The sequence below is a fragment of the Girardinichthys multiradiatus genome, chromosome 18, assembly GCF_021462225.1.
Source record: "Girardinichthys multiradiatus isolate DD_20200921_A chromosome 18, DD_fGirMul_XY1, whole genome shotgun sequence".
NCBI lineage: Eukaryota > Metazoa > Chordata > Actinopteri > Cyprinodontiformes > Goodeidae > Girardinichthys > Girardinichthys multiradiatus.
In genome coordinates this window covers 13,377,610-13,449,698 of record NC_061810.1, presented here as the reverse complement: position 1 = coordinate 13,449,698, position 72,089 = coordinate 13,377,610, and the positions used below count along the sequence as shown (strand labels likewise).

The 72,089-nt window shown below is 37.9% G+C and overlaps 1 long non-coding RNA gene across 1 annotated transcript; it reads right to left on the bottom strand.

Annotated features, from left to right (window-relative positions):
* Positions 1-17,339: 17,339 nt before the first annotated feature.
* On the bottom strand, positions 17,340-59,498 carry LOC124884480. Its single transcript, XR_007042448.1, has 4 exons — positions 59,383-59,498; positions 19,042-19,198; positions 17,811-18,147; positions 17,340-17,733 (listed from the first exon to the last, which is right to left on the bottom strand). It is a non-coding gene; the product is annotated as an uncharacterized LOC124884480 (long non-coding RNA).
* Between the last annotated feature and the right edge of the window lie 12,591 nt (positions 59,499-72,089).

The following is a 72,089-nucleotide window of genomic DNA, read 5'->3' as shown; positions in this document are numbered from 1 at the left end:
TGTCTACGTGTGTGGACCACCTTAGGTCCTGAGAATGGTTGGTTTCTAGGAACCAGAAGAATATTTTTGAGGATTCTGAATGGAGGGAGTGTGGGGTGATGGCTTTATTTGCAAGTAAATAAAATCACTGATTATTTCTTTTGATGACATATCAAGACAACACATCTTGGAGCATTAGCAGGGGCTTTTGGAACATGGTGGATGAAAATTATTTTCACTTGAATGGTACAGTTTTTTAACTGTGGCATCACTTTTTAATTTATCAAGTCAAAAAGGACGTTTTCTCTGAAAGTTTAACAAGGGTCAGATCAAGTCAACTATAATGCCTGGCTGAGTTATTTGATTTGATTTCACAGGGACAAAAAATGTTGAAATGAAGTATGCAGAAATAACATCAACTAGTAACTTACCAATTTTCATATGTAATGATAGACTCAAAGTGAAGCCTTGTTATTTTAAATATTTACTGGCTTCTTCTATCTAGATAGATTATGGATTTATTTCTGTTTCATAATTTGTTTTGATAAAGGTAGTTGGCACTTGAAACCTATGTATATTTGATTTAGACAGACACAATTAACAGTTTCCTGTTGTTGTCTTTACTGGTTAGCTAAGTCCAGTAATGTCGCATTTGTTTAAATTACTTTTCATTATGCTTTGTAAGTTTACCAGCAAAGGTCAAGATTACTCTTGCATTAGCATTGTTTGTACAACCTTGTCACTTCTTAAAGACCAGTGCTCCTGGTTTAATCCTTTCATTGACATTGTTCCCAGATTTCAAATGTCCCAGTTGTCTTCTTACTTAATGTTCACTGTACAATGCAGCCAGACAACCATCTGCTCAGTCCCCAATCTAGTACAAACCTTTGACCCCACGAAAGTGTGTTTCTAGCTGCTGCATTTTCCATCTGCAATGTTTTGGCTGACAGGAAGTCATCAGACACAGAACACTGTGAAAGCATGGCTTCGTATTTCTGAGATCATTATGATTTCAGCTGTTAAAGTTTCAGCTTAATTGACAATTCATATCTATTTATCTCATGGTTAATCTCTCTCTTTTTTTCAAGCTTTGACTTTATGTGGATAGCTTTAAAAGAAAGATTATTAGCTGAATATTTTTGTCTTTCATCATAATATAAATTGCATACTGCATTTCATAGAAGATGGAAGTTTTGAGTGTGTGATATAAGATTAAAGTTGCATCAGGCTATCGTGACCCTTTTAGGACAATTTTAGCATCCTTTCTTCTCCCTAGGTCAACTCTGACCGTCAGTTTCCAATTTTAGCTGGCAAGGAATGCTTTGTTATAGTTAAACACACAGCTGACAGCCTTGAGGCCTGAATAGGCTACGGACTGCTAGTATAAAAAACTGTGAACACAAATAAACTGTGTTGGGTAGATGTGGGAAGATGGTGAAATAATTATCTCACATTATTTTAAAGCTGTTTGTTATCAATAATTTGTTAAACACTTTTACATAAATACTCTGTCTCTGAATAACTATAGATTTCATTTGTTGAATGGTTCTGAATACTGAAAGAGTTAGAATGCCAATTCTCTTGTGGCATGTAAAGCGTTTTGATGAGTTTGACAACCTTGGAGGATTTCCTTGGAATTGTGTGTGGAAATATGATACTTAATTAAGGTACTTGTTTTTTTTCTGAACAGACTGAAGGGCCTAACAGATGTTAGGCCATCCAGTCTGTTAAGGTGGCTGAGGGTGATTATTGCAATCCCTTTTCATGTGCTGTTGTCATCAACATCCCCTTTTCTGTGTGACCATATTCCCTTATGACAACTCATGACAACTTGTGACCACTGTGGGTTTTCATTTTTCAGCTATTGTACATATACAGGGCTTCTGACTGGGACATTGAAGAAAAGAGAAAATAACAAAGCATAAGCATAAAAGTAACATATGTTGATTTTTTTTTTTAGAGGCATAAAAGAAACAAACGTTTCAGACTGTTCATTAGACATATGTTTTTTCTCAAAAACTGCTGTAAACAAAAATGTTTCAGTTCTGACTGAAAGGAACCAACAGCTTTTGCACATATCAGGTTTTCAGGGAGTTTGTTCCAAAGCTGAGGAGAAAAGGAATAAATGCACCAAAATCAAATGTCTTTTTTATATAGTGCTTATTTTACCAGTTATGTATCCAGAATGCGTAGCTTTCCAAATTGGGATCATGATCCCAAGGAATTTTTGAACATTTTCAAAAAATGTGTGGTAGCCTAGCTTAGTGTGAGATTGCATCACTATTGCTGCCTTATCGGATATGTTGAAAGGGTATGCTGTGGCGTTATTTAATTAAAGCTGTGTATCTTTTTAGGCCATAGAAATGGAAACCAGATACTACAGTGTGATGGGGTATAAATAAGATGTCCTCCCTCCTGGCAGAGACACAATGTAAAACTTGTCTGTTTTTACTTACATTATAGCGTAGCTGGTAATCTGATTTTTATCTGCTGTTATGGTGAATCTTTGGGAAGAATATATGCCTCAGTCTTTGGGAAATACCTAAATGCAAGACACTGAAATCAGCTAAAAAAATAATATCAAATAGTTCATTCTTACTTTTCTGCTTCAATAAAAAAAAAATTAATAGTCGCAAACACAAAACTGCTTTATAAGTTCAACGATTGTTTATGAAAGGATATAGCCTCGCTTGAGGCTCGCTTGAGGCTGATGACAAAATTAAATAAATGATTCATTATATCCAGTCAATCTCTGAAAGAAGTAGGAAAACTGTGTTCATTCATTGTAGGACATGTTGTCTTAAGTAGATCTTAGACTCACAGATATGGACCTGGCATTTACAGAGAGAGATACTTTGAAAAAAAAAAATCTCCTCTCAGAGAATCACTGGCACTCAACAGTGATCTGCCTCTTTCCATTTTTGAAAAAAATATGTACTTGTGTATTCTAGGACACTAGTTGTTTTGCATTTTGCATTAGATACATAACCTTCTTCATACACTTTAAAAAAGGTTATAAGGAGGGGATGGCCCCGGCCTTAAAATTATTGGAAATGTATGGGTTCTACATAAAAAACTAGGTCATTGCCAGCAAACCAGTAATTTTAAATAAACTATCATCTGACTACCATCTGATGAGCAGATTTCTTTAAATATCCACCCATATTATGCCAGGTCCTCTAAGATGGCTACAAAATGGGTATAGTTTCTCTGTAACTACCTACAGGTCCTTTATCAGAAAATTATTGACGATGTAAATTAGAGAAAATACACAGTCAGGCAGTCATTTTCTATACCGCTCCTTCCATTATGGATCGAGGAGAAGCTGGTGCCTATCTCCAGCAGTCTATGGGCAGGAAGCGGGGTACACCCTGGACAGGTCACCAGTCCATCGCAGGGCAACACACAAACAAACATTCACAAATTTATTCACACACCTAAGGGCAATTTAGAGTGACCAATAAACCTAACAGTCATGTCTTTGGACTGTGGGAGGAAGCCAGAGAACCCGCACATGCATGGGCAGAACATGCAAACTCCATGCAGAAAGACCAGGTGTCGAACCCATGACCTTCTTGTTGCAAGAGAACAGTGCTACCAACTGCGCCAGCCCATAGCAAAATACACAGTTTTGTTTTTTTGGCTTTGTGTCCGTCCTGCCTGAGTTCCTTATAGCTTTCTTGGTTTCAGGCATAACTCACTAAATTGTTGCCTCAAGTTAATTAGAAATGGTCAGGAGGTGCTTTGAGGCTCACCTAACAAGAAAAAAACATGTTTATTTTTTGGGGATTTTTCATTATTTTCCTGTCAGGGACTTTCCTATCTGTTGCACCTTCGGAAATTGGTTTTCCCAACTTGAAGGTACTATTTGTCTGTAACTTGTAATAGGTTCCATCCCAATCAGGTAGTATATTTCCACACTTAATGAGAAATTTAGAGACAATCAATGAACTTCTGCTGTGAATACATACTCATGTAGGCACAAATTGTTGGATCCTGGGTCTCAATTTAATTTAATTTGAGTCTAAATAGTTTTTTTAATGTGGTCTGTAGTATGTTAGAGCATTTCTGAGACACTGAATTAGCAATGGTTCCAGTGCTGTGACAACTGAGGTTTTTAAGAATTTAGCAAGATCTGTTATAACGTCTGCTACAGTAGTTTTGCTGCAATTACAATTGCAGCAAAGCTAATCTATAGAAATGAATTAAATTAAAGAAATAAGACATATTGATTGCATCAGTTCATAATTGTGTATAATATTAAAGTGATTTTGTATAAAATGAGGCTAGTGCTTGTATCACTCTTTTGGTAATGGTTTCATAATATAATTACATTTAGTGTCATTTTGTCAAATTATTAATTATTAATGACAATTAATTGATATAATTTTTATGTGTTAGTAGCTTAGTTATCACAATTCCACTTCTAATATATATTCATTGTGAATGATTTTGGTGAGGAATTATACATTATAAATTAAGATTTTTAATAACATTTTTTTTATGATATTCATGATCAAATAATCATTATTACACAACATATAACAATGTAAATTTGCTGTCTCCTCAAATTAACTTAACACACTGTCATTAATGTCTAAATGCAACAAAAATGAGTACACCCCTAAGTTCGAATTATATGTGAAAAATATTTTCTCTCTGGTGTGTTACTGTAACATAGTCATTGCAAAGAATGTCAGTTAACATTTTAAGTTTCGAACATACAGCACATCAGGCACGTGGCATTAGGGTAAAACTATAGGAAAACCAGACAGATTTGTTTGTTGATCTCAAAAATCTGACGGCTTGTTAACCACAGCTGAGCCATAATACACTTTCCTACTTAAACATTTTGTGAATATTGGCTTGAACAGTATTTCCAATGTTGAACTATGAAGTTTTATGTTTTTATGACTCCATTGTAATTAGCAGCTTGTCTTTCTTATTTTTTTTTGTTTTTTCTCGAGTAAGATCTTCTTGACTGAACCAACTACATGTGTTTGTCAGCTGGAATTACAAGATTTACATTAAGAGTAAATGTACTCTGTTGTTACTGTAGCTGTTTCATGTACTGTTTGCTTGAATTCTTAAAGAACTAAATCCGATTTTCTTTCGATTACAAATGCCTTTGTTACATATCCAAATGGTATGCTAAGAGCACTACATGTACATAGTTTCTCAAAACAGTATTCTGTTTAGGCAAACCAGGGACGTTATAGGTTGTGGTTTTGTTGATGTCAGGTATTTTTTGTTTTGCAACAATGTTTGATGACTCATACAATGATCTTGCAAATGTAAGGCTTCCCCATGAGAAAGCATATATTTTTTTTATAAAGTTCTCACTAATAAGAAGGTTTTGACATGAATTTTAAAATTAATTCTCAGTTAACTGCTGGCCTCAGACCTGGCCTCACTTTTGTATGACAAGCATATTTCACACCCAGAAATCTTCAGTAGTTCCTTTTGAATACAGTCAAGCACAGCACCAGAAAGACCATGTGCAGTTTAACTTCTCTTCCTCTTTCTACTGTTCATGATGTTGATAAAAAAGACATTTATTACAAACAAAACAGGGGACAGCTTATCAGCACGCCTGCTTTAATAACTCAGATAGCTTCTTGACCTCAACAAGACAAACACAAATCCAGACTTAGATGACATAGTACCCTTGACACCAGAAATGTAAAGATAAAGATTACAATCTATCCAAAGTGAAATGAACAAATACATTCAGGATGAGCTCACATCACAACAGTGGGTGCAGCTGGTTGGCCATGAAATCCATTCCATGTAGGTCTCTGTGCACTGTTCCTAGACTAATCTGAAAATCACATGAAGTTTGGTGGATGACTCTTTAGGTGATTGGTAACGTCCTCATTACACAGCCTGGCAATTTAAGGCTGAGCTGCTGTCGTTCCCAATGTCTTGCACTTTGCTATATTATCACTATGAGTTGACTGTGGAATATTTAGTGATGAGGACATTTATCGACTGCACAGATGACATTTTGCCTTAGCATCCTGCTAGAATTAACAGAACCCCTGAGAGAGACAGATTATTTCACAGTTGTTTTTAAAAATGCCTGGGTGCTTGATTTTATACACCTGCTGGTTATCAAAGTAAAACACCTGAATTTAAAGATTTAGATAGGTGAGTGAGTACCTTTTACAATATAGTGTATGTACTACAGAGGCCGTGAAAGGCAAGTGAAAAAAACCCAAAATGTCTGAGAATCATATTTCTCTGTGTTTGTTCTTGTGATATTTAGCCCTGCCACTAGATGCACTGGAACAAAACCACCAGCCTGCACCCACAGCAGTATTCTTCAAATGGCTGGTTTCCAAGTACCAATGTCCCTTTTTCTAAATGAGATTGTTGTAAAGTGAAATAAAATACAGTAATAGCATATAGTGTATTTCCTGGCCATCCAATGTTGTTATCATATCAAGCTTGTATATTCTTGTGCAATATAGAATTTATTATTATATTGTTCAAATATATCTATAATTTGGGCAGTTGTCTGCTCACCATGACTGCTGTTTCTTGGGGCCAAAACTGTATCTTGCAAATAGCCTTAAAACTCACTGTCAGTACATGCTTATCATAATTTGTCACAATAAATTAGAAAGGAGTATGACAAATCACTAGGCAAAAATAAAATATAAACACTTTATGATTTATATATGTATTTATTTGTTTATTTACTTATATTTTAGTGACAACAGCTGAATGAAACCTAACTGGGGAAAATAAACTCTTATTTTTATCTCAATCGACAGAGTGGGAAAGAAAATCTTGGTTTCTTTTTCTAAGTCTTTTTTTTTTTTCAACCAACACATCCTCAGAAAAAATCTTAATTTATTTGTCTGTTTTTTTTCCTCTCTCGAGCCCTGAAAGGCAAGTGCAAAAAAATTATTTATTTTGTCTTATTTTTTGTCTTATTTTTTAAGTGTGTATTTTTGTAGCACCTCTTTATTAAAGGGGTGGCTCAGTAAACTAAGTGAAGTGCAGAAAATTACATTTTGTCTGGTTTCAAAATATGTTTTGGGATGTTTTTAGATGAGAAATTTGCCCTTAAAATACTTTCAGGGCAGAACAGAAAAAAACTAAAGAAATATTTTATTCTAGATTTTCTTTTCACTTGTCTTTAAGGGCTTCCATAGTATATACTCTCTATTGTAAAAGGCACTCAATCATCTATCTAAATCTGTGAATTTAGGTGTTCGACTTCAGAGACCAACAAGTGTGTAATATTCAGCATATGCTTCTAAATACATTTGTGAAATAATCTGTCTCTATCAGCAGCTCAGTGAATCCCAGCATGGTACCAAGGCAGGATGTCACCTGTGTTGCAAGTCCAGTCGATAAATGTTCTCTTCACTAAATATTCTACAGTCAAGTGATGATATAGCATAGTGGAAGACATTGGGAACAACAGCAGCTCAGCCATGACTTAGCAACAACAACAAAACAAATCTTAGGAAATGATCTGTTTGAAGAGTTTTAGTTAGATTTTCTTTTAGTAAAGGCGCTGTCCTTAAATAATGGACTGGTCTATACTTGTCCTGTTAGATGTCATTGCTGCTTTTGATAGTCAACATTACAGAAACCTGAAAATATTGTAGGGATTGAGAAACACCAATTCAAATTTATTTGACAAAGACCATTTTATTTATGTGATTGATTAATCTTTTTAACACAGCACAGTTACCTGTTGAGCACCATGGGGTTCAGTGCTTGTATTTATTAAAATTACTAAACAACATGAATACTTTTCTATTGCAGCCATGTTTCCATATAATGTGTGTAGGACATTTATCCTCACGTTAATAATATTACCAGTATTTCAGTGATCCTGTCCCAAAATATGGCACTTTAGAGATTAATTATAAAGTGTGATTCAACTGGATAATGTGATTTTAATTTAGGCAAAAAAAATGGATTAAAATAGATAAATTTAATGTATTTTGTCATTATCATTAGTGTAAAACAATAACAATATCTTTGAGTATTTGGGTACCTCAAAAGAGAAAAAGATTTTGGAAGGTTTTCTGCCTGGTTCTTTACTGCGGTCCTGAAGAAACATCCTTTTTCTGTTCTGGTTTTTTAGCCGTTGCAAGGCTTTTAGAGGTTGCAAGTAATACCTGGTGTTGTGTACTTGAATCACACAGTAGCACTTTGCACTGAATGAAACTTTAATTAGACTCATACTGGGAACATAAACAACAACTGACACTTTTGTTTCCCAACTTTCTCAAAGTCGGTCAGCATGAAAAAGAACTGGTGCTTTGTGGATAAAGGTCATGGTGGCCTTGATGTGAGTCCAGCTGCACTGTCATGGGAGAATTCACAATGGCACTGAGAGAAAGCTGGGACAAAGGAACATAACTGCATCCCCTGCTAATAGATTGACCTCATGCTGCTTCTGTTTTGACAGAATTTTACACATATGTTGAGAATCCACTTCTGTACTGTGTGATTCCACTGTTTTGGCATTCTATTAAATCATCCTGTCTTTTCTAGTGTGCTACCTAAACGTCAGTTTTAGAGGGGTAGGAAAGTTCCAGTTTTTCTTACCCTGTTGGTACACAGCTTTTGTATATTTCAATAGATAGAAAAAATTATCAGTATTTCTTATAAAGTATTATGGGGTTGAAAAAAAATTTAAAATAAAAACATTCACTGCATTTATGGACCAGGTGGTAGTTTTTGAAAGGAGGTTTCATGGCTAAATTGGACCAGCCTGGTAGCCAGTCTTCCTTGATTGCACATTGCACCAGTAAGAGCAGAGTGTGAAAGTTCAATTAGCAGGGTAAGAGCACAGTTTTGCTCAAAATGTTGAAATGCACACAACATTATGGGTGACATACCAGAGTTCAAAAGAGGACAAATTGTTGGTGCACGTCTTGCTGGCGCATCTGTGACCAAGACAGCAAGTCTTTGTGATGTATCAAGAGCCACGGTATCCAGGGTAATGTCAGCATACCACCAAGAAGGACGAATCACATCCAACAGGATTAACTGTGGACGCAAGAGGAAGCTGTCTGAAAGGGATGTTCGGGTGCTAACCCGGATTGTATCCAAAAAACATAAAACCACGGCTGCCCAAATCACGACAGAATTAAATGGGCACCTCAACTCTCCTGTTTCCACCAGAACTGTCCATCGGGAGCTCCATAGGGTCAATATACACGGCCGGGCTTCTATAGCCAAACCTTTGGTCACTCATGCCAATGCCAAACGTCGATTTCAATGGTGCAAGGAGCGCAAATCTTGGGCTATGGACAATGTGAAACATGTATTGTTCTCTGATGAGTCCACCTTTACTGTTGTCCCCACATCCGGGAGAGTTACGGTGTGGAGAATACACCGGACCCATCCTTCAAATCTGGGGATAAGAAAGATGCATTGGTTGGAACCTTGGAGGTTGGACAGCATTCGGTGCCTCGTCCAGGACGTTATTGGCCTACAAATGTGTCCTTCAAAGGATGCAGTCCTGAATTTGGACACAGCAATAGTGAATGGCATAGGTTAATCAGTAAATCTGTGTTTGATGAATTTGTGGCTTCAAGGACCCGGATGTGTGACACAAAAAACTTAATTTTGGAACTGAAAGTGAAAGTAATCAAACTGAATTTTCATTATAAAGCAACGCAATTTTCAAAGCCAACAAATTCAGTTTTAAACCATTATATTCAGTTTCAGTTTAGTGAAACTCATTTTCAAACCAATGATTTTAATTTCAAATTACACCAATACAGTCTGAGCAATTCAAATTCAAATTTAGTTTCTGATGGCACAAGTTTCTTCCCATATATTGATGTCTAGCAAATTGAATTGCTCCAAAAAATGGCTCCACAGTACAAATGTAAAAATATGCTCTGGCAAACTTGTTCTATGCTAGGTCATAAAGGGTTAACTGAACAGTATTTGTTTATCGGATGTTGCATCTGTGTTCTTGCTGTACAGCTTCTTATTCTCTTCTTTTGTTTTATCTTTTTAACTTTGTGTGAATATGCATGCTTCCATTTTGCCTTTCATTTTGCTACTGGTACAACTGAATTTCCCCACTGAGGGACAATAAAGAATATTTCTATTCTATTCTATTCTATTCTATTCTATTCTTATAATTTAATACAGACTAAATACCACCAGAAACAAAATGAAATACAGAATGGAAAGTCTAACTTGATATAACATTTGCTAAATATTAGTTTTTCTTTCAAATGATTATGACTTTTTCTCAACATGAAAAAAAAGGTTAAGTTGAGATATGAGTCTACCATACCTGCAGCCATAGAAGACAGCTTTGAGGTAGCTTTTAGTTTTATTGAAATCAAGATATGGGATGTCTGTGTGAGCTGTTTCCAGTTCAGCTGCTCCCAGTGGAACAGAGCAGTTTTTATCTGTGCATCAGCTCAATAAGTGTCTATAAATTATTTTTTCCTTTACTGTACAGTCTGTACTTACTTTTTGATCTTTATGTTTGTGAATACCTGCATGCCTCCTTTTGCCTTTTACTTTGCTGCTAACTCACCTGAATTTCCCCACTGTGGGACAATAAAGGGTATTTCTATTTTATTCTATTCTATTCTATTCTATTGGCCAGCAGATATTTTCCTGCCTTTGTTTAATGCTTGTCAAGTACTTTTGTGCTTTTCTCAAAGTTATGTCTAGCTACAAAGCTACACAGACACATACACACACAAAAATATGCACTTTCACATTGGCAGAGGGTATTCAGCTGGTATAAGATTTTCAGCATTCAGCAGACTGCCATTAAAAGCCTTCAGTTTTGGCCAAGGAGAAGGAGCAGCCTGTCGCAGCAGGAGAGCCCAGAATGCGAACAGTGGGGAAGCAAAGAAGTGTAATCTCTTCCCTTTTTTTCTTGTATCCCTTAGGGTAAGGTAGTGACAGAGAAAAAAACAAAAAAACAATAGGATGCACATAACCCCCTTCCCTCAAAACATGGTGGGATCTGTGAAGTGAAAGACAAGGAAAAATAAGCTTAAACTTGAACGTTTAGAAGCTTTTCTCCTTCTGGAAATGTTTTATACTTGTTACTTTGACTTTGGAAAAGATGATCAAATATTTAAAAGACAAAGTATTCACACTGTGTAAAGTTCAGCTCACGTCAAGTGTCAGGAAAGAGGAAGCTTACGATCACAGCATAACTGCTGTGAAATAATGTTTTTCTGCACCTTGAGCTTAGTTAGTAGTTTTTACTCTGACATTCAATTGCGCAAACTTTAAAATCATAGAAGCAGGAGAAGATATGCTTTTCAGTCTACAGTTTGAACTATCCTCTGTTCAGATACTCAACTTCACAACAGTATACATTTAAAAAAAAGAATTTTATCTTCCACGTCCTGAAAAGAGCTCATTCAAACTTTCTTTTCACCTATATTACAAAAGAAAATGAAGATAGGAAGCAGTGCAGAAATAAATTGCCGCTAAAACTATAAAATTGTAAATCAATTGAGACTCTTTTCATTGCAATAAAACTGTCTCAGAAGAAAATGCTTCATATGTTTTTTTTCTTAGAAAAATGTGGTTTGTGGTTGCATAAAAGGAACAACTGACTGAAGAGAGAAGATTAAGAGAAAAGAGGTGAAACAAAAGGACCCAACTAAAGGTAGAAAGGACTGAATGGAAAAATTGGATTATCTTACAGTTTGTTCTGTCATGATGTTTCATCCGTCACATCCAGCAGCAAAACCATTTTTTCACACATTAACTGCTCAAAAATTCTAGAACAGTTTGTTCCTTTTAGCACCCAGAAATTTAAATGAGTTGCTCAAATAATTTAACATTCCACCAATTTTAATACATAGTGGTAGCCAGGAACAAAATGTATCCTTACCTTTATGCTGCCATCAAAGTGTTTAAAAAGTGTTCATTTTAAAATGAGAACTTTTTGGTAACACTGTACTACTCAGCTGTAATATGACTGCTAAAAAGATGCTTTTTATGCTGACATTTTTAAAAGTTTATTACATTTAGAGGTATGTGTGTAAGCGTGATGTTTAAAATAAGACAATACTTATGAGATAGTAACTCTGATAAAGATTATATTTAATTAGAGTTGAAAATGGGGTTCTTTATAATTTCTAACATAATTTACTTTCTGTTGGATGTTTATATTGACCCTAGATACACATTGTTTGCTGTTTTGGATTTTAGACTTCTGGAGAAAGATCTCCAACCTTGTGGATTAAGAGCAAGGCTTCCTGCTCACTTCGTCTACCAACAACTGGCTGGCAGCTTCCTGTCTGGATCAACCACGGACCTCCTCAAGCGAACCCTGTTCACCCTCCATCACTGCAGAACCTCAGTGCCCAACAACTTGTGTCAAGTACCCACCAGCTCCAGTCTCATATGTGTGCAGCTTCGTTGTCCCCCCCCCCCTGGCGGATCACTCCTCATCCATAGTAAGACAGATTTGTTATTTAGTAAAAGATACACTCTAAGATTCACTTTTACTTACGAGCTCTACTTACCTTGCAGTTGGTTTCCTGGTTCCGGTTCCTCCCGTACCACCACGTTCCCTGTAAATAAAACCTTTGTTAAAACCTTATCTGTCTCCTGAATGCTTACTGCATGTGGGTCAAATTTGTTCGGAAAACTGACACTTTCCTCAAAACTAAAAGTGTCCTGACTGGTTTAGATGTTTTCTCTTCCATGAAACTGAGAGAGACTTTCATTCTACAAAGACACACCAGCCATTTTAGATGAAGCAAGAAAATTAACATATAAACATTCCTTAGTTGCATTACTTGTAAATGCTTTTTAGACTCCACAGAGATGTATGTATTGCTACCATTATTCAGCAGCATAATTTAATTCCACTTCACGTTTGACCTTTTCTTCAAACAATTTCTTCTAAGCGGTTCCTAGATGGTGATGTTCAGTTTAGTCTATGTTGCCTAAATTGTGCCTAAAGTATATCTGTTTAAAGTTAAATTGGGTAACTGTTGCATCACTTTTGGCCAGTCTGCTTTAATTAGTTCTATATGGCTCATTCTGTGTCTCCTGAATGTGGCAATAAGGGGATCTGGACTGTTTGTCATGTGGAGTGTGAGAGTAGACACGTAGAACAGCAACCGTAAATGTCTAAAACTTTATTTTCTACTTACTGTGCCAATGATCACATTTATGTTGGTCTCTATTTTTAGTATTTCCTAATATTTTTTTGCCCTGTTTTGATTTTTAGAGGGAATAAATATTGATTTAAATCTTTGCAGTGTTTTTTATTGTTAATTGCTTTTTATTTTACCAAAATCCTAAGTGTTTTTCTTTTTTTTCTTTTTTTTGGCATGATCCTTAGCTGTATCTTAGCTTGTTTTAATCACTAAAACTAAGACATAAAAAAAAAAAATTAATGATCAGTGAAAAAACAAAAAAGGTGAAAAGTGATTATACTTATTTGCTCAAAAGATTTTCCTCTCTATATTCTCTAATATAGAGAGGAGCTGTTTTGTGATCTCACAAAACAGCTGCTGCTATTATTTAGTGATTGCCTGATTTACTTATTAACACATATAGCTATAGATACAAAGCCACATTGCTGTCAGTACCAAAAGGAATCAGGAAGCATGTCTTTACATAAGAAAAAATAATCAGTTAGCAAAACATCATGGCACCAGTTCAGCAGGATCCAATGGAACAGAACAGATTTAGCTGTGCATCACAATAAGTGCCTATAAATTATTCTTACTTTACTGTACAGTCAATGATTCCTTTTTGATCGTTATTTTTTAATTTTTTTTTAATGTTTGTAAACACCTTTATGCTTCCATTTGCCTTTTACTTTGCTGCTGATACACCTACATTGCCTTAATGTGTGACAAAAATAGTGTTTCTATTCTATTCATATTTTGACCTTATATCATCTGACCTAGACTGCTGGTTAACAGTTCAGAGTAAAATGTGATAATCCAAACCAGTAGTACACAGTGGAGTCAGGCAGCTTTCCTGGTTACAGAGAATGGTGACATTAATCTAAAATATGTAAAGCAATTAGTGAAGTTAAGTGTGAGAACAACTGATGTAATTAGCAGGAATCAAATCTGTGTTTACTCTGACAAGAAAGAGGAGATGAAGAGCAGCTCCTTTGGCTCAGACTCTGCTCTGCTGCACTGGGAATATTTTTTGTTTAGTTGCTTTTAGATTAAATCTTTTTTCTGTTCTCTTTGATTTCACATTCTCTGCTTCATGTCTTTCAGTATTATGCCTAATTCCCAGCAAGTCACCTCATACATTAACTGAAATTATCCACTATAAGTATAGCTGGTATAGCTTTTATGGTCTGGCCACATCACACATATACACACACACCAAATAAACTTTACATATACTACTACTGTTAGTAGTGCACTCCAGGCTCCTCAAAGCAGAGGCACAGTGAGTCCAAACCACTTGAAGTAGATCTGACTTAGAGACGCAGTGTTTTTCTCTATAGCTCAAGTTTAATGAGTGTAACAAAGTCATAAATCAGATGATCTCAACAGAGCTGTAGATGTTTTGCTGTGGGACTGCTGTGATAAAAGTCACTGAGATGGAGTCTCCAGAAATACACACAATCTTTATTCAGGACAGAGACCAACAGCAGAGCAAAGCAGAAACTGGAGCTCCAGAAATCATTAAGAGCAGTGTGCAAACCTTGAGGTACCCATGACTTTCTTAGCACTTTCATATTTCCTTCTGTGTTTATTGTGTTGTGTTGGTCAATTAACACAACAATTAAGCATGTTTTATCTCTCAGCACAGCATTAGGTAACCAATTCCAACTCTCTGTGCTTCAAGATAAACTAATGCTTGACAAGAACCATGACGAAAACCTGTCATTGCTCAACATATGTGATTTCCTAGTTTCCTGATATTATATTAAATATCCTTTTCCTGACCTCGCTGATTAGGGACACCATGTCAAGCCAAATGTGGCAACAAGAGTTATAAAACTGTTTTTGTTTTTGCATGAAAATCACAGGCTTACTTGTTTATTTTTTTTGTTTTGTTTTATATGCATGAAAATGTTTTTTAGTTACTTAAAACAACTACCCAACATGACATGTGGGTTTCACTTCATTTTATTTTAAATAGATGTTTTTATTTTTGAAATCTCATGTTAAACATTTGACATTTGGTTTCAACATTGATCCTTTCTGTTTCACCAATATATTTTTTTCAAATTTACAATAACTATGACCCTTTCTTGGTTCCATAAAAATCACACCTACAATACATGTATAAATGTGTGTCTTTCCATCTGACTGAAGATCTGAAGTTATCTAGTGTCTCTGTCTTCCCTGAAAACACCTAAAAAAGGGCAGAGAAGTCTGAACAAGTTTGTTGATGAGTGTAGATGAGGTGATTTTAGTCTCTGTGTACAGTAGCTGAGTGTGATCCAGAGGAGAGCAGCACTGTGGTGGCTGATGGTGCAGGTGACACCTTCAGCACATTTGGAGAGTGAAAAGATGGGCTCATAGCTCCTAACCGCTTTAGGCTCACAGTGTAAAAACCCGTTCCAATCTTTTTACGGTCGTGTATAAATCAGAGTTTGGATCGATCAGTTATGTCCAACTCTTTGGCACAGCTCTCACATTGGCAGGGAGTTTATAAATGTGGAGTGTGTTCCAGGTGGATGTAATTTATGAAGATGTTTGAAGATGAAAAAGTGCCACAAGAAACAGGAATGAAACGTGCGACCCAGGAGACCTGTGATAAATTGTCTGCCAATTTCTGGAAGTTCGGACTAAAATGAGTTGGTTGGAGTTGAACCTTCTTTCTCCTTCTGAGAATAAAGAAGTTTGTTGGTGGGAACATTTAAGGGATGGATGTGGTATGGGCTTCTGCAACCCAGCAGCAAGAATAGCCATTAGCTACCATGGATCCTCTGGAGACTGGTGACAAGATATTGCTGGCCAAGTAGTTGCACAAACTGATTTCTGAACTCCCTCTCTGCTTGTGGACCAAGATATGTGGCAGGTGCTGCTCCCTTTTCAAGTGCTGTTTTATCTCCTACATCTAAAGAAGATACCAGTTCATTAAATCATCCAGGTTAAAAGAAACAATATTTTGTTTCATTGTTTACGTACAATATATACATGATAAACCTATTACTCATTACTTGTCAAGAACAAATGATAAAACCTTTAATACTGCAAAGTCAAGAAAAAATATGTAAAATCCAATGCCTGCTGGAAAAACTATGGGTTCCTGAATGTTTTTATTTTTCTCTAGAACTTAACTTCCTGTAACTTTTCTATCAACCCAGGCCATTTTTTGTGTGCATTTTCCCTAAAACAGGACATGTATGCAGACTGCTTTCCCTGACACTGAGCACCCTCTCCTTCTGGGAAGACTCATCTCTCCCCACCACAACAGCGAAGTCAAGAAAACGATTAAAAACAGTAAAATCAGACGAAAACAGAATTGATCTCAGATTATTTTTGCTGTGGTTTAAAAGCCAAGCCACTCTGAACTGTGTACAAATGTTGAGGTAAAATGGATTTTAAATAATATGCACTAATTTGGACAACCAATTGTGACTGGGATTACAATAGCTGGTAAATGGACTGAACTTATATAGCGTTTTTCCAGTCATGCAGACCACTCAAAGCATTTACAGTAGAGCCACATTCACCTAATCGCTCTCACATTCATACACCGATACACAGATCAGTAGGCAGCTTGAGGTTAAGTGTCTTGCCCAGGGGCACATTGACATATGGCAGGAGGAAGCTGGAATTGAACCCACAATCTTCTGATTGCAGGACAACCACTCTTCTTACTGAGCCACAGTCGCCTTCTATCAGGTCATTAAATACACTATTTAATGACCTAGTTTATGACAATCACCTAGTGGTTAACATCTGGAATTGAATTAAAAACAGTTTAATTTAGAAGTAGTTTGTAATAATCTAGGAAAATTATAATAATTGAAGCCTCTGTCGTAGGAACACTAACCACACATGCATGCTGATGCTGCGGCATGCCTGCTTCCTTCAAACTCATACTCCATAAATAATGATCAACAATTCTGGAGAATCATGATTTAATCCAGAGGGGTCTCCCAACTCCATTCCAGAAGAGCCATTTTAAGGGAACTTTTAGATTCATCCCTGTTCCGACAAACCTGAATCTAATGAAGGTCTTAATAAAAGACCTTGCAGAACACAGTGACATGCTGATGAGGTATACCAGCCCCTTGATTCAGGGGTGTTGGCCCTGGAATGCATTGAAAACTTTCAGAACAGTGTTGGAAATCCATGTTTTAATCTGAATTTCAGAACATAACAGCTGGAAAACATTTTAAAGTACTTTCTCTTCCCATCTCTGGAGACACCCATCGTAGAAATTTGTACTTTCAAAATAAACATTTCCACCAAGATTGTAGGATTTGATCAATGTGTGTAAATATAACCCCTGCAAATACAAAACCCCTGTTGTCCAATTTAAACATGACAGAAAAAAGGAACTGCAACAGGGTAGAAAATCAGAGATGCCTGAAGCAAAATTCTAGGACTATTAAACGAGTGAGAAATGTTTAGGATCCTTGAACTATAAAGCTCCACTTTTAGTTCAGAATCTGTCACAAAATTCCTACTTCCTACTGCAGCATAATTTTTGGGGTACATAGTGAGACCTTGGTGAGGGCAACAACTAAGGACAACAGATGCCATTTTAAATGATTTATTGTAATAGAAAAAGGAGATGTTTCTGCTAAACTTGGGAGCCTCTTCCAGAATGGCACTGAGGAGAAGTAAGTGATTATTACAGGAAATTAGATTATGGATACGTGCTGAGTCAAAGTTCAGACTGAAGCTTACTGTGGACGGAGAAGGTGAGGATCCAGGGGAGTAGGTGAGTATGTCTGCAGGGGTTGAGGTTGGCAGGTTTGCTGTGAATAGAGTGGGTTCCGATGATGTTCTACTTGTTCTAGGAGATGAGAGCACGAAAGATCATTGACGGTGGACAGGCAAGTGGATGATGGTAGGTAAGTCAGAGGGGGTACAGGCAGCAGGTCCAGGGAGGAGCAACCAGATGAGCAGTAAGGAGACTTCACAGAAGGAGTAAAGAGGCGAGAATTACAAGCAGTTTCTGTGAGCGTTGAGGCAGAAGACTGTAAACCAGAGTGGGTAATGCAGACTCGAACAAGGCTTCTTCCTGGAAGGAGGACAACATACAGTAAGCAATGGATCATAGGGAATAAAGTGTAACAAAACGTATGGGCTGATTACAACTGGAAGAGCGAGAACTATCTGGTGTCAGGCTTTAGCTACTATTCCACAAATAATGCAAATCTCCAAGAATTACAAGATTTTTGAAGATTCTTGAAATTTTGCGACTATCCGGGTCCAATCTGTGATGCAGTAACATTAAGTTACAATACAGGTCCGATACATAAGGATAAATCGTGACTTTCGGCTTCATTTGCACAAACATTTTCAAGAACTCAGTACGATTTACAAAAATCTATTAAGGATACTGCACAGATGTTAGGAATCAGTTAGGAAACAGTTAAAAATTAGCTGAATGCATCTATTGATGACTGATTTTTAAAAGTTAAATATTTTAAGTGAAGGGAATTATTTTGCCAATAAAATGTACAAACTAAACTGCTTGTTGTTGGACATAAACCATAATAAACAAAATTTTAAAATAAAATTTGTTTGATTTTGTTTATTTTAAAAAATATATATTATTTAGTTTTTTGTTCCTTACTTTTTTCTATGAATTATTTTCCTCATTTCTTAGTTTTTTATTCTTTTCCAAGGGCACAAGAGAGATTTGGGCAGTTTTAGGGGGTGCAATGGCCCTGAGTGGTCAAGACAATACATAATATATAGGAATACCTAAAAATCAATTAGGAAATGGTTACGATACATAAGAATGCTCAACAAATTTGTAAAAAATGAACTGAGATTTTTTGCATTCGAGAGCTCTGCATCAAAGTTTTGAACAGCTCAAAACTTTGCCACGAATTCCAGATGGCTCAAGAATTGCAATGATTGACAAAGAATGTAATATAAATCAGTTGTGAATTCAGGAACTTCTTACCTTTCAACCAAGAATCCTGAAATTTGGAAATTCTTGTCGATTTGTATTATTTGTGATCTGTGTGGAATAGGGGCTTAAGGGAATCCACTCCTCTATATGCTCCTCCTAATTGGCTTGAACGAACTCCAGCTGTGCAGACCCACCTGCCAGTCACACTCTGTAATTAGAGGAGGTAAAGGTACACACACACTTACCTACACACAACTCTGAGGATATAACACTGGTTCTTGCTGTGGAAACACACTTTTAATTTACCATACAAAGTTGAGGTGAGACAGTGTTATGGGATAATAGGATTGCATAGGTCCTGCTTAGATGTTTAAATACCAAATGCACACACAGACTTTCTGTTAAGCCTTCACTCAAACAGGTAATCCTGTAAAAAAACTGTCTGAAAAGTTCTTGATGATTCACTTCTCAGTGGACTGCTTTAATTGTATAAATTAGTTTTGGGTAGAGAGAATACTGCTCTCATCAAAATAAAGAAAACGTATGTGTGAGCTGTGTCATGGTGTGTGCAAGCTAAAAGATATATATTTACGAGTCCTCATATATCCAAGTTGAGTGTCCCACCTCTGCAGATTGATACAGTCACCCTAATGATGCCTATTGAGGAACGCACATACATTTTGTAGGAAGCACAGAGTTGTAAAAGCAATGCTACAAAAACAAAAAGAGGTTACTCTCATGTTTAGGGTTATTCTTTTTTAACTGAAAATGGTCGCTGTATGCACAGCTATGGCAGCCAAGTACATGTACCTTTGTAAAAAGAAGAGTATATAAGTTTTTAAAGCAAATAAAGTTATGGAACAGAGGAGTTTTGTTTAAGAAGCTTTCGTATAAGGTTGTGTGGTTGAATGTGCCTGTGTGTGGCTCTGAATTGCAGCATTTTAAATTGCTGGGATTTAGGAGGGAATGCTTGAAAAATAAATCGGTCTGTCTATTCTTACCCCCATCTGTTTTATACCCCCACTTTTGTGGGTTTTAGGGTACAGCTGAAAATTAAAAGAAAACAATCCCTAAATCAGGTAATTCCATTTGATTCAATTCAGTTTATGTATGTTGTAATTATTAATATATTATTTAATATTAATACTAATTAAATAATATTTCGGTCTGTTAAGGGTTGTCCTGTGAATACCAGTCTAATAAGGCGATGGCATTAGGACAAAATTGAAAAGGATGAGCCAAGCTCTGACATTATTGATCTGCAAAACACACACATGGTATATATTCACACAATTTCTTAAAATACAAGAATTTATTAACAAAAATAAGTCAACTCAAAGTCAAACATATGTCAATTAACAAACTCTTCACCATGCTAAAGCAATCCAACTAAACTACCAAGCAGAATTAAAGAATAAGGAAGACTAATGGGCTATGTACAATATAAACAAGTTGATCAAAGATTTTTGAAAACCCTGACCGAAAGAACGATGCAAAATTACCATGCAATGTTTATGTTTGAGAACCAAGGATTATCTTGAAGAATCTGGAAGTGAAGTGAAGTTAGTCTTGGAACTAACTTAGGCAATAATCAGCATATCTTTAGACAACCATTCACAATGCAAGATCAGATAAAATATTATTTTAATAAAATAATATTTTAAAGAATAAGCTGCTGAATAAAACCAACCTTCTGGATGATCAATTCTCAACAATGTTTAATTAGCTGCTTTTATTTAGTAAAATAATATTTAAAGAAATATTATTTCGAATAAGAACCAAATCTTTCTGGAGAAATGGGCTTAACGGTGTTTGCTTAGTTTTCAGTCAGTCAGTCAGTCATTTTCTACCGCTTATTCCATAGTGGGTTGCGGGGAAGCTGGTGCCTATCTCCAGCAGTCTATGGGTGAGAGGCAGGGTACGCCCTGGACAGGTCGCCAGTCCATCGCAGGGCAACACACAAACAACCATGCACACACTCAGTCATACAGGTCCTTCTCAAAATATTAGCATATTATGATAAAGTTCATTATTTTCCATAATGTCATGATGAAAATTTAACATTCATATATTTTAGATTCATTGCACACTAACTGAAATATTTCAGGTCTTTTATTGTCTTAATACGGATTATTTTGGCATACAGCTCATGAAAACCCAAAATTCCTATCTAACAAAATTAGCATATCATTAAAAGGGTCTCTAAACGAGCTATGAACCTAATCATCTGAATCAACGAGTTAACTCTAAAAACCTGCAAAAGATTCCTGAGGCCTTTAAAACTCCCAGCCTGGTTCATCACTCAAAACCCCAATTGGGGGTAAGACTGCCGACCTGACTGCTGTCCAGAAGGCCACTATTGACACCCTCAAGCAAGAGGGTAAGACACAGAAAGAAATTTCTGAACAAATAGGCTGTTCCCAGAGTGCTGTATCAAGGCACCTCAGTGGGAAGTCTGTGGGAAGGAAAAAGTGTGGCAGAAAACGCTGCACAACGAGAAGAGGTGACCGGACCCTGAGGAAGATTGTGGAGAAGGGCCGATTCCAGAACTTGGGGGACCTGCGGAAGCAGTGGACTGAGTTTGGAGTAGAAACATCCAGAGCCACCGTGCGCAGGCGTATGCAGGAAATGGGCTACAGGTGCCGCATTCCCCAGGTCAAGCCACTTTTGAACCAGAAACAGCGGCAGAAGCGCCTGACCTGGGCTACAGAGAAGCAGCACTGGACTGTTGCTCAGTGGTCCAAAGTACTTTTTTCGGATGAAAGCAAATTCTGCATGTCATTCGGAATTCAAGGTGCCAGAGTCTGGAGGAAGACTGGGGAGAAGGAAATGCCAAAATGCCAGAAGTCCAGTGTCAAGTACCCACAGTCAGTGATTGTCTGGGGTGCCGTGTCAGCTGCTGGTGTTGGTCCACTGTGTTTTATCAAGGGCAGGGTCAATGCAGCTAGCTATCGGGAGATTTTGGAGCACTTCATGCTTCCATCTGCTGAAAAGCTTTATGGAGATGAAGATTTCATTTTTCAGCACAACCTGGCACCTGCTCACAGTGCCAAAACCACTGGTAAATGGTTTACTGACCATGGTATCACTGTGCTCAATTGGCCTGCCAACTCTCCTGACCTGAACCCCATAGAGAATCTGTGGGATATTGTGAAGAGAACGTTGAGAGACTCAAGACCCAACACTCTGGATGAGCTAAAGGCAGCTATCGAAGCATCGTGGGCCTCCATAAGACCTCAGCAGTGCCACAGGCTGATTGCCTCCATGCTACGCCGCATTGAAGCAGTCATTTCTGCAAAAGGATTCCCGACCAAGTATTGAGTGCATAACTGTACATGATTATTTGAAGGTTGACGTTTTTTGTATTAAAAACACTTTTCTTTTATTGGTCGGATGAAATATGCTAATTTTGTGAGATAGGAATTTTGGGTTTTCATGAGCTGTATGCCAAAATCATCCGTATTAAGACAATAAAAGACCTGAAATATTTCAGTTAGTGTGCAATGAATCTAAAATATATGAATGTTAAATTTTCATCATGACAATATGGAAAATAATGAACTTTATCACAATATGCTAATATCTTTAGAAGGAGCTGTACACCTAAGGGCAATTTAGAGTGAGCAATTAACCTAACAGGCATGTCTTTGGACTGTGGGAGGAAGCCAGAGTACCCAGTGAGAACCCATGGTGGGGCAGTTGGTAGCACTGTTGCCTTGCAGCAAGAAGGTCCTGGGTTCGATTCCCGGCTGGGGGTCTTTCTGCTTGGAGTTTGCATGTTCTCATGTGCTTAGTTTTCAAGTTTGGTCAAATAATATTTAAGGAAATACTATTTTACTGGATTGAAAACTAACAACCTTTTTGGGTAAATTATTTTTAGCAGGCAAGCATGTGTTCTTAGCTAGCGGTTGAAGCTAACAAAAGAAGCTTATAGCTTATCATCAGAATCAAACACATACCTATAAAATACCACTAACAAAAGGGTTAAAATGCATAAGCATGGACGGTACTCTATGGACGATCTTCTGTGTTTATAATCACCCTTTAAATAAATTTTGTCTTAACTTTTAAAAAACATCAAACACAAGACACAAACTGAGCACATGTGCTTACAACTAATCTGCTAGCACTAAGATAGCTGAGTTTCAACACAAACAAAACCAAATTTCATAAAACAAAAAATAATGATTAGATTATTTCATTCTAAATTACTTCTCTCTGCCCAAACTTAACCTCTTATGTGAACCGTGCTGTGGAAAAGTTGTCCGGGCGACAAAGTTTGAAGAAAACATCCACAGTGAACAAAGGGCTAGCTACAGCTAACCTCCGTAGCTGTGGGGAGGGGCAGCTTGCTCTGTCGGGCCAGCCAAACTGCACATTACTGCTGTAACCACGGTGATGCAGTCCCGTTGTCCTTCCTTCAGACTGCTCCACTGTCAGGGAGGGTCTCTGCTGGGAACTCTCTATAACACAGTTTGATTCTGTAGACCTCAGAGAGAAAAGTCAAGCCACGCTTGTACCTTAATTACCCCCGTTCATAAATGAATACCGGATACACAAACAGCAATTCATTCCTACTTAACTTAGTGCATATGATTGCATGACACTCTTGGATCCAGTTTGAAGAGTTATGCCTGTTGGCTCGCAAAGAGACATTACCACGCTGTGTCTCTCTGTCCAGTCCCTGGGGGACCCGCATAGAAGAGACAGCATGTAGCAAGAGCGGTGCTTTTATTTGGACAGTGACGTCACGGGAAGTCTGCTCTTACCCCTTCTTCCTGGCTGTGCTGGAAGTAGGTTAATGCTATTTATTTTTGAAAGCTCCAGAAGAGCTGTTACTGGCCATTCATATTGTACCCATGGCTGTGGTTCCAACATGTATATACTGCAGTTTCCTAACAAATGTAATTTCAAGGCAAAACAAACTGATCCAATTTATTTGCAGAATGTTGCAATTATTACTATGATTATACTGTATTATGGCCAATATGACAGTGGTATTGGGACAGGGTGATATTAACAAGATGTCACACAGGGTGATACATAGATATGCTTATGTTGGGACCACAGCCATGGTTACAACATGAAATGCGGTACAAACGTTTCTGGAACCTTCAAAATAAATTGCATTAACCTTCTTCCGGCACAGCCAGGAAAAGGGGTAATGGCGGACTTCCCATTATGCCCCTGTCCGTATAAAACTGCCACCTTTCCAATGAATCAATCTCTTCTACGCGGGTCACCCAGGGGCCTGGACAGAGAGGCACAGCACGCTAATGTCTCTTTGCTGGCAAACAGACACAACTCTTCAACTGGATCCAAGGGTGTCACACGATCATCGATCATATGCACTAAGTTAAGTACGAATGAATTACTGTTCGTGTATCCAGTAGATTCATTCATGAACGGGATAATTAAGGTACAAGCGTTGCTTGACTTTCTCTCTGAGGCCTACAGATCAAACTTTGTTTCCAGAGAGTTTCCCAGCAGAGACGCTGTCTCTATGACATCGAGTGAAGCAGTTTCCCAGTCTGAAAGGAGGACAACAGGGACTGCAACACCGTGGTTACCGTAGCAACTCTGCAATTTGGTCAGCCCGACAGAGCGAGCTGCCCCTGCCCAGCCACAGCTACGAAAGTTAGCTGTAGCTAATCTTTTGTTCACAGCACTTCTTCAAACTTCGTCGTCGCCCAGACAACTTTTCCTCAGCATGGTTCAAACGAGGTTAGGTTTCGGTAGAGAGAAGTGATTTAGGATGAAATGATCTAAACGTTTTCCATTTTATGAAGTTTTGTTTTGTTTGTGTAACTCAGCTATCTTAGTGCTAGCAGGCTATCTGCAGCACATGTGCTCAGTTGTGTGTTCTGTGTTGGTGTGTTTTGAAAGTTAAGACAAACTTTATTTAAAGGACAATTTTAAACACAGAAGATTGATCATAACGCGCCGTCCGTGCTTATGCATGTTAACCCTTTTATTAATGGTATCTTATAGGTGTGTTTGATTCTGGTGCTAAACTATCAGCTTCTTTTGTTAGCCTTAACTGCTAACAGCTAAGAACACGTGCTTGCCTGCTAAAGAATATTTACCCAGATAGTTGTTAGTTTTCAATCCAGTAAATAATAGTTCCCTAAACATTATTATAACTAAACTCGATAATTAAGTAAACATCTTTAAGTCCCATTTCTCCAGAAAGATTTGGCTCTTTTCCAAAATATTCCCTTAAATATTTTACCATTTCCTTAATAATATTTATTTAAATATTATTTTAATAAATAAAGGCAGCTGATAAGACACCGTTGAGAATTAGTCATCCAGAAGGTTGGCTTTATTCAGCAGAACATTCTTAAAATATTATTTTATTAAAATAATATTTTATCTGATCTTGCATTGTGAATGGTTGTCTGAAGGTATGCTGATTATTGCATAAATTGGTTCCAAGACTAACTTGATTTCCAGATTATTCAAAATAATCCTTGGTTCTCAAACATAAACATTACATGGTAATATTGCATCACTTTTTCGGTTATGGTTTCAACCATCTTTAATCAAATTGTTTGTAATGTATATAGCCCATTAGTCTTCCTTATTCTTTAATTCTGCTTGATAGCTAGTTGGATTGTTTTAGCAAAGTGAAAAGTTTGTTGATTGAAATATGTATGACTTTGAGTTGACTTATTTTTGTTAATAAATTCTTGTATTTTAAGAAATTGTGTGAATTAATTCCATGTGTCTGCAAAGTTCTGCTGTTCAATAATGTCAGAGCTTTGCTCACCCTTTTCAATTTTGTCCTAATACCACCGCCTTACTGGGCTGGTATTCACAAGACAACCCTTAACAGACCGAAATATTATTTGATAAAATATTAAAGTATTATTATTAAATATTAAATAATATCTTCAGATCCATAGTCACAACACTTAAATACAGTATGAACAACTCAATGCACACAGAAACCTACTATCAACTGAAGATACAGTCAATTCATATGTGAATTTACCACTTTTTTAGTAGCATGCCTAAGCAAACATTAGTCATTTACAGGTTTGTTTGCATCCACTCTGTGTCCATCAAGTTTCTTCAAAACACACAGAAACAAATTTTAGCAAACATGTACATGTTTAATTGTATTTTATTTATCTTCTTCATTGTCCATTTCCTTTTGCTTTGTGCACTGCAGATGTGGTGTGTTGAAAAACAAATGCAATCCTTTTTTTTCACCTGGTAATGAGTAACTGAGACCAGCTTTTATAAAACAGAGTTTTTTTTATTTTCAGTCCTAACTTATTCAGGTGTGTTTGCCAAAGGGAAAATACCTTTGTTATAGCCCTCTATCCGTCAATTTTCCCTAACTTCTCATTCCATTGAGGATTGGTTTGGGGTAAGGATGTGGATGAAGGCTATTCCAGTCTTCTGCAGTCACAGTATGGATGTTAAAAATCTATTTTCTGCTCCCAAATAATCTTGCCAGATTTGTCAGACCTTTTCTCTACATTTTAGTTTAACTTCTAGACTCAGAGAGACTTCACAAGGGAAAAAGATTAAGTGGATGTTCCAGCAAGTTCTAGCGGCTACTGTGTTATTCATTGATATGCAGCCTATAGTTTAAAGACCCAGTTAATCACAACATCTGAAATTACTTCTGATACATCACACAGATTCTTAATATTAACTGGATGTGATATATTATTGGAGAAGGCAGGGGCAAAAATAGTTTCAATGTAAATGAGACAGACACCATTTATTCCCTTCTGAACCGACTCGGGATATTATCATTCAGCACTCTGCCTAAACATCATCAAAATCCTGACATTCTGATACATGCAAGGCCTATTTATTGAAAATCATATCACTGGTGTGTATGTGAGATTAACCAATACACGCTCATCTTGTGATCTATGAAAATCACATTGGCACTAAACATTAAACATTTTCATGTAACTTTAGTCTTTTGCTGGGTCATCCTGACCTGAACAAAATGTAATAATTTTCTTCCATTGCTGGAAAAATATATTGCATAACTATTTCTGAACAGGCCTATGTGCTCTTTTTAAATAACAAAACAATTAATTCCTCGTGCCTAGAACATTTCCTTATCTAAACTGTTCCTGAGCTGGGCTTGCATGCTATTTGGAAATACGGAGCCATTACTTCTTTCTTATGACAAGAACAATTTTTCTCTCCTACAATATAATACCAGTTAACAGATTTACATGTATATGGTGCCTTTGCAAGCTGAGACAGAGACTTGTTCATAGTGCCACCTCCCATAACAGCAGTTGAAGTGCAAGAACAAAAAAAAAAAAAACTGCCTGACTCTGTCTTTGCTTCAAGGCATTTTCTGATTTTCGGAGAAAATAAGTTTCTGTCAGTTTTATTTCTCCTGCGGTTAACACATCAGTACATGATGTTTCTAAGGATTCTTCTGAAAACTCAGAAATTTCTCACCATGTGTGAGCTATTTTCTTCTTTGACACATTAACAGATCAGTTCAGCATAGTAAGTAAGCTGAACTTTAGATGAGATAAATTAAGTATTACTTTAAATTCACTACTGTAGCCTTGCTAAAGGTTCAGGAGGAGCCTGGGGACAGTAGCTCTCCTGTTATGCAGTTCTGTAAGGTGTTTGCTGTTTTGGAAAATGTATAAAAGTAGTTGAGTTGATTTGAACAATTAGCTTCATCGCATTACAAATAATTTTCGGACCATGAATTACAGATCCACTATTTAAAAGCCAATCTGTGGGACACTAGACACCCATTTCAACAAGGGTATATCATTTCTTAACTTGACAGTTAAGTTTACTGTGTTTTATGATGAGTTTAGTTTGAGTAATTATGAATATTTATTTTTTATAGCCTTGTTTTATTTTGTTGGATTTAGACATTTTTTTTTTTTCTTTGGCCATGATTCTCTTACAGTAGTCCTCAGATAAATGACACAAAGTGTCTGTTATTGCTTTCAGAACCCAAGTCCATAACAGAAAGCCTGCATTTGGTCTGACCCCGATAAAGCCAAATTCTGATAATTATATGGAATAATATTAATTATAACAATATGAAAGGTACAGTGTGAGTTACAAAGAGAAGTCAATTCAAATAGAAACTAGGTTATTTGTTTAAGTGAAGAGGAACTGCTCAAAAAGCAAATGTATATTAAAGTGTATTACATCTGTCATTACTGTTTCTCTCGAAATTAAAACAACTGAATAAACATCCTTCAAGATAATTCTTGTAGTATGATACGACCTTGTGTACAGAAACCTTACATTTTATTGGCCTACCCAAATTTACCACAAACATTATTAAAAACTATTGCCAGAGTGAATAAAGCAAAAGTTGTAAATTATTTTGTTTTATTTGTGAAAAAAAAAAAACCCACATTCGACTCAGTCTCAGAGTTGAATGTGAATTTTAATAGTGTGCATCAAATCACATTTTATACATTTAAATATTTAAGTGTTGTTATGGTCAGGGCTGAATGGGTTTCTATAAGACATCACCCTGTGAATCATTTTTGAATGATCAGATTCCAGATTCAAGTGAACACACTCAAAGATCAAAGTAGAAGGTTACCTTTGTTCTCATCTACCCCATCTGCCATATGTTTCAGTATGTATTTGACATCTGCTTCACAGTGTAGCTCTAGTTGTAGCACCTGCACGTGGGTGGGGGGGGGCTAATGGCATCCTGCCAGAACTGGATTCATACCACTACAACTATTGCTCCTTCTGTATCTTTCAGTTATACTTAATCTTGTTCGATTACAATTGAGCTGGCATCTTCTTCATTGTGAATCAGCTCTCCATGGTGAAAACAATATGAATATGCTTTGTTCTCACATATACACCTCCAGAAAAGACATATTGCTACTAGCATTATTTTTAAACACTGTTTTGATTCAGATGAAATGTCTATGCAGCCATGCTTACCCACTCAAACCAGAGTGGTGTAATCTGTTATAAATAGTCCAACCTCCAGTTAAATGCTGGAGTCATTTTAGAAACTGAAAAAAAAACTTCTAAACATGAGCTGAATACCAGTTAGATTTATAATTTTCAGCGTAACGGCAAACAACTTCCTATGGTGGTCCATAAACCTCAGGGAACTGGTGGCCTCAGTGGTTAGACAGGTTCATAAAAAGGCTATATGCCTGAGCTGTCAATCATTTCTTTAGACATCAACAATCTAATGCATTGTGTGACATTTTGAAAGCATATTATAATGCTGATACAAGCTGTCAGTTCTCAGTCTGACAGTTATACTGATTACTTCTAACTACTGCTGCTTACTCATAAAATAAGCATAACAAACATTATCCAACCCTTTTTCTGCCAGTCTGTTAGCAACAAAGCTTGAATTAATGCCTTATCTTACATATGTCCATTGCTGTTAACATTAGCAAAGCAAACGTTTAATTTCAATATCTTAAACCTTGATTTAAAATTTTTTTCCTTGTTCAGTTTTCTGACCTGCTTGTTCCTTTGAACCATATCTGTGGAGTCTTTAGATCCATTCTATGACCCAGCACTATCAATGTACTGCGTTTTTGTCAATTGCCATTTTCTAATCATTCTTACCCTTTTTCACCCTTCTGTTTTTAGGAATGTTGATTAGGAAAATTAGCAAAATAAACAGTATTATTTACTGAATTTTACCACCCACTTGTGTTTAGTTTTTGAGTGAACTTAATGCAAAGTGGGTGAATATAAAACCCTCCAAATGTTCAACCAAAAATCTCTCCACCTACAAGGGCAATTGAAGTTTTAGTTGAATATTTTTGGACTTGGATCACTGATTGTGATGAAAGACTGAGCATTTCAAATATGTGGAGTTAACCTCGGGAGAAAAAGAGGAATGAAAATTGGTAGAATCAAGACAGGACAATTTTACCCTCGCGCGTGTCTCTCTCCACGTGTAAAGATGTGCTTACATCTACAGACATTTTAATCTGCCTCACTGCTCCATGTCTGATGTTTTTTTTTTTTTTTTTTTAAATGAACGCTTTTGCACAGAGAGTTTTATGATGGGTTCTGCATCTGCTTGTTGGTGTCATTGCAAATAGTGATTACATGCACTTCTCTACAATTCATACAAAGTAGTTGTATCTATATTTATGTCTTTAATACTGTTGGCTCCATAAACACAGTTGCAAAATTTAGCTTGTGGTGCAACAACTGAGCTTGATGTGAAAAAATCTATACTTTTCGTGGCCTTTAGACATTTTCTCCCAGCTACTTTCTTTTTTAACCACAACCCAAATATAAATAAATAGGAACAAAAAATGAAGATTTTATATATATATATTGTGTTTCAGTTTCATTGTCCAACCCCTGTATATATATATATATATATATACAGGGGTGGAACAATGAAACTGAAACACCTGGTTTTAGACCACAATAATTTATTAGTATGGTGTAGGGCCTCCTTTTGCAGCCAATACAGCATCAATTCATCTTGGGAATGACATACACAAGTCCTGCACAGTGGTCAGAGGGATTTTAAGCCATTCTTCTTGCAGGATAGTGGCCAGGTCACTACGTGATACTGGTGGAGGAAAACGTTTCCTGACTCGCTCCTCCAAAACACCCCAAAGTGGCTCAATAATATTTAGATCTGGGGACTGTGCAGGGCATGGGAGATGTTCAACTTCCCTTTCATGTTCATCAAACCAAGCTTTCACCAGTCTTGCTGTGTGTATTGGTGCAATGTCATCCTGATACACGGCACCGCTTTCAGGATACAATATTTGAACCATTGGATGCACATGGTCCTCAAGAATGGTTCGGTAGTCCTTGGCAGTGACGCGCACATCTAGAACAAGTATTGGGCCAAGGGAATTCCATGATATGGCAGCCCAAACCATCACTGATCCACCCCCATGCTTCACTCTGGGCATGCAACAGTCTGGGTGGTACGCTTCTTTGGGGCTTCACCACACCGTAACTCTCCCTGTGGGGAAAAGGTGGACTCAGCAGAAAACAATACATGTTTCACATTGTTCACAGCCCAAGATTTGCGCTCCTTGCACCATTGAAACCGACGTTTGGCATTGGCATGATTGACCAAAGGTTTGGCTATAGCAGCCCGGCCGTGTATATTGACCCCGTGGACCTCCCGACAGACAGTTCTGGTGGAAACAGGAGAGTTGAGGTGCACATTTAATTCTGCCGTGATTTGGGCAGCCGTGGTTTTATGTTTTTTGGAGACAATCCGGGTTAGCACCCGAACATCCCTTTCAGACAGGTTCCTCTTGCGTCCAGAGTTAATCCTGTTGGATGTGGTTCGTCCTTCTTGGTGATATGCTGACATTACCCTGGATACCGTGGCTCTTGATACATCACAAAGACTTGCTGTCTTTGACATCTTGGTCACAGATGCGCCAGCAAGACGTGCAACAACAATTTGTCCTCTTTTGCACTCTGGTATGTCACCCATAATGTTGTGTGCATTTCAATATTTTGAGCAAAACTGTGCTCTTACCCTGCTAATTGAACCTTCACACTCTGCTCTTACCGGTGCAATGTGCAATCAATGAAGACTGGCTACCAGGCTGGTCCAATTTAGCCATGAAACTTCCCACACTAAAATGACAGGTGTTTCAGTTTCATTGTCCAATATATTATATATATATATATATATATATATATATATATATATATATATATATATATATATATATATATATATATAATATATCTTATATATATATATATAAGATTCATATAAGATTTTAATCCATACGGTGAAATCACGTATTCCTGCAATATATGAAAAAAATATGGAAAAAAGATGTTGCACTGGTAATTATAACTTTATCATAGGGAACCTGGAATTGGATAAAATTGTTGTTGGCAGGTAAAACGTATCAAAACTCAAAGACTGAAGTTTGACTCAAAGTCTCTGATCATTGCATCTCTATTCAAAATACACTTTAACCCCTCAAAATACAAATACAGCAAAGCTCAGATGTGCACTATCTCAGGTGAAACCTTTTTTCATTATACTGCTATTTTTAAGTTTGCACAGGTTTTCCAGTGATACTGCCTGTAAAGAAGCTACACCTCAGAATTCAGAATGAATAAACAGGATTAAAAACTGAAATAGAGAAATAATACCTGCTTCTGAGCAACAGACAAAATGCTGACCAAGTGGCAGATCTCTGGTTTCATTTTCAGTCTGTATTTATTGAGTCAATAAGCTCATGGGCCACAGTTTTGTTATAATAAATATTAGCTGATGCCCTAACAGAGATCTTGGTTGTTTCCATCATTAAATATGTGACCCTGAAGCATTGAGTTTAGTTTTTCTTTTCATCATCAGACAATACTACTATGACAATAATACTATTATATTAACTCTCTAAATGGCAGAAAATTACTATAATAGCATTTAGCGTAACATCATGGACAGTACCCACCAGTCTGCTTCATTACTGTAGGGTTAATCTGGCCATGCTATCTTGTTTAGTCCAGGTAATAAGCATAACAAGGCTCCATTACAGTCATCTTTATGCTTTTCAACAATAAAAGCAAAGCAATAACAGTTGAATTTAATTGTTTAATGTAAATTATTTGTTTACCAACAGACACATTTTAAATATTGAGTAGAGATTAAACATATGTAATAAATCCTTTAATTAATAATTTTGTTTTTTAGGAGATTTTTAAAGAAATATTTCCAAAAAAGCATGAATGAACAACTCATTTAAAGGGTGGTGATAAATTTAGATGTTCAATTGCTGTTCAATTGCTCCTCATCAGAACAACCAATATTATTATTCAAAAGCTGAATCTAAGCTCTTTGGTCAATAAAGCTATATTTCTGATTGGAGTTCAATTTCTTTATGTGTGAAAATGTTAATTTAAATGCAGTCAATGAAAAAGAGTGATGTGCCTTAGGATAAACAGTTGCAGAACAAGCCTGTGAAGGCAGCAAAACATACTGTGGAAGCAGTGCATCACAATTCTATCACAAACGTTTTTTCTTTGCTCATCAATGACAGCAATACCTTAAATTGCATAATTAAAACCACTTCAGTCAAGTTGGGGAATTGTATGATTTCAGTGCTGTACCCTGACAAAAAGCATTACTTTACCTTTACTTAATATTTTGGAATCAAACTTAATACATATATTGATTTATTGGATTCAGAGCAGCAGTTCCTAGCCTTACCTTTTATTATACACCCTCTCAGTTTTATTTGCAGAAAAGCCTTGCTTCTTAATTTAAACAAATTTCCATAACTAGTGGCCTTTATGTTTCCAGTATTTAAATATTTTTTTTAGAATATAGACAGGAAATGGGGACAGAGAGAATGGGGAAGTCATGCAGCAATTGTTGCCAGGGCTTGGACTTGAACCCAGGACAGCCACTTCGAGGACTAAGGCCTTCATATATTGGTCGCATGCTTAACCTCCTATACCACCAGCACTATACCCAGCAATTAATTTTTTTACAAAAATGGGGAAATCATTACGTGAATGAAAGATCAAATAATTTTGGGTCTTGGTTTGCCATTTTTACAATTCTGTCCTTAAGTTTCCTAAAATTGGGCTTGATGTTTCATTCAAGAACATGAATGTTATATTGAGGTTTATATTGAAGTGAATTATTTTTTTCTGAACTATGCAATTTGAATTTGGAGCACATCACTGGATATGTTCTTCCAAGAAATATTCCACTTCCTGGAATTCCGTATAATACAAAGCACCAGTGGATAAGGCAATGGACATGTGGTGGAAAGGCAAGGTTTAATTATGGATTACAAACATCTATCCATCATAGTCATTTAAGAGAGCAGCAGGTAACTCGTTTTACAGGTTGTCAGTCCAATTTGTATCATGATTTGGAAAATTATTAATTTGATTAAGAAATGTATTCTTGTGTTTTAAGATACACATCATCTAACTGTTAAAATAAATTACATTGTTGGAAGTATGAAGAGTACAACTGAGGTTGGTAATAAGATCAAAATTGTATAATAAAATATAATCATTAAATAAAAATAAATAAATCAGAATCAGATAAATAGCAGCTAAAATCTCTGTATGGATTATAATATGGCCAAAGATGGAAAACAAATCATTTAGAACATTGGCTTTGACATGGATGCTCTGCCTGCTGTAAGAAAAAAAAAATATCAGTTTGCAGAGTGGGCTTCAATTCAGGCCCCAAGTCCAACCAAAAACCTCACCGCCCAACTGTCAGACAGCTCAGTCCTAAACCTATCTGAGGTGCTTCAGGGGTTTCACACTTGTGACATTTATTTTGAGTGTGAGTCCAGTGCTCCATAAGACCAGTTGCCTGACATCAACGTCCCTCAGCAACACAGTATCCTTTTTCTGTGCCGTAAGTACAAGTAACAAAAATGTCCTAGTTTCCTTTGTCTTGTTTTTGTTATTTGTTTATTGTGAGCAATTGTTTTGCATTAAAATTCAGCAATTCCAAAATTTTGCCATTTTGTTAAACCATTCTCAGGGTTTTCATCTGTTTTTGTTGTATGCTTTAATAGATTTCCCTATGTATATATATGTTTATTCTTTTACTGCACACATGTAATTTTCGGCTTTGGTCAGAAATTCAGCAAGGGTGAAGTAAGCAACTGCTCCAGAGTATTTGATATTTTTATATAGTCAGTTCATTTAGGTAATACATCTTCAACTATGAAAGCACATGATACTTATGAAGGTCACGGACGTGCTTAAAACTTCCTTCAGAAAACTGTGTCCTGTATAATCTACAGAGGTTGTTTAAGGTTTGTTGTTACAGAATGATGTTGGTTTTAATGCAATGCCTCTTGAGAGATTGAAGGTCATGGCATTCAATGCTGTTTGCCTTGTCACTTATGTGCATCGATTTATCCGAATTCTCTTAATTGTTTGATGATATCAATAAATGTAGATGTTAAAATCCTTAAATTTTAATTCAATTGTACATTGAAATACTGTTGAATTATTTGCTCACACAGTTGTTCAAAATGCGGTGAACCTCGTCCATCTTTGCTGGTGAACGACTGAACCTTTCGGAGATGCTCCTTCTGTACCCAATCATGACACTCACTTGTGTCCAATTAACCTGTTCATCTGTGGAAGGTTCCAAACAGGTGTTTTTGGAGAATTCTTCAACTGTTCCAGTCTATTGTTTGCTCCTGTCCCAGATTTTTGCATGTTGCAAGCAATAAATTCAAATGAGTGAATTTGCAAAGAAACAATAATGTTAATCAATTTGAACATTACATTTTTTGTCCTTGTTATGTGTTCAATTGCAGTTGGTGATGATTTGCAAATCATTGTATTCTTTTTGTTTACCTTGTGCACAACATCCCAATGTCATTGGAATAGGGGTTTTATTTAGAACATCATAACACAATGTTCTACTTTGGCTTTCACCGCCTTTGTATAACAGTACACGTGTGTCAGGATTTGTGGTATTTTAGGTTATGTTCTAAAGGGCTTTGCCATATCAGTTTGCTTTTTTGCTTATAGTTTGTTAGATGTTTTTCATGGTTTTCTTTGCATTTAGTTGCATCTCGTATATTCTTGTCTTCCTTTCACTTTGAGTTATTCTTGTTAAAGTATTACTAGTGTTTAGTTTCAGGCTTGTTCTTGCTTTAATTTCTGCAACTGCCACCATAGTCAGCTTCATCAGGTCCAACTGCTTTATGCCTATCAGTCTCACTGTTTTCACCTGTGCCATGCTCTATTTTTACTCTTCTGTTTTGTATACTCCTCGCTGGAAAATACTGTTTTGCTATGCCAAACCTGTCTATGTCTGGTTTGTTCATATTCCATGCCCATGTCAATGCCTCCTTTTTGCCTTGTTCATCTCATGCCTGCTTGTAAGGCTTTTTGTTCTTTTTCATTAAACCCTTTTTGCTCACCGTGTTGGTTCTACCTGCCTGTCTGCACTTGGGTCCACTCCAAGAGCACCACTTTGACAGAATTCTCCCTGGACCCAGCGACAGGCAGGACCCAGATTGGCAATTGCATGTCCTGGAACAGGTCCTCAGAGTTGCAGCTCCTTTCCTTCAATTCATCATTTGGCAGCGCAGCCCAGGTCCATGTCTGCCGCTGTAGGTATCCCCATGTCTTCCCCTGCTGTCACTCCGTTTCCCATGCCACAGTATCTCTCCACCTCTCCAACATGTTGCATAAATGGTATCCACGTCTTCTTCCCGATACAGTCGACGCTGTGTTGGGGCCGACTTATCTGCTACATCTGCTACAGTGGCGCCTTCCGGGTCTGCAGCTATGCTGTCCATGCCAGCAGCCCAAGTTTGCTTGGGCTAGCCTGATGAATAAGAGGAGTAATAAAGGACATATGCTCGTCAGATCAGACTTTTAAGAAGATATGTTCTCCATTCTTCTCCTGTCTTGGCGAATAAATTAAAAGTGATGCAATAGAATTATGAAACAGCAGTGAGAGAGTTTTTCCAATGCCCATCATCATCTCCACTATGTTTCCAGAGTTCAGTTGGTTCTGCTAGATGTATCCAGTGCTGCAGAGTCCAATACTATGATCTCTGCTCCTGCCATTGAAGGTTTAGCTCAAGTCATCAGGGGTCCAGCCACCTGATGATGTCGCTATCATCAAGCTTCAGCTCTGGTCTCGAGAGGGTTAACCAGGTTCTCCAAGAGGGTCGAGGACGACTCACCACCTACTCCTGTCCTTGAGTCCGGGGAGGATGTTGAGGGCTTTCTTGCTCCAGAGTTCTGCCACAAGATTGAGGACATCCTTCCTCACATTCCTGTTCCAGAGTTCTGCGACAAGGGTGTCTTGGTCGATATGCCTCTGAAAAAGAAGGAACCCTATACAGACAGTTGCTGAAAGTATTTCCAGAGATGCAGACAAATTTGCAAAGGAGGCTGGGGGCAAGGCTGGCAGTAAGATGGCTCAGCTAATAACCAAGTCAAACGTTCTGAGGAGGGCCAGCAAGGAGAAATCAGCTGGGCTCAAGAACATTGAGGAAGAGATTCTGGTCAAGGGAGAAGAGCTTAGATTAATGTAGTGCATATACACACACACTTATGCCTCCATAAACTCATGCCAGGATGTTTGTATGTTTTTTTTCAACAATGCATCTATCCTTAGTTCAGCACAGTGTTTCATTTAAATATAATTACTTTGCAAGCAATATTGTGACTGCGTTTCCTCTTTCCTTTTTTATGTTGCGATATAAGTCTTAAATTTAATTCATAATGGTCATGAAAAGGTCTTAAAAAGTCTTAAATTTGACAAGGTAAAATCTACAGAAACCCTGCTACATTTGAAGTGGATCCGATGATGTATGAGGGAGATAGAGCACTTGAAATGTCCTAGGGGGCGCTGTTGATCCAAATTTCAATGTAATGTAATAGAGCTGTTTAAGGGCTGACAAAGATTAACCATATTCATTTTGGAGTAAATCGGACCTTCCTAATGGAAGCTACACTCACTTGTTTATTAGTGGGCGGGGCTAAAGTGATGTCATCAATTCACTGTGTCAACATGTTTGGCATTGACCGATGATCATGTATACTACATTTGAAGTGGATCTGATGATGTATGAGGAATATAGGGCACTTGAAATATCGTAGGGGGCGCTGTTGATCCAAATTCCAATGTAATCCAAGAGAGCTCTTTGGGGGCTAACAAAGATCAACCATATTGATTTTGGAGTGAATTGAACCATGCATGTGTAATTTAGAGCCAAACGTATGGCTGCGGTGTGACATCAGAATTCACCACACCGCCACAGTCACACCCTGCAGCCAAACCAGTCAGTACTGGAGATTGTCTTAGAGCATCATATTATGTGTCACTTGGGACAGTTTCATATTGATTAGGTGAAGGACAACAAAAATTGACTTTCTAAAGGAAAACATGACACTTCCTGTTCTCAGGAGGCGGAGCTTCGATTATGTCAGCATCTGATCAGTGAATATGGTTCAGGGCCAGAGGCAGATCAGTCTTAGAAGATTTCAGGTCTCTGTGACTTTCCTTGTAGGAGCTATATCAATTTCATCTTTTATGGCGAGAAGTCATAGTTTGATGCTTGGCCACGCCCACACCTTTCATGTATCAAAAAGCTTTTGATAGCTTTTGATTCCCAGTACCTTAAGAGTATACTGAGTAATTTTCAAGTCTCTAAGTCAAAGCTGTAGGAGGAGTTTGTTCAGATATGCGGGCTAGAAAGGGCAAAACCGGGGTTAATATGGCAACTTCAATCCAAAATGGTCGACTTCCTGTGGGGTTTGGATCAATGCTCCATGAGACTTTTTTGTAGGTCCTGAGAAGTTACATATATATACCAACGTTCACAATCCTCAGTCAAAGCATGGCTTGGGGCTGATTATTTAAAATCATCTCAGTTGGGGACTGGACTAGGATCAATCATATTGAATTTGGTGCAGATCAGATGATCTATGTGGAAATTAGAACATAAGGCCATGGCGTGGCATCAAACTTTGCCGCACCACCACGGCCATGCCCTTTTATGAAAAGACACTGTGCTTCAAACGAAGTTAGACCCACTAGTTATCAATCACCTGACACAGTTTGAAGTGGATTTAGTGTAGACAGCCAGATAGCGACCTTTCCCAGTAAAAAAAGAGACTTCCTGGTTTGAGGCAGCGGAGCTCAGATGATGTCAGCATATGACCCCATAGGATCGTCAGGAACTTGAAGGTCCTCCATCATGCCAACTTTGGTGTGATTTGGCGTTTCTTTGGGAAGGTTATTGCATTTTTTTAGGTGCGAACGCCATTTTGGGCCCTGGCCACGCCCCCTACACATGGCCGAAAACTCATGATTTTGATCACTTTTAATCCCCCATGCCTTACCTGCATATTGACTAAATATGAAGCTGATAGCTCCAAATCCCTAGGAGGAGTTCATTAAAGTTCGAGGTGAGTAAAAGTGAAAAACGGCCAAAAATTAGCCTTTGATCCAAAATGGCTGAATTCTTGTGTGTTTTAGGGCATACCCCAAGAGACTTTTTTTCTTGGTTTGGACTTACAGTTCGGCCTATCTCACGTCTGGGAGCGTGGCTTCGATGTTTGGCCACGCCCACTGACAACAACATTAAGGAGCACAAATTTCACATGGGGGACAATTTTGGGTAAAATCGTGTGCATCTAGGGGCTTGGCAAAGTCCCCAAATTGTCTCTCGGCTGGCCTGGGAACGCCTTCGGCACTGTGTTGACATCTATTACAGAACTTTTTTTTTTCTTGTTAATTCTCCTCTACAATTGTGTGTGATGTGTTTCTTAGTGTAGAGATGGCTGTATCTGTGATCCAACAAGGGAGCCATTTCAGACTAATCAATACCAATCACAGATTCTAAACCTTGAGATTAAAAGCCTGTAAGAGTGGATTTTAACACAATATCTCAGCTATCGCTGAAATTCAATAAACCATAATAGGGCAAATTAGCTGGTCTCTCCTTTTGTACTTGTCTTTTGTACTTTTGTACTTTTTGTGTTTTTTGCACCAGTTTAAGTTTATTGGGTCCCAAATGTATTGTTTTTAGATGAGTTACATGGCAGACACTGTTTAATACTTACTGTAGATGCCTGATGACCAGTGAAACTTAAACATTTTAATTGATCTGAAAACTTTGCCATTTAGGTCTAACTAATTTATCCTGGAATTAAACAAAAAATGTAATGTGAGTAGATATGCGATTTAACAAATTATTTATATTTGTAGTGTGTACAGAGCAGAGATGGGGATGGATGGGTAATATTTACACCTGTGGTGTCTCAGTCATTTTCTGGTTCAATTTAACTTTTTGAAGAGACCATGAGTGAGTTCCACTCAAGTGAATTTCAATCTGGTTTGTTTATATTTGACTGGACCCAATGTTGGCAGACATGGTCTGCTCCTTTTACAGTGCCACTTTTCATCAAATCAACAATAAGTCAATGTTAACTACTGGTTGGCGTTGAGTACAAAAAATATACAGGTGCAGCTCAAAAACTAAATATTGTGAAAAAGTTCAATATTTTTTGACACTCATTTCAGAAAGGTAAAATCATTCATTACAGAGTGAAATATTTCAGGCCTTTAATTATTGTAATTTTGATAATTATAGATGACAGATATAAAAAAAAATAAAAAAAATTCAATGTTCAATTAAAGCTGCAAGCAGCATTGAAGGCCCTCGCAGCTCAGCGCAGCTCGGCCTGTGCAGCGACCGCCGTTCGATTCCACATGTTGCCACTAGGTGGCACTGTGAGCGACATGTTATATGATCTTTGGTCATGCAGAGTTCTGGTCTGGCAAGAAGCATTGAAAATTTATGGGAAATCGGACCTTCCAGATAGAAGCTGCACTCACTTGTTTATTAGTGCGTGGGGCTAAAATTATGTCATCAATTGACCGTGGCAACATGTTCAGAATTGATCCCTGATGATGTGTACTACACAGGGTTTCCGCAGGGTCTTGAAAAGTCTTAAATTTTAAAATCAAAATGTAAGGCCTTAAAAAGTCTTAAATTCACTGAGGTTTGTGTTCTAGGTCTTAAGTAATGTTTAAACAGGTCTTAATTTTCCTACATCCAGGTAACGCTACCTGCATTGCTCGCTGAAGAGCTCTCGCGGTGCTATAGATTTGTTTTTCTCCCCGTGGAGTTGTAGTTCTATCTTTCACTAGTCCACATATAATTTTGCTGTATTATGACTACAACGACCAGCATGCAGCTTTCGTTTAATTTGCACGAGTCTCGTAGAGATTATACCACAGACATACAACTTCGTTGGCTATGGGAAAGTGTACGTTTAGACATTCTTGGCTGGAAAAAATTTTATTTAAGGCTTGGTTAAAACCAGTTTTGGACAACATATTTGAAGCCTGCTGCTTCTTATGCAAAAAAGTAATTAAACTTGGAATGATGGGGGTACGGGCATTAGAGCCGCATTCAAAGAGTGAAAAGCATTTAAGTGCTGTGAAGGGTCTCCAGCAAACAACAGCCATCAGCCAGTTCTCCCAACTATCCAACCCCAGGCCCAGCACCATCTCCACGCTGCCCAGGCGAGACTCCCACAGCAGCACCGCAAGTCCAGTAAGCGATCTCTGTGTCGCTTTTGGGTCAGAGTCAACATTAAGAGCGAGGTGCTCTGGGTCCTTCACACGGTGACTAGGCACCAATCATACAGTGCAAATGAGGAAATCGGGGAATTGTTTCAGACTATGTTTATGGACTCTGAGATCACCAAATCATTCAGGTGCGGGAAAGATAAAACTGCTTACTGCGATGGTTTGATGAGAGTATGAATCACACCACAAAAAATAAACATTTGGACCTGCATGTGTGTTTTTGGGAGGGCTGAGTCCGTCCTTAAGGTAATGTGGTAATTTAGAAATACCTTTTTATATATTATGCTTAGCAGCAGAAATATAATTATTTTGTACAAATTATTGGCTGCTTTGTTCCCACATCTAGAGCAGTAAAAATGTTGAGCTCAGAGTTGTTGAGTTTAGAAGAGACTGCATGCAGGGACTTTCTAACATCGTCAGGAAATTGCAGGAGAAGAGCCCTCTCAAATATGCAATGGTTAGGCAGATGGCAAGTCTGGACCCTTCAGTCATGTTCAGAGACTCAGACAAGTGCAAGAGGCAGATGAAATGTCTTGTCCAGACATTTCTGCAGTACAAACAACTTGCAAGAGGTGTTTCTGCTGGTAGGAATAGTTGAGAAGAGGCTTTTAACAAAAGTAAGAGGTACTGTATTGCACCGACTACGCCAAAACAAATTCCTTGTATGTCCAAAAACGTACTTGGCAATAAAGCTTTTCTGATTCTGATTCTGATCACATATATATATATATATATATATATATATATATATATATTTTTTTTTTATAATAGTGCTGTTAACACAATCTGTGTTATGGCTAGACCTTTTTTTGCTTTACCTTTTTAAAGATATTTTATTTCACACATCAAATAGAAATTTTCAGTAGACTTACTATTTGTTGTGTGCACCTTCTCTATTTTTCTAGTCAGGATCATGTTTTTGAGTCGGGTCTCTTACTTTTGTCACATTCATGGTTAAGCACCTGTTCTGTGTGCTGTGACTGACTTTGTATTGAAATAGGCTATGACAATGTCCACCGTTAGAAACAAATGTAGATACAGTAGTGATTCTGCTTATTATTACCATTACAGATTGTTGATATATTGTAATGAATGATATATTGTAATGATTTATCAATATTATTTTTTTACGTTTTTTTCTTGGTTTGTTTTAGGGGATGTCATTCTCCAACAATTTGAGGCCTTCCTGTCTATTGAGTGCAAAAGTGAGGAGTTCCTCTCTTTCCCACCGATGCAAAAGAGGCTTGACGTCTTCCTGAGAGGTTTCCTTGTTACCCACCCAGAACTTTTAGCTTTTTGCCAGAAACTTCTGATTTTGTCTCATGGACAGGCCACTGTTGAAAGAGGCTTTTTTGTTAATAAAGAAATCGAAATTTGGAACTTGCAAGAGGACACTCTGGTAGCACAGAGGCTGGTATTTCACTATGTGACTGAACACGGTGGTGTCACCAAAAGTTCCCCTCACAAAAAAACTCTTGACTTCTGTGGCATCAGCTAGGGCCAGGTACCATCTTTAACTTGAGACAGAGAAAAATAAAAAAAGCGTCCCTTGCACAGGGCCAAAAGAGAAAGACCGCAGAAGATTACTTGGAGGAACTCTGAAAAAGAAGGAACCCTATACAGACAGTTGCTGAAAGTATTTCCAGAGATGCAGACAAATTTGCAGAGGAGGCTGGGGGCAAGGCTGGCAGTAAGATGGCTCAGCTAATAACCAAGTCAAACGTTCTGAGGAGGGCCAGCAAGGAGAAATCAGCTGGGCTCAAGAACATTGAGGAAGAGATTCTGGTCAAGGGAGAAGAGCTTAGATTAATGTAGTGCATATACACACACACTTATGCCTCTGTAAACTCATGCCAGGATGTTTGTATGTTTTTTTTCAACAATGCATCTATCCTTAGTTCAGCACAGTGTTTCATTTAAATATAATTACTTTGCAAGCAATATTGTGACTGCGTTTCCTCTTTCCTTTTTTATGTTGCGATATAAGTCTTAAATTTAATTCATAATGGTCATAAAAAGGTCTTAAAAAGTCTTAAATTTGACAAGGTAAAATCTACAGAAACCCTGCTACATTTGAAGTGGATCCGATGATGTATGAGGGAGATAGAGCACTTGAAATGTCCTAGGGGGCGCTGTTGATCCAAATTTCAATGTAATGTAATAGAGCTGTTTAAGGGCTGACAAAGATTAACCATATTCATTTTGGAGTAAATCGGACCTTCCTAATGGAAGCTACACTCACTTGTTTATTAGTGGGCGGGGCTAAAGTGATGTCATCAATTCACTGTGTCAACATGTTTGGCATTGACCGATGATCATGTATACTACATTTGAAGTGGATCTGATGATGTATGAGGAATATAGGGCACTTGAAATATCGTAGGGGGCGCTGTTGATCCAAATTCCAATGTAATCCAAGAGAGCTCTTTGGGGGCTAACAAAGATCAACCATACTGATTTTGGAGTGAATTGAACCATGCATGTGTAATTTAGAGCCAAACGTATGGCTGCGGTGTGACATCAGAATTCACCACACCGCCACAGTCACACCCTCCAGCCAAACCAGTCAGTACTGGAGATTGTCTTAGAGCATCATATTATGTGTCACTTGGGACAGTTTCATATTGATTAGGTGAAGGACAACAAAAATTGACTTTCTAAAGGAAAACATGACACTTCTTGTTCTCAGGAGGCGGAGCTTCGATTATGTCAGCATCTGATCAGTGAATATGGTTCAGGGCCAGAGGCAGATCAGTCTTAGAAGATTTCAGGTCTCTGTGACTTTCCTTGTAGGAGCTATATCAATTTCATCTTTTATGGCGAGAAGTCATATTTTGATGCTTGGCCACGCCCACACCTTTCATGTATCAAAAAGCTTTTGATAGCTTTTGATTCCCAGTACCTTAAGAGTATACTGAGTAATGTTCAAGTCTCTAAGTCAAAAGCTGTAGGAGGAGTTTGTTCAGATATGCGGGCTAGAAAGGGCAAAACCGGGGTTAAAATGGCAACTTCAATCCAAAATGGTCGACTTGCTGTGGGGTTTGGATCAATGCTCCATGAGACTTTTTTGTAGGTCCTGAGAAGTTACATATATATACCAACGTTCACAATCCTCAGTCAAAGCATGGCTTGGGGCTGATTATTTAAAATCATCTCAGTTGGGGACTGGACTAGGATCAATCATATTGAATTTGGTGCAGATCAGATGATCTATGTGGAAATTAGAACATAAGGCCATGGCGTGGCGTCAGACTTTGCCGCACCACCACGGCCATGCCCTTTTATGAAAAGACACTGTGCTTCAAACGAAGTTAGACCCACTAGTTATCAATCACCTGACACAGTTTGAAGTGGATTTAGTGTAGACAGCCAGATAGCGACCTTTCCCAGTAAAAAAAGAGACTTCCTGGTTTGAGGCAGCGGAGCTCAGATGATGTCAGCATATGACCCCATAGGATCGTCAGGAACTTGAAGGTCCTCCATCATGCCAACTTTGGTGTGATTTGGCGTTTCTTTGGGAAGGTTATTGCATTTTTTTAGGTGCGAACGCCATTTTGGGCCCTGGCCACGCCCCCTACACATGGCCGAAAACTCATGATTTTGATCACTTTTAATCCCCCATGCCTTACCTGCATATTGACTAAATATGAAGCTGATAGCTCCAAATCCCTAGGAGGAGTTCATTAAAGTTCGAGGTGAGTAAAAGTGAAAAACGGCCAAAAATTAGTCTTTGATCCAAAATGGCTGACTTCTTGTGTGTTTTAGGGCATACCCCAAGAGACTTTTTTTCTTGGTTTGGACTTACAGTTCGGCCTATCTCACGTCTGGGGGCGTGGCTTCGATGTTTGGCCACGCTCACTGACAACAACATTAAGGAGCACAAATTTCACATGGGGGACAATTTTGGGTAAAATCGTGTGCATCTAGGGGCTTGGCAAAGTCCCCAAATTGTCTCTCGGCTGGCCTGGGAACGCCTTCGGCTCCCCCCAAAAATCCTGCTGTGTGTGGTGTGTTAAGAGACATTTAGTCTGCTCGGAAAGATGTCGGGACTGCTCCAACCTCCAATCGGGGATATTCAAAATGTTGGATTGTCTTGCCCCAATTTCCTACCATCTGGGGTGTTCCCCGAGAACAAACGAACACACCGCCTGTTGAATGTGATGTATAGCCAATCAGAAAGCGACGTGACGGAAACATGGGAAGAAATTACTCTGAACTCATATTTGATCTCAAGAGGGTTTGCAAGATTTCCTGTATGACATCTGAATGTTTGTGAGTGAAATCTGTTTGTGAGTGGTGTGTTGTGCTTGCTATGTGGCTGACCACCACACACTGTAGTACCGAATCATCAGGTGTCTTTCAGGTTTTGAAAATCCACCGACAATTTAAAAATACTGCCATGTGAACCAGGCAAACAAATTTCAACAACTTATGTTTATATTTACCTATTTGTTCAGAAAATAACAACCCCTACACCACCCAAGCTTTTTTGACCTACATGCCCCCTGAGCCAAGTTGTTATACCATGAGAAACCCTATTATTATTAAATGAAAATCATTGTATTTAATCTTCTTAACTTGAACATTTAGTTCTCAGGCATTTTTTAGCACAAGTTAAACATAAAGATTACTGATGACGTGAAAATGAATAAGTAATCTAAATAAATACTAAATCAACTTAAATAATAAACCTGCCTTTGTTATAACAAAAACTGGAGCTGTTTTGAATAAGTCCTCAATAAACAGACATCGATACTTAAAAGAATCAGGAACAAAACGCTTAACAAAAACATTATCCAGGCTCACTATATCAGTTTTACTCTTACTTTTCATCATTTAACTGAGCTTTAATGAGACACCCGAGCTTGCTTGTCTTTGATAAGCGTTGATAGAACTGGAGGCAGAGTGGGAACAGCTGTTACCAACTCCAAGAAAGCGGTCAGTCCCCGTCCTTTGGCCTTCTTGACGAAAAGGAAAAATAGGATCTGACCATCAGCAGTCGACTAGAACCAAGCAAGGAGGGAAAGTGGTTTTGGTTACGTGTTAAACTCACGTCTTCGATCGGCAAAGTGAAATTTCTGGCCTTCTCATTCCAGAAACCTCAGTTAGGAATTGTTCGTTGTCCAACGAGAGAGAATGAATGAACTCTGCAGAGAGCTCTCCTCTTGAAGTGGTGCACTTCAGTCGCTAGTCCGGTTCCTAGCAGAAGGTGGCGTGTTCAAAATGGGTGCCTTCCTATATAGCGTCTTGTGACGTCAGACTTGGGACGCCCTGTCATATCAGTCGCAATGCTCGATGGGATATGCGGGCTGTCCTGGATACAAAATGGCCGATGCCATTGGAGAGGCACAGTGACGTCCAACAACGTGCAGATAGTCCAATACTCAGCAACAAGTGGTCCAACACAGGATTGGCATCAAGTATTGGAAAACAGCTCACATCTCCCTCATCACATTTCCTCTGCCATAGTTTGAGCTTTTAGTGAATCCTTTAACTTTGCCATACATTTTTTGGATGTGTGACACAGCAAGAGGATGCAAATGCTCTTTAAAAAATACTAAACCTCACTGTGAAATTCATAAATTTCCAATAGTATTTCACCACAGGACAGTCAATGCACATCAGGGTGCAGCAAAAGCTGTTTGTGCTCTGCGCTGTTCTCATGACAAACAGTTTCAAACAGTCCATGATCCAAAGGCCGGGATTGGATGACGTTTATCATCTTCACAGCATCATCCATAAAGGCACTAAAATTGGGACTAACTCTCTTACTAGCCTGTGCTTCGTGATGAATAATACTGTAAATCCATTTAATGTCAGGATTTACCTTTTTATGTGTCCAAAAAGTCCCTTCACTTCCGTTCACAGCAATGCCATCTGTACAGATGTGGCTGCAGGTTTTCCACTGCAGATCATGTACTTTGAAAAAGCTGTCTATAACCTAGAACATCTCTTCCTTGTTTTTCTTTTCCTGGCAACCTTTTTACAAAACACAATATGCTTGTTAATATCCAACACATCTTCGCAAAGAACAAAGGCCAGGAGTTGGGCATTTCCATTCAGATCTGTCATTTCATCTAGATACAAAGTGAAGTGACCAGCTTGTTTCATTTTGTAATATTAACCGACATGTCATTGATCAGGTAGGAAACAGTGTTGTTCGAAAGGGGAACTTTCTTGAGTGTGTCAGCTGCTTTCTTGTCCATCATAATTTCAGCCAGTCACTGCAGGGGAAAAGGAGCTCTTTAACAATTCAGAGAGGCTTTTTGTATTTAGCCACAAGCAGAGATACAGCGTGTTGGGCCTCCGCCATTTTGATCAGGTAAACAACTGTTACTACGCAGCTCAACAGACATCGCAGCTCCGACGTCACCACAGTTTATAAAAATCCACTGAAGCAAACGCTGAGCTGCTGTTTCCAGCCATAGTGTCTTGCGATATCTGGAGTAATAAGGCTTGCGGGTGAGTTTACTTGTCCTCCACACTGGCTATTCCTGGAAGAGCTTGAAAAGATGGAAATGTGTCTGATATAAGAAGATCAGAAGATCCATATGCCGATGGAAGACCGTCAGCCGACATGGTGGAGAAAGTGAAAACCCACAGAGGGTTCTCCAGAGAGACAGATTTCCTCCTTGTTTGTTTCACTGGATTGCAACGGACAATCATATTTTCCCAGTTTTGGATGAAGGAGAAGAAGGTGATCATGTGTTTGTGGATGTACAACACCTGTCACTCATAACTCATTCCTTCCTTGAAGCAAGTCCAAGGTATTAACTTGTTGCATTCGATTTTGAAATGTTTATGCAGAACTGTGATTGCTTTTCAATATTGTTGGACTGTGAAGTGCGGCCTCCGAAGTTTGAATGCTGGTGAGTGTGTACCTTATTTTGATCAACTGAGCGCTGACCCACTTTTGAGTTAATGTGGACTTTAAAACAGACTGAGGCTGCGAACTGAGCCTCATGTTCATCTCCATTGTTTCACCATTTATGGCCTTTTTGTTTTTCCATTGGGCTTCTGCCTTGGGGGGTTTATGACTGTATTCTGGAGTAGCTCAGTTAGCAGATAAAGATCTAAGCCACTCCCAAAGGTGCTGCCTATGTGGAAACTTGTTGTTTCCCAATGATTGTGTTTTCCCATAGTCCAAGTCAGTCTGAAGCTTTGATCCACTAACAATCAGTCCATAAACTGGTTTGATCTCCATCTACCCTCAGCACGCATCCTTATTTTTGGTTTTGAATAGTAGAATAGTGCATGGTTAATTAGTTGAAAGGTTGTTGACCAGAATAGTTTGATTATAAGATGGATTATTGGTTTAATACATTTTCACATAGATAGAGACAGTGTTTGTGTTTATTTTGTGTAAGAGTGATTATCTGTCAAATCAAGGTTAGTGTTCCACACTATTCGCAAAAACGGTTAATAACACAATGACATTTGGTGTGATTTTGTTAATAACTATCAATTATTAACAATAATTAACTGTAATTTCTAAGTGCTGTCCATTTATCCATATTTAAAATGAGCTGCTTTGGAGTGTTCTTGCCTTGCGACCTTTGTCTGTGCCCACGTTTTATCTCTTTTTCCCTCTCCGGAGGGTCGTGCAGGTGAACAGCAATGATACCCCTGCTCTAGTCTTTCCCACATGTAGTTGCTTTATTGTGCCTTTTTTTCTTTTTTGATTAATAAACCTTGGTGTGTTTTGCACCTGAGTCCTAATAAAGCATCACCTATGCAAGAATTATCCCTACAAAATGATGATATTTACTCATCCCATACCCATAAACCAAAGTGGTAAATTCAAAATATACAACTTGATTACATACTTATCGTGTTTGAGGCATCGCCCTGGAAAATATATCCAGAGGGATCCCTCCATTTAACTCAAATGTCGATTATTTGGAGGCTTACAAAGTCTTTACATCATCATCTGAACATTGTCAAGTTGTTTAAAAGGAAATACTTTTAGTTTGAGTACATATCTCTCCACTCAGAAGGAATGTTTCAGCTAAATGGACTTAAAGTATTTAATAAAATGTGATTTAATAGCTACTTTAGTTATGGAGAACTTTAGGTAAACAGGGCATTGTGTTGCTGTTGAGTTGGGCAATAAATAGTACAGAGCAACTAATAGTTTCCATTTCCTACAAGTTCTTTGATAGACCAGTACAATTGAAACTGTTTATACCTTTGAGTTCAGCTTATTTTCTGTTCTAACATATTCTAAATTAAACACACAAGATCCTCTGAAAAATACAGCCATAGTTCACTTTGTTTTGTCTGTATGTGTTTGCAAGGAAACTTACAACTGTTGCTATGCACGGTGAAATTTTCATCGCAAATTTAACATAAAATTATTTTTTTTGTTAATATGTTTAAAGATAGCAAATATGTAATTTCAAAAAGTGTCACAAAAAATAACTACAAACTTCCTGTCAAATTATGAATTCATTTTTGACTTTACAATAAGAAAACAACAAAAAAGAAAGATGAAGCCACGTCAGGGAGCTTGCTAGATTTTAATTGGACGGAAATATTAAATGTCAATATACGTTGTTGTAAAAGAAAAGCTAATAAATAAATGCTGCTGCTCGGACATTATGTAATGGTAACTTGCAACATCTGATAAAGTTTTCAGCCTATTTAATAAACAACATACCAAACTCTCTGGATTACTGTGTGTTCATCCATCCATCTATTGTTCATACATGCCTGTTCCTCGGTGTCGCAAGGGTCACAAGGGTCGCAAGTGCTTATCTCCAGCGGCTACTGGGCGAGTGCAGGGAACACCCCAGACATGTTTCCACTCTGTGTTGTCTAGCTAATGTGATTATTTGAACACATGGGCATTGATTCTTTTCGTATACATATAGTAGGCCATTTGGAATTATATTTATTTATTCACCAAACATCAATAAGCAAACTATGTGTTTGTTTTTCTACATCTCAGTGCTCAATCTTCATGAGCTGTTTGGCTGGAGGGTTGAGTGAGCTACAGTAAGTCCAGATGAATCTCCTCCAATGTTAGGTTAAGATGAAAATGAAAGTCTGCCTCTAGTTATTGTCAGCTTGGCAGATCTCTTGGTCTGTCTCTGAACTGAGTCCAGAAGGCTGTGTTTTGGTGTCCAGCTGGGAGCTCTGGAAAGTTCTAAGGCAGTTTCACATTGATGCAGAATAAATAAGAGGGAAAAAGCCACGGGAATCGCTGTGTCTAATTACATTTATGTGAAAATAAGGAATGACCTATCCAATCAGATTGTAAGTGAAACTGGTTTTAAGTTGAAGTTAGACATTTTGTCTGTACTGTCTACCCCTGTTAGGTAGCAAGAATTTGATTTCCACTCTTAATTGTAGAATTCTAGTTTTGGTCTTAAACAATTGATACTTCTAACAATCAAACAGTGACCACTTTCTCTCTCACCTTTTTCTTAACAAGAGTTCAGCGACCTTCTGAGACAGATGCTGTTCAATTCTGGTCGATTCACACAAAAGATCAGAATACATTTTGAAAGGAGAATGACTCAAACATCTTTAAAACATTTTTTTTTTTCTGTTCAGACAGATCTGTAAAGCAGTCACTAATATATTGTCAAGATTTGCTTTGAGAATGTGGCTTTTCTGTTTTTAGTGAGGCACACCTAGATTGTTTCATAAAACATGTTTCTCTCAAACAGGATGGTGTAAAATTAACATTTGCATAAGCTTCTGAATACCTTGTAACACTCAGAATGTTGTAACTTTATGTCATTGCTTGATCAAACTGCCCGTTTGCAAAGTTATATGTAGCGTCCTGTCCTATGAAAGCTGGCCTATAAAAAAACAACACACCACAAAAACATCAGGCTAAATAAAATGTTGACAATAAAGTATCTTCTCTTTCAGGTGTTGGGGCCATCCATTTTGGTCGCACATTTTGAAATGTGCAGCTCAACAGACGTCGCAGCTCTGACGTCACTGGAGGTATAAACCGGCTGAGATGCAGAGTCTCGGGGCCATTTCCCGCCTGTCGCAGGACAGCCTATAGGTGGCGCATTTCTGGTGAGACAAGAGCTCGCAGGCGAATTTTTGCTCCACAAGGCCATTCCCGGAAGAGCTTGAAAGCTGGAAATCTGTCTGATACGAGAAGATCAGAGGATTTATTTGCCGATCGAAGATCGCGCCACAACCGGCGCAGGTGAAAGCCTACAGAGGTTCTATGTCCAAGAAGAAGAGTTTCCTCCTTGTGTATGCAGTCGACTAAAGGTTCTTCATATTTTCCCCTCGTGGACGGATGAGAAGTTACCGTTTTATTTTCCTTAATTCAATCACGGACGCGTGATCCCCCCCCTCCTTTTCTTCAGACCTGATCCATCCTCAACCGGTGGAGAGCAGAAATCAACTTCAAAGTAATTTTGTTCTTTTCATAGTAAACCGGATAGGTGCATTTAGAGGTCTGGGCAGGATGAGGCAGTTAAGGTGATGTAGGATCACCAGTAGTTAATCTAAGGTATTAACTTGTTGCATGCAATACTGTTTGAATTATGTTATGCTATTTTTTATTTGCTGCGCAAGCGCTGCTGAATCGTGCGTGGTTAATGTTTTGTCCGGCTGATCCCAAATCAGCCAGGAGTTAGAAGTTGGACTTTTAAAAGTTTTTAATTCAAAGCAACTGCGGTCTGGGCCTCACCCGACCACTCTTTGTTCCAGTTTTATTGCTGGAAATTTGGGTTTTCATTGGCTGTATGCCACAATCATCCGTATTAAGACAATAAAAGACCTGAAATATTTCAGTTAGTGTGCAATGAATCTAAAATATATGAATGTTAAATTTTCATCATTACATTATGGAAAATAATTAACTTTATCACAATATGCTAATATTTTGAGAAGGACCTGTATGTCTAGATTGTAAATATGTAGCAGTTTAAATAAACAACTTTTTTTCCTTTTCATCATTCTCCTGTCCTTGGCCTGTCCAGCGCCCATGCAAAAACATAACTTCACTAATAATTTTCTGTTGCCATTAAGGTAACATCTATTAATTTTATTGCTTTTAAAAATGACTCAGCCATGCAATATTTAAGCTTTCATATTTTATATCTGAAAAACTATTGGTGGGTTTCACCTTATAAACATGTAAAGTTCAGCTACTCAAAATTCTCCAAATCGTGTTACAGTTGGTGGTGTTATATCTCTCAAATTATTCATTTTATTGACCTCTCAATAGTGGAACCTGATTGAATCTCAGGGGATCTTGTTTTTCAACTTTTAAATGTGACTCAAATTCTAAAATTAGCATCCTAACTTGTTGTGAAGGTTCTGCATAGGACAGTTAGTGAGAGATTCATTGTAATCAGAAAAGAAACATCTGGTGTATTTAAGTATAAAAAGTCATGCCACACACCAACCATCATGGAGTTGAGGATCAGTACTCTATATATTTGAATTTAAATTGAATTGTTCAATTGTTTATTTTGTGACTGTCTGATTGTATTTGTCTCTTTCTCTTGTTTGTTTTCTGGATGCTGTTCCCTGATGTGCTTACTTTCACCTGTGGTTCCTCAAACAGGTAAAATGATTTGCTGCATATATGGCTTGGTGGGGGTTTGAGGGTTTTCCATGTGCCCATATCAGATAGCTTTAAATCTGACCAGTCGCTGCCAGTTTGTTTTCTCACATCATGTGGTGACAGCCATATGGCTGGTTTGGGCTTGTGTGATACGCTTCATTTGTATCCAGGTGACAGAACTGCTCATAAAATAGACTCAAACACAGTGATATAGACCGCGCAGACATTATTTTCTGATTTCAGGGTTCTGTAGTTCTGGTACAGTGGATGTTCCAACATCCCGATAGATGTTGGCATGACTTTAGAAGCAGCTTGTCATTATTCATGGAAAGCAGTCAAATAGTTTTTTTTTTCTCTCTGCTGTGACGTTTTTAAATTATAGTAAAGCAGTGAATTTAATCCTGTGCAACAATGTGCTCATACATAACAAGCCGGTGTATAAAAGCAAATAATTGTTCTATTACTGAGTCAAACTGATAAGAGTGATTTATGTTTCTGCTTGCTGATATCGTTCATCATCCCAGTGCTGTCAAGGTAGCCAGTTGTAAAGATAGGGTTGTCTACACAAGAATAAAAGAGGCAGTCAACATTAGGTAAGCAGTTTGTTCCGAGTTTCTAATACATGGAAAGAACACTGTGGTAAATTTTTTGTACATTCAGGCATTTAATGTAAATATCTTTACAAACATTCTTTAATGCCAAATATTAATAGTATTAAGTTGGTAATACTAAGTTTCAGCCTCCTATCTCTCAATTTCTGTGTAAAGGGGCAAAAAAAAGTACACGTCAAAAACACAATTAGACACATGACCAACACGACTCTGGATGGTCTTAAATAGAGGGAAAACTTTACTTGACAGGGAATGTGGAGGTGAACAAGCTAGTAAGTCTGCAGGGAGCTGTCAGGATGAGGATGAGATCTGCGCTTGTCTGACAGTCAGTTAGGGAAATGCAGTGAAATGCAATGAAGTGAAAAATTTAATAAGCAAAGTGTTTAAGGATTGTATTTAAAAAGGTTGATCTGAGACTATGAGTTTGCTACGATCTTGAGGAAAGGGCTGGTGTAAAAATTGCTAATAAATTCTTCTTAAGTGTAGGGATGGCAGATTCCCATGTTAACATCTACTATCCAGTTCTCTTTTGATGTGTGAGGGACACACTCACATTCTCAACACTAGGTGACTATTGTTGTGAGAGTTCGGTAGTCAGCCAGTGTTGCACTCTTTATATTTTTGCCATCATGTTGAGGGTAAAACAAATCACTTGCAACCTTAATAATTCCTTAATAATTTAATTTATTTGGAAAACACTTGCTTTGTCTTTTTCTCGTCCCACTTATTGTGTATCTTTTCCTCCAGATGTCCAGCAGCATTAGTAAATGTTGTGGGAGCAGGGTTAGATATGAACAGATAAATTCTCTGATGGGGGGTTGGCAGTCAGATGCCATATGAGAGATATTTAGTTTACTTTGAGTGACATTTTCATTAATAAAAAAAGACCTTTCAGTCACTAATTATAATTTGATGGGATGGAGCGGAATAGTTAATTCTCCAGAGCATGATTAATTATCCTTATTTTAGTCAAATGCCTTCTTTGTTTAACAATTATTTGTTTGGCATTTATTTTTATTATTTAAAACTTATATTTATAGAACCCACCTTTAGCTGTGTCAGACTCATATGGTGCCACTCTTACTTTGATGATCGATTGTTTACAAATCTCAGACAAGAAACAACTGCAGGAAACAGTAGCAGCTAGCAAAGCAGACGGGGGGCTAGATTTATACTGCACAGTGGAGAGACAGCGAGTCGTTAGAGCTCGTTGATAAACAGAGATAAAACTTTATTCAATCCTAATTGAAAGGCTCATAGGAACCGTCTGGTTGTGGGACGTAGTTTGTATTGTTAAATTTGTATACACCGGTTCAAACAGAGGACTTTAAAATGCTATCGAGGTTACCAAGCATGTAATGATCTGCTGATGCACTGAATTTCATCAAGTCTTCTGCCTGTGAAGCTGAGAGGAGAGGCGCTGACATACAGTACATGATTAAAAGTTGCCCTCGTCATGATAAAGTTCTGTAAAGTTGTTAACATCCCTGCCTTAACACTGCTGGCTGTGTCGCCGCATCCAAACATTTTGACCTCCCTAATACAGAGAGTTTCACTCTACTTTTATTCATGTGTTTCCCACACATCACCCACTGACAATAAATGGCTTCTGTTGTGCATTTAAACCATAACACCTATTTCTCCATGTTTACTGCTGTGCCGTGCATGAAGACGCACTTATTGTTCTTATGTACATGAGGGTTTGTTTGGAGCTGCAACATTTTCAAAGTGATGTGAACGACCACACAAAAAAATCTGGTTTCTGAAAAAATCGGATGTAGCCTAAGTGTCGGTCAGTTCTTTATCCTCAACTTTGATGGGTCCACTAAGCTGCGTGTGGTTACTCAGTTTAATTAACACGATCCTTTCTTCTTACTTTTTCAAAGTGTTGCTGACAGTAGATCCTGGTGTGATGAAGAACACACGTTTGCTTTTGCGAAGCAGTTTTATGGGTAAAGCTCCAGAAGCATGTTCTTCTCTGGGCCTAAGATGTATGTATATGTCTGTTGAAGATGCCGTGCTTAATGCAGAAGAGCTTGCCCATACTAGCAGAGTTTCAAGTCCTGGGAGAAACCTGGTAGGCAGACATTTAGTAACCTGGAGTCTTTACTCAAAACACTTGCCACCGGTGTGCCATGCTGAGCTGTCCATATTCATTATATATGTATATGTGTCTTTTAGGTGATGTTCCAACTCAGACACATCTTCTGGGGCATGATATTGATGTAGGTGATGCTAGCCCCATTTGCCAACTTTTCTATAGAGATTCTGGAGGAAAAAAAGTAAAGTAATGGACGTAGTAACAGGTAGCAGACAAAGGCCCTGTAAACGCTGCTCTGGCCTTTTCTTCAGTGTGGCTCCTCTGTTCAGTGGGGAGGTCATCCTGGCCACCTCTGATGTTTGGTTTTAGTTATGTTTGGGATTTTGCGCCGTATACAGGTCTTTCTAAAAAAATTAGCATATTGTGATAAAGTTCATTATTTTCCATAATGTCATGATGAAAATTTAACATTCATATATTTTAGATTCATTGCACGCTAACTGAAATATTTCAGGTCTTTTATTGTCTTAATACGGATGATTTTGGCATACAGCTCATGAAAACCCAAAATTCCTATCTCACAAAATTAGCATATCATTAAAAGGGTCTCTAAATGAGCTATGAACCTAATCATCTGAATCAACGAGTTAAATCTAAACACCTGCAAAAGATTCCTGAGGCCTTTAAAACTCCCAGCCTGGTTCATCACTCAAAACCCCAATCATGGGTAAGACTGCCGACCTGACTGCTGTCCAGAAGGCCACTATTGACACCCTCAAGCAAGAGGGTAAGACACAGAAAGACATTTCTGAACGAATAGGCTGTTCCCAGAGTGCTGTATCAAGGCACCTCAGTGGGAAGTCTGTGCGAAGGAAAAAGTGTGGCAGAAAACGCTGCACAACGAGAAGAGGTGACCGGACCCTGAGGAAGATTGTGGAGAAGGGCCGATTCCAGACCTTGGGGGACCTGCGGAAGCAGTGGACTGAGTCTGGAGTAGAAACATCCAGAGCCACCGTGCACAGGCGTGTGCAGGAAATGGGCTACAGGTGCCGCATTCCCCAGACCTGGGCTACAGAGAAGCAGCACTGGACTGTTGCTCAGTGGTCCAAAGTACTTTTTTCGGATGAAAGCAAATTCTGCATGTCATTCGGAAATCAAGGTGCCAGAGTCTGGAGGAAGACTGGGGAGAAGAAAATGCCAAAATGCCAGAAGTCCAGTGTCAAGTACCCACAGTCAGTGATGGTCTGGGGTGCCGTGTCAGCTGCTGGTGTTGGTCCACTGTGTTTTATCAAGGGCAGGGTCAATGCAGCTAGCTATCAGGAGATTTTGGAGCACTTCATGCTTCCATCTGCTGAAAAGCTTTATGGAGATGAAGATTTCATTTTTCAGCACGACCTGGCACCTGCTCACAGTGCCAAAACCACTGGTAAATGGTTTACTGACCATGGTATCACTGGGCTCAATTGGCCTGCCAACTCTCCTGACCTGAACCCCATAGAGAATCTGTGGGATATTGTGAAGAGAACGTTGAGAGACTCAAGACCCAACACTCTGGATGAGCTAAAGGCCGCTATCGAAGCATCCTGGGCCTCCATAAGACCTCAGCAGTGCCACAGGCTGATTGCCTCCATGCCACGCCGCATTGAAGCAGTCATTTCTGCAAAAGGATTCCCGACCAAGTATTGAGTGCATAACTGTACATGATTATTTGAAGGTTGACGTTTTTTGTATTAAAAACACTTTTCTTTTATTGGTCGGATGAAATATGCTAATTTTGTGAGATAGGAATTTTGGGTTTTCATGAGCTGTATGCCAAAATCATCCGTATTAAGACAATAAAGGACCTGAAATATTTCAGTTAGTGTGCAATGAATCTAAAATATATGAATATTAAATTTTCATCATTACATTATAGAAAATAATGAACTTTATCACAATATGCTAATTTTTTGAGAAAGACCTGTACATTTCCTCACATCCAGACATTCTAACATCACTGACAACTGATCAATCATAACTTTTTTGTCTAGTAAAGAATATGATTTATTTAAAATACTACCACCTTGTTTTGTCTACCAGTTTGTCACAGTCATTGAGCTTGTAGCAATCTTCAGTCAGATGTTTATTTTACAGAGAAACATTTTTTAACTGTCAGTCAGTCAGTCATTTTCTACCGCTTATTCCATAGTGGGTTGCAGGGAAGCTGGTGCCTATCTCCAGCAGTCTATGGGCGAGAGGCAGGGTACACCTTGGACAGGTCGCCAGTCCATTGCAGGGCAACACACAAACAACCACACACATTCATACACCTAAGGGCAATTTAGAGTTACCAATTAACCTAACAGGCATGTCTTTGGACTGTGGGAGGAAGCCGGAGTACCCGGTGAGAACCACACATGCACGGGGAGAACATGCAAACTCTATGTAGAAAGACCTCAGGCCAGGAATCGAACCCAGGACCTTCTTGCTGCAAGGCAACAGTGCAGCCCCATTTTAACTGCTTAGCAGCAATTTTAAAAGACTTGTGGCATAGGAAATGACTTCATGGATATGAAATATATGACATGCATGCTTCTTTAATCATTATATGCAATGTATTTGACTGCAAGTTTCAAACAATAAAGATGCTGCTTTAGATGTTGGCATGGAACTGGCTGTAGTCAAATACATTGCATAAATGTTCTATCTATCTAGCTAAAGTAGAGGAATATGTGAATGAGAGCAGCTATATTGAGAATTCTTCCTTATTAAACAAAGAGTTTATGTAAGCAAATAGGCCCAGAAATAAATAAATAGATATAAATACGCTGGCTTAGGCCAGGTTTTAAGTCCTATGCAATGGCATATATGGTAAATAGCCTGTACTTACATAGCGCTTTATCAATTCAGAGGACCCCAAAGTGCTTTACACTACAATTAGTCATACACACATTCGCACACTGATAACGGTAAGCTATAATGTAGCCACAGCTGCCCTGGGGCCGACTGACAGAAGCAAGGCTGCCATACAACCAGCGCGACCGAGCCCTCTGACCACCATCATAAGGTAAGGTAGGTGAAGTGTCTTGCCCAAGGACACAATGACTGAGACAGACGGAGCAGGGGTTCGAACTGGCAACCCACCAGTTACAGGACGAATCCCAACCACTGTCTCCCCTGGCCTATGACATCTTCAAGTAAATTGTTTAAACACACAAAGAAATATGGGTGAATGATGATTTTTTTTTTTTTGTAACACAGAGTAACAAACAAAAATGAAATAAACACAAATTGTCACCGACAAAAATGCTGATTTTTTTTTTAAAACACAATTTTAGTCAAATGCAAATTTTATGTGCCAGACGAGGAGCACTAGAGAATAACTGTAACACTTTCTTCAACCCTGCCTCTCACCCATAGACTGCTGGAGATAGGCACCAGCTCCCCCACGACCCACTATGGAATAAGCGGTAGAAAATGACTGACTGACTGACTTTCTTCAACCCTTCTCTGCACATATATGGCTGATTATCTCAGTTCTGTTATGAAAGATTTAGTTCTCAAGTGCAATTAAATTTAAAAGTAGTTAGAAATTTTCAAGTCTTTTATCTGAAACTGTGCCATTAACTTAAAGATAGTTATATAGTCTTCTGTTTTCCAATAAAAATCAAGTAGAATTGCTTTTTCAGCACTGAACAAGATATAATCTCTGATTTCAAACTATTGGACCAACTTGTTATGATTAAATGGAGCTACATACTGTATGCTGCTCTCAGCTGCCCTTTCAGAATTAATGGATGCTATAAATAGTCACATCCCAAGACTGTGGGCAGAAACAGAATTAGGAATACTTTTCCACAGAGACAGCAGTTCTGTGTAGATGGCTGAGGCTTGGCTACCTGCTAAGTAGAGTCAGGTTTCTGAGGTACAGAGGGCACTCATGAATACCTTTAAATTTGTTTTAGCGTGTTTATTATTGAGCAACCTGCTGGGACAGTAGCATCTTGACTACTGAGAGAAGGAGACTTTATAAGCCTGAAGGCCAGCTCTGTATGCCAGTGCTGACTCAGTGCAGGTCATTAGATACAGAACAAAGCTAGAAAAGCTAAAATCATTCCTGCACAATGTCTCCTACCTTATTTATGAAACTGTGCTGCTGATGGAGAGTTCTTACAGTGTCAGGTTGCTATAGCCTTAAGTCATGTGGGGCTGCAGTTGTCAGACTCAATACAGATCAGTACTACTTCCAACTGAAAATACAAAATCAGGTTTCAATTGTTTAGATAAGCTTGAGCAACATTGCAAATATTACACTTGTAAATCTAAAATGACTTTCAGAAATGTTTTACGCATTTGGTTGAGCATCTGTGGCGTCAAGGTATAATTTGTTTAGACATGCTGATAAGATCTATCTCAAGTTTATAAGCTATTTTATAGTAAATTAATACAGGAGGTTGTCTGTTTGTATTGTCCCAGTGATCTTGAGTCTGTAGTGAGTGCTTTCAAGTAGTTTAGGCAAAAACATCGGAATTCGGTGTTGTTTCTTTCCTTTTTGGGGTTACTTCCTCTGTAAAATGCCATAGCTTATTGTTTGGTGCAAGAGGGACTTGTCAAACATGTTGCATTTTTCCTTATGTGAATGCAATGATTATTACTACACAGATTTGTTTACTTGAAAGAAAGGACATAGTAAGAGCACCAACTTCTGAATATTTAAAAACTGTAAATCTAAAAAGCTTAAGGTGGTTTTATACAAAACTGCTGGAGTGCTCTGATAAAAGCTGATTGATGTGGTAACTTTGCTCTGTGGCTGTGTATGCTCTTAAGAAAGAAGCTGCCGCTCAGGAAAAAAAAAAAGAAACACGTATGCAACATAGCAACTGTTAGAGGCTTAAAGAGTGCTTTCAAACCTCCTAGATTGAACAAAAGTAAACCTGTACAGATTTGAAGTGGCAACAAACAAGAAATCAAACCCAAGCACCCAAGTTTTTAGACAAAACTTGTAATCTCATCTAGGATCAAATATAGATCTGCTCTGAAGCAGAAAATAAATACTCCACAATATCACACAAAGTATTAAACTGGAATTAGGCTCTTTTATTGCAGCCTTGGTTGAATAAGTAATCTTTACTCATAATATTCCCCCATAATTATTAACAAAGAGTCTGTGCTCTGCTTCATTCTGACAATACAAAGAAATAGTTAAGGGATCAACACAAAAAAGTGCATTACTTTAGATGTTTATTTACACTAAAATAAATAAGAGTGATGGCAGCTGTAGTGATTGGTTGTGAGATTAAATGTCTTGGGCAGAGCAGAGAAACTGTGTGTCTTGAGGCTGTCTTTCCAAAGAGGGTGTTTCAGAGTCTGGGGATGAAGAAAGAATGACCTGAAAAAGTATAGTATGTACAGTTGCTTATCGCTTCTTTTTAGGGGGCTGTTTCTCTAGAAATACATTTAGATATAATAACTATTTGATTAAAATTGAAGTACTTCATTATTAATAGTTAAACAAATATTATTTTTTTGCCTGCTTTCTTTTGAGTATTGGAAAATATAAGTTATGTAAAAACATTTTCTCCTACTTTATATTTGATGATTGATTCTCTCAGAGGACAAAAGGTTTAAATATTTCATAAAATCAATCATTGCAAACATTCCCCTGAATTATTGTGGTGACATATAATTTTTTTAATCAGTAAAACTTACCTCAATATATATAGAGGTTTCAATATAATATTCTGATAAATTATATAAGTCTCGCCTTTATAAGAAAACATTAAAGGTCTTTTACATGTCATCCATGTGGCCAGAAGGCATTGTGTGTTCCCCTCCATTACAATATTTTCCACTCTATAGCTTTGTTTTCCATGACATTAGTTTAATGGGACTCCATCCAACATCTGCTACGTTCTGTCCTGGCTGCATTACTGTTGACAAATCGAGATGGTCGTTTGGCTCTTTTGCTTTGGGATTATAACTATAATGTGATGGAAAATGGGATAAATAATAGTACGAAATATATCAAATGATGTTCCCTTCTGAAAGGCTCAAGATGAACTACAGAATTAGAAGATTAACAAATCTAAATTAAAATTACAAACAAAATACTGCAATCTGTCTGGATTAAAAGTGATTTTTGTTTTATTATTATTACGTTCCATTTTCTGACCTTGAATATCAGGATTTCTGTCAAATAGGATGAAATTATTTACTAAACCTTTTATTATTCTATCATGTATTTTGTATTATATTCAAGATACTATATTATATACACAGAGTGCAAAGATGTGTCTCAACATCAGAGTTCAGAGTTTGCAGCTTTTCATGCTAAATTGTACAAAAATCACCGATTTACTTGTGTTTAACTTGGTATTAACTGAAGAATGTGACTGCTGTGGTCTGTAGGTTTTCTTTTTTAGAACGGAACGATAAGTTGAATCACAGTCATCCTTTGGATATTAATAAGTTCAATATCGCAATCGCAAAATATCGCTTGGATGCAAATCTTGGTAGGCCATTATATTTGAAGTGTAATTTCAGCAAAATATGCATGCAAGTAGGGCATTTGGCCTATTAAATAGACTGTTATTCCCCTTTGTGCCCACACCTGATGCATTATTTGCAGTGGCTGAGATTCTAAAGCTCAGAAAGAGTGTTTGGGATTTTGTGAAAAAGGAAAGAAAAAGTCAGAAAATGTGGGTTAATCATTATTTTTTTGTTGTTGCAATATTTAGCAATAGTATTGAAACAACATGACTTAATGCAGCCCCAACTGTTTGTGTCCAAGTTTCAAAGCCTAGTTGGGCTGTTTTTAGCTTATACTAGTTTCATCAATCTTCAAAACTATTAACTTAAAGAAAAAAACGTATTACTCTGTAGTGTATTTAACTTGCTTTTATTAAAAATCTTTTTTAGGTCTACAATAATAGTCCAAAGGTTTGGTAGATAGAATAACATGTTTTTAATTGAATGAAATGACAAATATTAGCAGAGGTGAGACCAAGTCATTGATTTGCAAGCTACAATTAAAGACCGAAACATTTTCACAAAATCTGTTCTCTCTACCAGGGCTGAAAGAACAAAATTATTTAAAATTAGCCATTCTGTTTTGTAGCCCTGGTTTGGGAGTTCTTGCAGCTTGTTTCTTCATACATCATCTGAGTAAACTGTTTTTCTCTTGCGGTATCTAACAAATATTATATGCAAATGCTGCTGTGTGGGGGACTTATGGGGACTTCCCAAACGTTCTGCAGCCAAATTCCTGTGAAGTATTAAATGTCCTCGCCAGAATAAAACATTCTTCTTTTTTGCCACCTCAAGTATAATAACAAATCTTTCTGGTCTTGCGGATTAGGTACTGGCCCTAAGTCTGGAGTCTTTTCACCAAAGTCCCGAGTCAGGACATGCCAGTCCTGAGTCAAGTCCAAGACCTACACTTTAACTTTCAACTCTCAAATTATTTGACCAAATTTGTAATTTAGTCACATAGTAATTATTCATAATTTTGAAATTCATAAAGTAATTTATAATAAATTTTTAATTACACAGTTATCTATAATTTATAGTTTTTGTTTGCTAGAACAAGTAGCAAGAGAACCTAAGCTTCAAAACTTTGACAGAAGTGCTGATGATACTTTTTATAGTAAACATTAACCACTTGCTAAGCTAACATTTACCTTACATTAGTTGCTTTACTAGCTTTGACTCATTATCTTTTGAAAGTTTAAACGTTCAAAGGAAGTTAGATGCCGCTGCCTCTGTACTAAAGTTTACAGCCCACATGCTTTCCATATTCAAAGTCATGTCTTTTAAGCATCATGTAATATTTGCAAACAAATTAAATAACATGTGTTTTTTTTGTTTTTGGTGTTAGATTTGGGGGATTTTGAAAAGTTACTATAAACTGGCTCCAAATTGATAAAGCAAACTTTAACTGATCGAAGATCATGACTGTTTGTAAAATACAGAGAAACCTCTAAATACAAATTTCTTTATTTTAAACAGGCATCTTGAATATTACAAATTATGTAATCCCCCCAAAAAAAAAAATTAATAAATGGACATTTTAGCATAATAGTGTCATTAAATTTAGGACTATCAAAAAATAGACATTATTTATTTATCTATGTTATTGTTTTTGGGAAAAAAAAAAGAAATGGTGTTATGACTTATGGGAAAATAGAACGGACTGTTCTTTATCTTAGAGCATTTGCACTCGGTCCATTACCAATCACAATGCCTTCACATTTGTTTTAACTCCGGCATCCGGTACACAATGTTGATACCATCCCTGACAGCCCTTGTGTGACTGACTCCAGGCTTGCAGTTAATCGCTGGAACAGAGTACCTTTGTACCACCCTCGGCCTCTTCAATGTCATCATATGAAGTAAAAAAAAAGTCAGGTTTACAACACAGGGGATTCACTGTGCATAGTACAGCCACAGGAGGAGGTCGACAGTGAGTTGGATTGTGTGCCAGGCACGGTTTCATCAATGCGGACCAGGGATAGTTTTGTTGCAACACACGTTATGATTGACGTAAGATATCAAGTATCTACAAGTCAAACGGTTTAAAGTCCAACTGAGGTCACTGATGTGAAAGTCATACTCAAGCCCTAAATCTCCTGTGATTTTATTTAGTCTAAAATAATAAAATTTGTGACTGGAGTCCACACCTCTGAATATTACATTCAGAAAAGATGGGCATTGCCGTGCTTACTACTGTAGATCCCGACTTTCACGCAGGGGAACATAAAGCAACTGCTACAGCCCTGGAAGCAAAGTATTTCCTACTGTCAGTGAATACAGAATTTAAGCTGATTAACAGTTTCGAGCATCTTTTGTCATTTATTTTCCATTCAAATTCTGGCAAATGTTTGAACGGCATTTTCACAGCAGTCTTTTGTGTACCCAAACACTATGGAGGTTTGATAATATTCTGACAAAACTGATTATCAGAGCTGTTACTCAGCTGCTTTGTGGCTATATGCCTGTGGCCTGAAAGCATTCAGGAAATCTTGTTTTTTTATCAGAAAAATGTTAATTTGTCTAAAAATGGCCTTTTTTATAATTGTTTCCAAGAATGTTAGGTTGGATTTGGGCCTGTTTTTACTTATTATTGCGACATCCAGATTAGACTTCTTTTAAAAGGTTTGAGCACTGCAGTTTTTAGGGTTTGTGGAAAATGACTTGAGTGAAGAGAACAATTTATCATTTGCATTATTACAGCTGCCACACCGCTGAAAACATAACAACAAAAAGCCATATTAAGCTATCAGTAGTTGTACAATTTAGGTCATCAACAGTTTCTGTCTGATATACACAATCCAGAAGGGAAAAATAATCTAGATGCACCAGAGATTTTATAAGGCACAGGAGACATAATCAGGTTGCAAGAGATGGACACATAATGTTTGTCTTATCCTCTGAAAGTTTGTGTTGGGGCTGCATAGACTTCTGACTCGGCATCAAGTATGCTACAAGCTTACAAAAGAGAACTTTATCAAACCGCCAATGAATTTGTTCTCTTTATAAGGTTGATGTATATCTTTTGAAGTCATGTTTTATGATAAGAGTTGGATTACCTGTTACAGGATGATGTCATATCACTGTGAGCTTGTTGAAATATGAATAAATCCAAGGAGTAGTGGCAGATTAATGAGCTAGTCAAACCAGTGTCATATGTTTTAGTGGGCTTGGGCAGTTTAAGACAAGTCAAACAGAAGACGTTCATATCCTGGGTTAAAACATAAACAGATATTAAAAGTGTATAACTGCACCAGAGACTATTGTTACGTTTGATGGTTTTCTGTTCAACAAAAACAAATGTCCATATTTCTACATAAACTTATGTTGATTGAGGCTGCTAGCTGTATCAAATGCACCAGATCAGGGGCAATTTTTCTACTACAGGCAAGATAACTCTTATTGATTATAACTTCATAAAACCTTGTTTTCAAAAATATAAACTATCCCACTGTTATGCAGGACTGATTCACTCACTGTAAACATGGCCATCTTGTCACCCTGTTCTAGCACTAATGGCTTTGCTTTATCACCACATTTACTGTTTTGAATGCTTGTCACAATTTTCATATAGACTCCTACATGCTATTTGATCAAAAATAAGCTGTAAATTGCTAAATGAGAAAAGGATTTAGCAACATGCATATGTAGTGACACCATAAACAATCATGTTGGCAGCGTTTCTTTTTCAAAATGTTCTTATTGTGCTCCAAGAGGATGGAAGTTTGACAGAAACTATAAGAATTAAATAGGGAGTAAATGAAGTATAGTGTGGTAAAATGTTCAAAGTAGCAAAATGATTAATGGGTGATTAATTCTGCTTGAAATGATTACATAAGAACAAAAACAGTACTTAATAAAAATACAAGTACATTTGAAAAGTGATACTGCATTAACCAGGTAAACATAATCTAACTGCAAATGGTGTTTCATCAGCAGTTTTGCATGCATCTTGCATTGGTGTGTCTATTATCTATATCAGCACTGAGGCCTAATTCCAGCAGTGAATGGGTAAAAGCACAGATTCCAGACATATGAGTCCATCAACAAATGGAGAACAAGTTACAGGTGATGATGTGCCTCTGATTAGAGTTGGACGATGAAAAGAGGAAAAAGTGGATGAAGGAAAAGAGACAGTGGTAAAAGTGCTCATAACAGGGTAGAAGAGGACAAGAACCAGGCACTGTTTGCAGAAACAGAAGGAAAACAATCAAATACTGTTTAATACTTGTCATAAGTCATCTTTGGCATCATCTCTAAATTGTCAGTTGGTCCATCTGTCAAACTGAATGACCACAGTCCAAAACTAGAGATTTTCTTTCACAGCCAAACATTTTGATCAAAACAGGTGATAATCTCAGTGTGAATACATGGAAAACGAGAAAATCCCCCGTCCCCGGTTTATTTCTTCTTCCTTACTTTAGCTAAGCCACCTAAAAGTCCATTTCAGAGGTCCAGAGGACTATATTAGGCTTCTAAATCACATCTACTAGCTGTAGCATGTAAGAGAAAAGCTCAACAAATCTCCCACAGAACAACAACCGACACTTTGAATATCATTTTAATCAGTCACAACATGAGCTTCCTCTCTTTAACCTCTATTTGCCTTCCTGTCCTTTGTTTTCTTCCTCTACATTGATTGTCACTTTAAATGCAAATCAAATTAAGAGATGTAGAGCTGTTTTAGCTTCTATATTTATTTATTTATTTATTGCAGTATTACATGTTAGGGGTTTGTTGTCTTGATGACTTATGCTACTTGAAAAATAAACAAAATACCTTTGTTAAAATGTTGTCCAAAAATCTAATCCATCAGTATTGTTTAAATAACCATTTCCTTGGAGTGAGGGAGAGCAGCAACTAAACACAATGAGAAAAAAAATTTGTTTGCAATCAGTCAGTCTGAAGTTATGAGGCAGAGATGATTTGATTCATCCATCTTAGTGAAAATGTAAAACAACACCAAAGCAATTTCAGGTCTCCCTAAATCCCTAAGGATTTAGGGAGACCTGGGGTGCTGAAACTGCCATTTGCAGCCCTTGGAGTAATTATGTGTGTCCACCTATTGCAGTTCTATAACGATACACGTTTGGCCCACCAGCAGCTGGAGCTGATTCAGATTCAATTCAATTTAAATTTAATTCAAAAATACTTTATTAATCCCAAAGGGAAATTAAATGTTGTTGTAGCTCATTATGAAGGTTTCTTCAAAGAGCCGTTGTAGGTGCTGATGGCTGTGGGCAGGAAGGATCTCCTGTAGCGCTCCGTCTTACAGCAGATCTGAAGAAGCCTCTGACTGAAGACACTCTGGTGTTGTAGGACAGTCTCATGAAGAGGATGCTCAGGGTTCTCCATAATGTTCTTCGTTGTATGAAGAATCCGTCTTTCCACAATGATCTCCAGAGGTTCCAGAGGAGTCCCCAGAACAGAGCCAGCCTTTTTTATCAACTTGTTGAGCTTTTTTAAGTCCCTGGCTCTGATGCTGCTTCCCCAGCAGATGATGGCAGAAGAGATCACACTTTCCACAACAGACTTATAGAAGATGTGCAGCATCTTGCTGCAAACACCAAAGGACCTAAGCTTCCTCAAGAAGTACATTGTGTTCTGTCCCTTCTTGTAGATGGCTTCACAGTTGCATCTCCACTCTAGTCTGTTGTCCAGGTGAACACCAAGGTATTTATACTCCTCCACCACCTCCACTTCTTCTCCCATGATAGAAATAGTTTTTGACTTATTCCTGTTTCTCTTAAAATCTACAATCATCTCCTTTGTTTTAGTCACGTTCAAAATGAGATGATTGTTTCCACACCATGCCACAAAGCGGTCCACCACCTTCCTGTACTCAACTTCTTGTCCATCTCTGATCCACCCCACAACTGCAGAATCATCTGAGTATTTCTGCAGATGACAGGAGTCTGTCTTGTACTGGCAGTCTGAAGTGTACAGAGTGAAAAGGACTGGTGAGAGTACAGTCCCCTGTGGTGCTCCTGTGCTGCTGAGTACCTGGTTAGACTCACAACCCTTCAGTCTCACAAACTGTGGTCTGTTTGTCAGGTAGTCTTTGATCCAGGAGATTGTTGAGGCCTCCACCTGAGTCTTCTGGAGTTTCTGACAAAGCAAATCAGGTTGGATTGTATTAAATGCACTGGAGAAATCAAAGAACATGATCCTCACAGTGAGGTGTTACTGGACAGCTGTGGGTCCTGTGGGTCAAAGGAAGGTGGAATGTCTGTTTGGCTGTGAGCAGGAGAGCAGGATGCGAAGCTTGTTTCTGAACTGAACCTATTGAAGAATGTGTTCAGTTCATTGGCTCTGTCCAGACGTCCATCAGTCTGATCATCCTTCTGCTTGAAGCCTGTGATCTTCTTCATCCCTGTCCACACATCTCTGATGTTGTTTTGCTGGAGCTTGCTCTCCAGCTTCTTCTTGTACACCTCCTTGCTGTCTCTTATCTTGACTTTAAGTTGCTTCTGTATAATCCTCAATAATTATCTGTCTCCCTCTCTGAAGGCTCTTTTTTTCTTGTTAAGCAGGTCCTTCAGGTCACTGGTGATCCAAGGTTTGTTATTGGGGAAGCATCTCACGGTTCTGGTGGGGATGATGTTATCCACACAGAAATTTATATAGTCGGTTACACACTCAGTCATGGCATTGATGTCTTCTCCATGTGGCTGGCACAGTGCGTCCCAGTCTGTGGCCTCAAAGCAACCTTGAAGAGCTTCTTCAGCTTCCTGTGACCATTTTCTCACAGTCCTCTTTATTACAGGTTGCCTCTGAACAAGGGGCTTATAATTCGAGCAGAAAAAAACAAGATTGTGATCTGATTTGCCTAGAGGAGGTCTTGATGTAGAGATGTATGAGTCTTTGACATTTGCATAAAACAAATCCAATGTTTTGTTTTCTCTGGTAGAGCAGCTGACAAACTGTCAGCTGCTCACTCTCTGCTACATTGGAAGTGTAGCAGAGAGTGAAGCGTGGTTAAAATCACCAGAAATTGCCACAAAAGCATTGGTGTTTTGTGTCTGTAGCTTAGCAACAACTGAGCTGATGGCATCACATGCAGTGTCAGCAACAGCGGAAGGTGGAACGTAAACTGTTGCCAAAACAACACTGGTGAACTCTCTGGGTAAATAATATGGACGGAAACTTACTGCCAACAGTTCAATATGGACACTTTTGTAATTTTCAGGATGAGATTTTCAATCAGGGCTGCACGGTGGCACAGTTGGTAGCACTGTTGCCTTGCAGCAGAAAGGTCTTGGGTTCAATTCCCAGCTTGGGGTCTTTCTGCATGGAGTTTGCATGTTCTCCCAGTGCATGCGTGGGTTCTCACCGGGTACTCTGGCTTCCTCCCACAGTCCAAAGTTAGGTAAATTGGTCACTCTAAATTGCCCTTAGGTGTATTAATGAGTGTATGCATGGTTGTTTGTGTGATGGACTGGCAACCTGTCCAGGGTGTACCCCGCCTCTCGCCCATAGACTGCTGGAGATAGGCACCAGTTTCACTGCGACCCACTATGGAATAAGTGTTAGAAATTGACTGACTGACAGATTTTCAATCATAAATTTATATCTTCTTGATAGGAAAATGTTAGGAACAACACAAAGAGCATGTTTTGCTTTCATTTTAATATCATAGTAGGGCAGTAAACATACAGCAACATTTAACTTAAAAACCTTTGACCCAAAACCTTAGGAAACTGTGCACTGTTTATTTTAATGTCAAACATCTGAGACACTTTCAGGTTCAGGTTCTTTTCTATTTTGTTTATTAAAATATTGCATGTTACATTTTTTGCTGAGCAGGTAAAAATAAAATAATTTACTATAAAATATTTGGTGTTTTTAATAAAAAAATATGGGCCCCTAAGTGCTTTCGACTTGGCAAATTTGGCCTGGGGTGCAAAATGTTTGGACACCACTGCCCTAAATCCTAAATATTGATCTATAATAATAAAAGCACCATTGATTTAAGACAAAAGCTCCATCAGCAGTGTTAAGACATAGCATTGCGCCCTAAATTGACTTCAAAATTGTTATTTTATTTGTTGAAAAGGCCTTGCATTGGCCACAAATACTCAAACTATAAACCATATGATTGCATGAACAATAGACAGCACACATGATGTCACAGCACAAACCATGAACATAACCGGACTTTATTTCTTTTTGTAAAAGGTGTTGTTGATTACTTAATTTTGATGAACAGCCTATAATGCTATGTTATCAAAGAAAATTATAAAGAAGAGTACGATTAATTCAAACAAGTATTTTGTATCTTGCAGATTATACAGATCAGTGAAATCTTTGCATCGAGTCAAAATAGTACTGAAGACAACACTTTTCTAAATAAATAGAGGGTTATTGCTAGTGCAAAAGAAAAAAATATTTTATGTCATTATTTTTACATTATTAAGATAACATTAATTCTCTTCTGAGTCCACACATGTATGAAGTAAGAGAGCTAGACATAATATAAATATTGAAAATGTCCCAATTCATAGGTAAAAAAATTGAGAAGCCCCTAAATATTTCCAGCACAAATGCAGAGTGTGTGCCAGGCACCAACATATATTAGTCGAAAGCAAGCAAACAAGCAGCACAACACATAAATGGGAAACAGTGAGGTCAAGGCTTGTCGTTTACATACTTCTAAAATGATGAAAGTTTTCTCTTTCAGACAGAACATTTTTAGGTTTGGCACCCATCTAAAGTTGGTTTGTCCATGAGCACTTAAGACTTGCAATTCCACAATTATTTGACGGTATAAAAACTAATGAGACAGACGACAAGCTAATTTTAAGACAATGGTGGCAGGTCGTTTCAATCCCTTGTCCAGTCATCACGCTCATATGGATAAATTCCACCAATTTTACAAATTATTTTGAGGTAACAAACCTTTGGGTCCAGCTTGTCTCATCCATTGCCTTTCTCTTTTATAGTCTCTTTTTTAATCAGTCTGTGTCTCTATCTCTTGTATCACTGTGTCTAACTCAGCAATGTAATTTAACACTGTTGCTTTCAAAAGGGTGACCGTGGTCTACAATGCATTGAGAGATCATATGCCCTTTCGAGCTGTTTATTTCTAAAGGGGTAACTGGTATGAAATCTGCACCAGATATTGGCAAAAACTCTTTCAGACCACACATGCAAAGTAATTAAAACATAAATATCTATAAATTCAGTTGTGTGTATTGCAATGTAATTACACAGGGAAATGTATTGGCCTTTGTTGGTGACGGAAGCTTCAAGATGTCTCATGAAGGGAGCAACTAGTCGGATACATTGCTCAGGTGTGATTTTGGGCCATTCTTCCTTACAAATTCTGAAGTTCTGTGTACATCTTCTATGAACTATGCACTTCAGTTCTTTCCATAGATTTTCTGTAGGATTTAGGTCAGGTGATTAGCTGGGCCTTTCTAGCAGTTTTATTTTGTTTATCTGAAACTTACTGAGACTGTCCTTGACTGTCTGTTTGGGATTATTGTATTGCCAAAATTTCAACCATTGTTTAATTTTTCAGTCATCCCATAGATGGCAGTAGGTTTTTATCAAGAATGTGTTGGTATATCTGTCCATTTATCCTTCCTTCAGTTACATGAAGTCTGACAGACAGCCCGACACCATGACACTCCCACGTCCAAATGTCACTGCTGGTTTGGGGATTTTGGGGTAATATGCAATGTATTTTGACCTCCAAACATAGTGTGTATTATGGAAACTTTGGGCTTATCTGACCAGACTGCATTCTCCCAGTATTTTAACAGTTAGACTAAATGTTGTTCAGAAAACTTCAGATGTTCTTGAACATGCTATTGTTTTAGCAATTAAGTATTGAATGGTACGTGTGCACATAGGCCATGGCAATCTAGTGCATTACATATTGTTTTCTTTGAAAATGTTTTACCTACTAATTCAAGGTCTTTCTGTAGTCTTTCACAAATACTTCTTGGCTCTTGGACAACTTGTTTGATAATTCTTTTCACTCATTTCTCTGAAATCATGAAGGGGGCGCCTGGTCATGGCTGGTTTATGGTGTAATGGTATTTTTCCTCTTATGGATTAAGGCCCCAACAGTGCTCACTGGAACCTTCAGTAGTTATGAGTAATCCATCTGTAACCATTGCCATCAGTGTGTTTTGCAAGAATAAGGTTGTGAAGGTCTGGAAAGAGCTCATTGGTGTTGTCCATCATGATATGTTTATTGTGTGATGCCTTGGTAATGAGGCATATTTAAAGGCCATCAGTCAGAACTAAACCAGTTGATAGAAATTTGCACTAAGTGGGATAATTATTTTCTAGTAAATGATAGAT